We start from the raw sequence: 72,089 nt of genomic DNA on the forward strand, positions 1-72,089 counted from the left end.
ATACATAAAACGAAAATGTCACGAAGATTGAATTTTCATCTTAGTGAATTATACATTCTGCATTCGAGTATCGGGGTGTCACAACGGATTGAACCCTTCAAAGTCATTTGAATACATGAAGATAAAACACATATAAATTTATTACAACTTCATAAGCTAATTTACCGACACTATATTACACGGCCTAGTGTCCCTATCCATTCATGAGTGCTTAAAAGCCAAGCTCGAGCTTCTTGAAGCGGCCAACTTCACACTCACATAGGTAGACTCTTTTCTTCATGCTCCTACAAAAGCAATTTTTCAAAAGATCCATTAAGAAGATAAACTTCATCCTAACATATCATGTAGGTCTAAGCACATACCTTCGGGATTATCTGAACTTGTGCTTCAACTTAAAATAATAGGCTTTCCACATTGAATTCTACCTCTAATGTCATATTAGAGGGGAATTGGGTGTCCTACCACCATAAATTAAAAGGGCTTTAAACCCATCCCGATCATTGACTTGTATACCAAGTCCCTAGCCAATCCCTTGGTTAAATGATCAGCTAGATTTTGTTGAGATCTCACGAAACTCACTGATATCACCCCTTGAGTGATCAACTCTCGTACCGCGCTATGTCTAACGCCTAGGTGTCGCGACTTACCATTATATACTTGGCTATATGCCTTAGCCAAAGTAGACTCATTATCACAAAGAATAGAAATTGGTGATATAGGTTTAGGCCACAACGGAATCTCATAAATTAAATTCCGTAGCCACTCCGCCTTTTTTCCGGCTGAAGCCAAGACTATGAATTCCGACTCCATTGTCGAACTTGTAATGCAATTTTGCTTCTTAGAAGCCCACGAAATGGCGCCTCCACCAAGCAAGAATACCCATCCAGTTGTAGAAGAATGATCTTCCACATTGGAGATCCAACTTGCATCCGAATATCCTTCTATAACTGATGGATGTTCCATATATGTCAAACCATAGTTCATGGTTTTCTTTAAGTATTGTAATACACGTTTAACCGCTACCCAATGATGAGTACTTGGGTTACTTGTGTATCTACTTAATTTTCCTACTGCATAGGCAATATCCGGTCTTGTACTCGTCATTGCATACATTAAGCATCCAATCACTTGCGAGTACTCAAGTTGTGAAATTGCATCACCCGTATTGGGCATAAGTTTTACTCTTGGATCCATGGGGGTACTAACCGGAGAACAATTATCATACTTAAATCTTTTAAGTACCTTCTCAATGTAATGAGATTGAGATAATGCAATTCCTTTGTTCTTCCTTATAATCTTTATACCAAGTATAACATCCGCCTCCCCCATGTCTTTCATTTCAAAACTTGATGATAAAAAGACCTTTGTGAGGTCTACTTGATTTTGGTCGGTACCAAATATTAACATATCATCAACATATAGACAAATTATAACACCATTTCCGGCATCATCAAATTTACTATATACACACTTGTCGGATTGGTTTAGCTTATAATCGTTTGACAAAACCACTTCATCAAATTTATTATGCCATTGTTTAGGAGATTGTTTGAGTCCATATAAGGATTTGACAAGCTTACACACCTTATGCTCATTTCCCGGCATAACAAACCCTTCCGGTTGTCTCATATAAATTTCCTCATCTAAGTCCCCATTTAAGAATGCGCTCTTAACATCCATTTGATGGATCACTAAATTATTAATCGCCGCTAGTGCAATTAATAATCTAATAGTAGAAATTTGAGCAACCGGAGCATAGGTATCAAAGTAATCAATACCTTCTTTTTGTCTAAAACCTTGGATTACCAACCTTGCTTTGTATTTGTCGATTGAGCCATCGACTTTCATCTTCCTCTTGAAGATCCATATGCAGCCCAAAGGTTTGCATCTATGAGGTAGATCCGTTAGGACCCAAGTATTATTTCTCATGATGGAATCCATCTCATTATTTATGGCTTCCTTCTAAAAGGCAACATCTTGAGACTTCATAGCCTCACCAAATGTCTTAGGATCTTCATCAACATGGTAGCAATACTCATATTGACATCCTACCTCCTCTCTTGATCCTTCAACCAAATGGGTTTGAAAATTTGGACCAAAAGATTTTCTTTTTCTAATCCTTGTACCTCTACGGAGTTCGGGCGACTCATCTTGAGGTTCAACATTTATGTTCTCCTCATTTATTCCATTATTTAATGACACAATATCCTTAGGTCTTGGTAAAGAAGAAAATCTATTTTCATCAAATATTGCATCTCTAGATTCAATTACGGTGTTTACCGCAATTGATCTATTAGATTCTATAACATATAACCTATATGCCTTGCAATGCATAGCATATCCTATAAATATGCATTCAATGCCTTTTTCACCCAATGTCTTAATTTTGGGTTCCGGTAATCTTACTACCGCCCGACATCCCCAAACTCGAATGTAATTTAAGTTTGGTGTCTTCTTGTACCAAAATTCATATGGGGTTACATCATTGTTCCTTTTGTTAGGAACTCTATTTAATAAATAACAAGTTGTTAACATAGCTTCACCCCAAAAACCATCACTCAATCCCGAGTAGGATAACATAGAATTAACCATCTCCTTTAGAGTACGATTTTTCCTCTCCGCTACACCATTTAATTGTGGTGTATACGGTGGAGTAACCTCATGCACAATGCCACATGAATTAAAAAACATAGGATCATAATACTCTCCACCTCGATCGGTGCGCAATCTTTTAATCATAATAGATTGTTGTAATTCTACCTCACTTTTAAATATTTTAAACTTTTCAAGGGCCTCATCTTTAGTTGACAAAAGATATATATAACAAAATCTGGAATAATCATCTATGAAAGTTACAACATAGTTTTTATTCCCTAAAGATGGTGAAGACTTGAAGTCACACAAATCACTATGAATTAAATCCAAGACAAGTGAACAACTATGAATAGTCTTAAAAGGTTGTCTTGTAATTTTATTCATCATACAAGTTTTACACTTTTGAACATTAGAATCAAAAGGTGGAATTAAACCAAGTTTAGACATGTTAATCATCCTTTTAAAGTGAACATGTCCAAGTCTAGCATGTCAAAGATGTGGAATATTTTCATTATGACAAACCATGAAATTAGAAGCAACATCATTCATTTTATTCATAATATTTAACATAAAGATTTCATTACATAAATATCCAAATCCTACAAATGTACCACATTTCCTTATTACATATTTATCCGACTCAAACACTTGCCTATAACCATACTTTGACAAGAGACCGCCGGAAACTAAGTTTTTCCTAATTCCGGGTACATGAAGAACATCATAAAGATGAATAGATTTCCCGGAACTAAATATTAACACTACTACACCACGACCAAGTATTGGAGTAGTTGATTCGTTGCCCATATAAAGAATTGAACCGTCATCAACCGGTTCATAAGTCTTGAACCATCTACGGTCCTTGCATACATGCTTTGTAGCACCCGAATCAATCCACCATGCAATCTCATCATCCTGCACATAAAATGCCTTAGAAATTAGTGGTACATAATTTACAATATGTTTAATACCATTGTCAAAATTCTGACCTTGATGAGTTGGAGGGCCTTTGTCCTTAGACACTTGCCCGGATTTGTTCTTGTAATTAGAACCCTTCTTGGTCTTCTTCAACCGACAATCATTTTTAAAGTACCCGGTCTTACCACATATCCAACAAGCACCCTTGGGTTTCTTGGTTGTGTCATCATTGGTGTTAGGCATGGGGCGTTTTTTCCCCTTAAATCCCTTAGAACTTTCACCTACTTCCATCATATTGATTGAATAATGTTTGAGCATATGCTTGAAATCCTTCCAAAAAGGAGGCAATTTGTCAATTATACTTGACACCGAAATGGATTCATCCATTTCCATCTTGTGTTGGGCAAATTGTCCCAATATTCGGAGCAATTCATTATATTGCTCCATTACCGGCCTTGAGTCCGTCATCTTATAGGTCATGAAATTGCCTACAAGAAACTTGTTACTAGAAGCATCTTCGGCCATGCATTTAGACTCTAATTCATTCCAAAGTTCCTTTGCCGACTCATAATTTTGATAGACATCAAATAAAGAATCAGACATACCATTTAGAATGTGTCCCCGACAAATGTAATCATCATTTTCCCACTTGAGACGGTTGCGGCTTCCTCCATTGTTTCATCATCTCGATGCTCCGGCATAGAGGTACTTAGGACATACACAACCTTGAGGGTGGTGAGTAGGAAATGCATTTTCTTTTGCCATCTCCTAAAATCAACCCCTTCAAATTTCTCAAGTTTTCCAAACTTGGATGTCATTTCCTTAACATTCGACATTGTCAAAACTGAAAATACTTTCTAAGAATGTTGTAATTTTGTGTAGGGTATTTGACAAATCGAACTTGGATAACTTGATGATCACGAAATATATCGCTTTCCTTAGAAAGTATTTCTACCCTATTAAGCCTTTGGGTTGCAAGAAATCTTTCCTAGGATAGTACACCAAATTCCCTCTTATTTTAAGGCAAAACAAGAGAAAACTTATGAAGTTTTTATATTTTATTTGTTATGCAAAAATCTGAAAAAATAAAGTTTGTTTTATATTTTTCTAACCCTTTCTCATGCATACTTTGAGTATATATATATACTAATGCAAAATAATCATAAAACGAAAAGTAGTTACTTTCCAAACGGAACATAAAGACAAGTATGAAACAATGCAACACGGTTCATAGAACCTGATAAATAACACTCACCCCGATCGGGGTTCACTACAACAAATGAGGTCAAAGGCGACCATATAAGGCGACTGAGAACAGTCGCCATTATGAATATAGCGACTAAGGCCCGTCGCCCGCATTTCGTAGCTAGGTTTAGTCGCTTTTGGCGACAGGATATCGTCGCCAAATTTGGCGACGGATTTTTTTAAAGCGGGCGACAGAAACCCGTCGCCAAATTGGCGACTGTCATTAGTAGTCAATTTGGCGACCGATTTCTGTCGCCAGTTTTGCAATTTAAAAAAAAAAAAAAAAAGGTGTCAGATCTGGAAACTCACGCTGCCAATTTCTTTGTTTCGTCTCTTCTTCACCAAATAACAACAACAACAACAATAACGAAATCAATTCAGCTGCAAAATTTAGACTCTAAAATCACGCTGCAAATTTTTATACGATTATATTACAATTAAAAACTTGAAAACAAACCATGGCTACACGATATCAATAAATTTACATTTAGTTAAATAACCATTTGCTCATTTCTATATTAAATCTAAATTTACATTAACTTTACATTACAATCAAACTTACCATAAAACTACCAACAACAACAATTCGAATAACACAAAAAAACCAAATTATCGACATGAAAAAACTAATTACACCCCTTTCTTCTCGCCTCTTCTCCTTCCTCTGCCGTGTCTTGCAACCATGTCCCACGCCGTCAGCTTGTCGTCGACCAAAATACTTTGAAATTAAAACAGGTGAAATTGGGATTTTTGTGGGTTTGGGTAAAATTTGGTAAAGGATGAAGAAATGGTAAAAAAAAAATGAAGACAATGGTGGATTTGATAAAGAAGAAGAAGAAAAAAGTAAAGTAAAAAAAAATTGAGAGAAGAAGGGGATTGAACAGATGAAGAAATGAAAGGGGGGAGTGAATAATTGTTGTTTGATAATGAAATGAAATGAAATGAAAGAGGATTGACAAGTACATGGGGTTGTGTAGGGGAGGTGGGATTTATTATGGGTAAAACAAAAAAGGCCCAGGATTTAACAAGCATATGGGGTTATGTGGGGGAGGTGAGATTTGTTTTGGATAAAAAAAAAGGCGCGTGAAATATGGCGACCAATTTCTGTCGCCCATGTCAATATTTCAGTCGCCATATATAATTATTGTACGGAAAATAGCCATCGCCAAAATGGCGACGAAAATCAGTCGCCCGAATTATTTCCCAGTCGCCATTTTAGCGACCATTATTTTCAATAGCCTATTTTGGTCGCCAAAGACTAAAATTCTTGTAGTGGTTAGCGTCCCCGATCGGGGACGTGGTTTTTCCAATTTTCACGTAAACAAAAGTTGGAAAATTTCACTAGGCAACAACGGCCCCGATCGGGGCTATCAACCCGATAGGGGTTAGCCAATTTTCCATTTTTGTGCTACGATTTCATCGAATAATTTGTATTGTAACTTATTCTTTAAATTTGCTCATTCAAACTCGTTTATATGAGCGTGTACTCCACACTCCCTAACCCATATTATAACGGTCAAACTCGCTACGATTTTTGGCCAAATCCCGATTGCATTCAAATGATATGGTGATTAACTTAAATCACCAACATTTGCGCTAGCCATGCTTGCATAATCTTCTTCGCATTTTATGATGACGCACATGTTAATTTAATATAAAGTATTTCAGAATTTTATTTCGACCTATTTTCAGAACTATTGTGTATGAAATTATTATTGCGGAGTATATAAACGTAGTTGCCCTTGTTAATGAGGAGAAATATACAAATAAATATATAATATACAATAATTGGATTTAAATCATATCATGTTAACAAATAAACATGACAAATACTTTAACAAATAAAGAATAATCAGCTAGTCTTGCTTGTGACATGCTAATCCCGTCACAAGCTTGTGATCTCTCACAAAAAGGGAGAGGGAAGAAGGTGGGGCACCTCCCATTTGCTTCCCACTCACCTCTTAATGGGTATTTTGTGAGAGCAAACGGTATCCGTCACAAGCTTCGCCCGTCTTCAATGAGATTTTGTGAATAATTCGATTTGAATCATGTTAGAAAATAACCACGAAAACTTTGAATTAGCAAAATGAAATACGGTAAATAACTCAATAGACCATAGTACCACCGATTAATTACAACCTGCTGCAACTGTACATGAATAGTGCACAACTGGTTTGTTGGTTCCCTTGACACACTACTCCTGCATGCATATTCAACTCATCTCTTTCGCCTATCAAAAAATTTCCAAATAAGGGTTTACAACTACAACTTTATTTTTTATTACTGTATGTCGTTTTGTGTGGCATAGTTCTTTATAACCTAGCTATCACTTCCCTTCCCTTCATCAAACCACAACACAACACATCACTCCAATTCAGTTCATTGCAAAGGTTCCCTTCTCTCTCTTCTCTCTTATTCTCTTTTCTCTCTTCTCTTTTCTCTTCTCTACTAATTATAACTTTTTTGTCTTGTTTTAAAGGTTGACTAGCAAACAACAATGGCGTCGAATGTAAGCATTTCCTAACTACCATCTTGTTTTTCAAATATGTCGTACTCCCAAATGCTAAATACAAATTTTGTGTTTTTCATATTATGATTTATAATTGTGTTTGAATAGGAGGCTAAAATCCAGCGGAGTGATCGGGTTGAGGGTGATCCACGGACCCTTTCGACTAGACAGGTACTGACTTATTTTTGAGTCATGAATTTTAAGCATAACAGTAGCTTCGTCATTTCGGTGGTGGTTTGATGAAATTTGGCTAATGTTAATGCTGATGAACACATGTGCAGCTTACAATTGGAAGCATAGTATTTGACATCCCCGACGACCAGGTATTTGCACTATCATATCCCTAAAAATAATAACGAAAAAATTTTGTTTTGCAAGTGTCGTGCCGCCAAGTGCTAACTGCAAATTTTGTGTGTTTATTGTGTTTGAATAGGAGCCTCTCATCAAGGTTGCTCTGGGTCCAATTCAAAGTAGACAGGTATCGATTTTCCTTCAAAATAAAAAGGAACAAATTTGTTTTGCAAGTGTGTCGATCGTGACGCAAGTGCTAAATGCAAACTTTTTGGGTGTGTTCTCATATTATGATTTTGTTTGAATAGGAGGCTGAGATCCAAGAAGTTGATCGTATCGAGCCTGCTCGGGTTCCAACTCACCGTAGACAGGTATCGATTTTTCTTCAAAATAAAAAGGAACTAATTTGTTTTGCAAATGTGTCGATCGTGCTGCAAGTGCTAAATGCAAACTTTTTGGGTGTGTTCTCATATTATGAATTTGTTTGAATAGGAGGCTGAGATCCAAGAAGTTGATCGTATCGAGCCTGCTCGGGTTCCAACTCACCGTAGACAGGTATCCTATTCTATTTGCCTTTATTTTTTCATCGAGTTTATCTTACAATAACACCATATCGACTTTGTTATGCATTTCATTTAGTAACAGTTAGATCTTTCTGACTTGTTTTTGCACTATCATATCCTTCAAAATAAAAAGGAACAAATTTGTTTTGCAAGTGTGTCGATCGTGCCGCAAGTGCTAAATGCAAACTTTGTGTCTTCTCATATTATGATTTTGTTTGAATAGGAGGATCGATATGAAGAATGTAGTGATCCTATCGAGGTGGCTGAGATCGAAAAAGCTGATCGTATCGAGACTACTCCGGTTCCAACTCACCGTAGACAGGTATCCTATTAACCTATTCTATTTGCCTTCGTTTTTTCATATACTTTAACTTACAATAACACCATAACGACTCTATTATGCATTTCATTTAGTAACAGTTAGATCTTTCTGACTTGTTTTTGCAATATCATATCCTTCAAAATAAAAACGAACAAATTTGTTTTGCAAGTGTGTCGTGCCTCCAAGTGCTAAATGCAAACTTTGTGTGTTTCATATTATGATTGTGTTTGAATAGGAAGATCGGTTTGAAGAAGGTAGTGATCCTATCGATGCTGCTCCGGTTCTAACTCGCCGTAGACGGGTATCCTATTCTATTTGCCTTTGTTTTTTCATCTAGTTTATCTTACAATAACACCATATCGACTCTATTATGCATTTCATTTAGTAACAGTTAGATCTTTCTGACTTGTGTTTGCATAGTTGGCGATCGAACGATCTCGTCCCAGTCGGGTTCGATTGTTTAGAGAGGTATCGATTTTCTCTAAAAATAAGAAGGAAAAAATTTTGTTTTGCAAGTGTCGTGCGGCCAAGTGTTAACTGCAAATTCTGTGTGTTTAATATTATGATTGTGTTTGAATAGGAGGCTGAGAGATAACGATGTGGCCGGGTTCAATGGTTACGTAGAGAGGTATCGATTTTCTCTAAAAATAAGAAGGAAAAAATTTTGTTTTGCAAGTGTCGTGCGGCCAAGTGCTAACTGCAAATTTTGTGTGTTTAATATTATGATTGTGTTTGAATAGGAGGCTGAGACAGAACGACGTGGTCGGGTTCAATGGTTACGTTGAGAGGTATCGATTTTCTCTAAAAATAAGAAGGAAAAAATTTTGTTTTGCAAGTGTCGTGCCGCCGAGTGCTAACTTTAAATTTTGTGTGTTTAATATTATGATTGTGTTTGAATAGGAGGCTGAGACAGAATGAGGTGGTCGGATAGGACGAGGTCGGATAAGAGGAGGTGGTCGGATAAGACGAGGTGGTGGCATCGACGTTGCTCCGGGTCCAATTCAAAGTAGACAGGTATCGATTTTCCTTGAAAATAAAAAGGAACAAATTTGTTTTGCAAGTGTGTCGATCGTGCCGCAAATGCTAAATACAAATTTTGTGTGTTTCATATTATGATTTATGATTGTGTTTGAATAGGAGGCTAAAATCCAACAGAGTGATCGGGTTGAGGGTGATCCACGGACCCTTTCGACTAGACCGGTACTGACTTATTTTTGAGTCATGAATTTTAAGCATAACAGTAGCTTCGTCATTTCGGTGGTGGTTTGATGAAGTTTGGCTAATGTTAATGCTGATGAACACATGTGCAGCTTACAATTGGAAGCATAGTATTTGACATCCCCGACGACCAGGTATTTGCACTATCATATCCCTAAAAATAATAACGAAAGAATTTTGTTTTGAAAGTGTCGTGCCGCCAAGTGCTAACTGCAAATTTTGTGTGTTTATTGTGTTTGAATAGGAGCCTCTCATCGAGGTTGCTCCGAGTCCAATTCAAAGTAGACAGATATCGATTTTCCTTCAAAATAAAAAGGAACAAATTTGTTTTGCAAGTGTGTCGATCGTGACGCAAGTGCTAACTTTCCATGGCTAAATCATTTTGCCACGGGAATACCTTCCGTGGCGCAAGTGGCCGTGGCAAAGACATAGCCACGGGAAAAACAAGAACGTGGCCATTATTGACTTTTTGGCCACGGATTCTCTCGTGGCTAATAACACCCGTGTCCAAATAAATTTCCCGTGGCGAAAAAATAATTCCCGTGGCAAACAATATATATATATGAAAATTAAATAAATAAAACGTAAAATAATATATTTATTTTTCACAATTGGTATTTTTTTCATATACGGAACCATGACAATCAAGGTAATTATTTCGCTAGTTAACTTGGTTCATTTGAACGTTATTTGCCGGTCATGCGTTTCTGAGCATCGGAGAGGCTTCCCAGGAGGTCACCCATCCCAACACTAGTCTCACTTGAGCACGCTTAACTGTGGAGTTCTTTTGATGTGCCACCGAAATTAAATGTTAACTTTGTTGATATAATTAGCACTTTGAATCCTTTTAAGTTTAATTTTTTTCTTTCAAATCTTACCTTTAGTACTATTTAATTACATAAATGTTACATGATTTACAAATTTTTGGGGGAAAAATATTATTTTGGCCGAAACAATTAAATATTCGATAGTAACCTCCTGACTAATGATTTTGACGTCATTTTTTTGCCGAAGTCAGCAAACCATTTTCTCCAAAAAGTAAACATAATTGTGTTTTCCTAACATTTTTTTTTATTTCTTTTGTTTATCGACATTCTTATTTTCATTTCTCATGTACTCATTTTTTCGTATATTTTTCTACGCAAATTATATTGTATAACTGTCGTACCTGATGTGACCATTTTTTGGTAAAGTAATGACCGCTTTTTGTAACTAAAGGCCTTTTTTCCCCAAAGTGATCCCTATTAACAAAAAATTAGTCACTTTTTTTACCCAAAAAACACGAAAAAGACTATTGTACAAAAGAATCGCTTATTTTCCTAAACCGATTTCTCTTTTTTATCGTTTACCGTTTCTTTTCTCAAAATTTCATATTATTTGCAAATGTGACTGTAAATTATTATAATTTCTATATTCTCTCTGTAATGCGATTATTTTCAATGAAAAAAATTTGGAACTTTTTTTTCTCAGCGAGTTAAATTTTACGTAAATTGTTCATGGTACCCTCGAATTTTGACAGATTACATATGGTACCCTTTTTTTAAGTTTTTACATATGGTACCCCTGTGTTTACCTTTTTCAGTCCTAGAATACTCGTTGACAAACTTCCGTCATAACGCCGACACTCATATGCCTTGTGACGCCTTTTTTTGTTAACTAATGCACTATCAATTCATTATCAAATACCTAAATCCTTATTTTGTCTAATAAAATAACATTTAGTACCTAAATAATATAACAATAACAACATAACATACTTAATTACTCATCAAATTACTTATAAGAGTAACGACGTTATGACGAAATTTCGCCAAAGGGTATTCTAGTAATGAAAAAGGTAAACACAAGGACACCATATGTAGAAACATAAATTAAGGGGTGTCATGTGTAATCTGACAAAGTTCAAGGGAAACACGAGAAATTTTCGTAAATTTTATATCAAATTCAAAATTTTCTAGAAATATCCTACAAATAAGTTGGAAATCAAATTTTGAATGAAATAGTTTAACAATATATTAATTTTAGATTTCTCTAACATAGATGGCAAATAAGGTTTTTATTCAATTTGATATGTTATATCTTTAAATGTGATACGATCATTTAAGATTGTTATTCAGGATTATAAAGTTTAATTTAAAAAAAGATAAAGAAATTAAAAGAAATTCACAACTTTAATAAACAAAATTATATATTACAATTTTTTTTAAAATTATTATTATTTTAAAAAACCTACCAAACATAAATGTGATTTGTAAAAAAATCAAAAAATTTAGGCGATAAACTTTTCTTTGCTTACATATAAGTTTATAAAATTTCAAAATTTCTTATTAAAGTACATAAAACAATAAAAATATTAATTAAATTAATCAAAGTGTTTCTAAAGTTTTATATTTAAATGTATTTTCATATTATTATATTTGATTAAATTTCATTCAGATGTAAGTCAGAAAAGATACTCGCTACGGGTGTTTGTTAGTTCGTGGCTAACAAAATATTTGCCACGGAACAATTCGTGACTAAATAAACTTTCGCCACGGGTGTGACATAGCCCGTGGCTAAAATAATTATTTGCCACGGGTGTAGCCTAATTCGTGGCTAAAGTGACTTTTTGCTACGGGAAAAATTTTCCCGTGGCATAATTTTTTTCCAAAAATAATGAATAAGTTTTTCCCGTGGCTAAGCAAACTTTAGCCACGAATTATAAATTCCCGTGGCATAATTCGTGGCGCAAGTGACAATTTGTTGTAGTGTAAATGCAATCTTTTTGGGTGTGTTCTCACATTATGAATTTGTTTGAATAGGAGGCTGAGATCCAAGAAGTTGATCGTATCGAGCCTGCTCGGGTTCCAACTCACCGTAGACAGGTATCGATTTTCCTTCAAAATAAAAAGGAACAAATTTGTTTTGCAAGTGTACCGATCGTGCCGCAAGTGCTAAATGCAAACTTTTTGGGTGTGTTCTCATATTATGATTTTGGTTGAATAGGAGGCTGAGATCCAAAAGTTGATCGTATCGAGCCTGCTCGGGTTCCAACTCACCGTAGACAGGTATCGATTTTCCTTCAAAATAAAAAGGAACAAATTTGTTTTGCAAGTGTGTCGATCGTGCCGCAAGTGCTAAATGCAAACTTTTTGGGTGTGTTCTCATATTATGATTTTGTTCGAATAGGAGGCTGAGATCCAAGAAGTTGATCGTATCGAACCTGCTCGGGTTCCAACTCACCGTAGAGAGGTATCCTATTCTATTCTGCCTTTGTTTTTTCATCTAGTTTTGAATTTGATTTAATTTCATCCTTTTTTTTCTAGTTTGAGTTTGAATTAAGACGATAGTGATGAGTTAACCTAAAGACAAGGTCTCGAACTTTCGATCTTTTTTTCGTTAAGGACCTATACTATATTTTTTTACAGTTAAGGGACTCGCTATTAATTGTCGTTAGTCCATAGTCTCGATACCTATTAATTGCGTGGGATTTGGCTGTTATCTCTCTACACATCATTTTTTTTATATATAATTTCTTTATCTCCCTATTAACAAACAATGAACAATACCATAGATTTAAAATGGCTCTACAATAGTTAGTATCCAGTGACGGAAAGGCTACGCAATTGTTATCCGGCGCGATTTTGTAATGGCTCTACAGAAATCATGCAAAGCCATGTGGAAAAAATTTGGATTGTGCGGCATTTAGTGGTGGAGCGAGGGGCGCTCGCTCCCGCTGATGCTAAAATTTTTCACAATTTGTAGTTAAAATTTTCGATTTTTTCCAATCCGAAAACCTTATACTATAATGCCTTCGCCCCCTTGAAAATTTTCGCCCTCGACAGTTTAAATCCTGGTTCCGCCACTGGCGGCGGCGTTGACATTTGCAAATTGCAATGGGAAATTTTCTAACATAGGATATCAAAAAAATTGCCTCTTAAATCTATGTTTTTCGGTCGTCTCACATCAGAGAGATTTTTTTCATGTCATGTGTTTGTATTGGTTGATCGTCTTCGTTATTTGAATTTAAGGGTATTTGTGCTATTATGTTGGGCTAAAATTATAGTGTGCGAGGTAAGACGAAGACCAAATTTTCCCATTCCTGGACCTGCCAAAATCTATGAAGGAAATTGTTGCAAAACTTTTTTAATGACGGATATTTACCCGTTTGCGATGGGTTTGCAGCATCGTTAACAGAAAACTATTTTCATTTGGTAATGAAGTCAATTCATACATAGGATGAACATTATTACTCGTATTATATAAAATCAAAAAGTTTAAAGCAAGGAAGGTGGAGCCGTGGAGGATGGTGTTCAACATTTTTACATGATACAAGTTAACGGAGGAATTAACGGAGTTCGGACATGAGTTCCTTACCTGTAATCTTTCAAAGTTCGGGTCCTTATTGGAAAAAAATATGATAGTATAGTGATGCCCTACTGTTTGATATCTTCTATGACATTCATAGGCCCATAGCAAATTAGCAATGTCGTAAAAATACTTGGAAAAATTGTCACAAGCTAAGTTATGTAGAATTAGACATTATCGAACAGCCGTGACTTGATTGTTGGGTCAAGTCATAACACCATAACCACTTTATTATGCATTTCATTTAGTAACAGTTAGATATTTCTAACTTGTTTTTGCACTATCATATCCTTCAAAATAAAAAGGAACAAATTTGTTGTGCAAGTGTGTCGATAGTGCCGCAAGACCTATTCTATTTGCCTTTGTTTTTTCATCTACTTTAACTTACAATAACACCATAACGACTCTATTATGCATTTCATTTAGTAACAGTTAGATCTTTCTGACTTGTTTTTGCAATATCATATCCTTCAAAATAAAAACGAACAAATTTTGTTTTGCAAGTGTGTCGTGCCTCCAAGTGTTAAATGCAAATTTTGTGTGTTTCATATTACGATTGTGTTTGAATAGGAGGCTCGGTTCGAAGGAGTTGATAACATTTCAGTTCCAACTCACCGTAGACAGGTATCGATTTTCCCTAAAAATAAAAAGGAAATAAATTTGTTTTCCAAGTGTGTGCTGCCGCCAAGTCCTAAATGTAAATTGTGTGTTTCATATTATGATTGTGTTTGAATAGGAGGCTTGGTTCGAAGGAGTTGATAACACTTCGGTTCCAACTCACCGTAGACAGGTATTGATTTTCCCTAAAAATAAAAAGGAAATAAATTTGTTTTGCATGTGTGTCGTGCCGCCAAGTGCTAAATGTAAATTGTGTGTTTCATATTATGATTGGGTTTGAATAGGAGGCTTTGTTCGAAGGAGGAGATGTGTTTATTGACGTGTCGGACTACGAGGCTGCTATGGAGTTGGCGTTGTTGAGGATTGCTGCTTCAAGAAAAAGGCGACAGGTTTGATTATTATGGGTTGTGCTTTTTCACATACGAATTTTACTCTTTCACATACATTTTTTACGATATTACCCTTCTCATTTTTTTCCTACTCTCTCATTCAAAACCAAAAGTAGGAGTATTAATTAAAAAAAGGACAAAACCGCTAAACCAAGCGACCGTCACCACCTTCCTAGCCGGCCACCCTATGCCGAAACACCAGCGAGACTGTCACGCGACTTCCAGCCGACCACCACCCTTCGCTTCATCCACCACTCCCGCCAAATCCAGATGACCAAAACACAACTGGCATCACCCTCCCTCTTGCATCCCTTCTTCTCCGTCCCTATCCACCACCAACCACACCACCACGAACTCCATACGGACACCCTTGCCCACCGCATAAAATTAAGAAAATCCATAAGCTAACAAACAGGAATAATTGAAACAATCCATGTAAATGAATTATCAACTAAATGAATGAATCCAAGTTTTCTGGGTACCAAAGTTGACCTTTTAGCACAAAATACATATATACTCACTTTCTGCAAATTGCACTCATTCGAAGACGAGTGCCTAAAGGTGGTTTTCAGTAATTGGTATTGATATAAAGCACTAAATGGATGTATAGCATAAAATTGGTAAAGTGCTTCAATAATTGGAGAATTTGTAATTCATTTTTCAAGTTCTTGAAGCAATTTGATTACATTTTAGGGGAAAAAAATTGATAGAAGAGGTGAATTGATTAGGGCTAAGTAGAAAGGGTATTAGATGGAAAGATAATGAAAAAATGTATGTGAAAAAGTAAAATCCGTATATAAAAAAGTAATTTCGGATTATTTTTAGTCTCATGTTATTTGGGTTATTTATACTTGGTCTCATGTTTAGTTGTCAATGGACTCATGTTCTCCTTCCAATAGTTTAATTGGGCTTTTATATTAAAAATGGGCTGGTCCAATTGTGAATGGTCTCATGTTTAATTGTCAATGTTCTCATATTCTCCTTTCAATATTAATTATTCAGTCCATTATTTAAAACAAAAAGAAAAACAAAGATAAAACATTTAATAAAATTTCAACTTGCAGTTATAACATGAAAAGAGTATTAGGAGAGAGATGAAATCTTGTCACTTGCCAACTGAATAAGAAATATCAATTGGTCTCCCTTGTGACGGGTTACCATTTGTGACGGATATTTTGTGAGATAAAATGGTAATAAAATGGGTTAGTGGAGAAAGGGGACCACATGAATAGTGTTGCAGAGAGAGAAAAAGTGGGTACATTGTGAGGTAAAATGGTATCCGTCTTCAGCTTGTGACGGATATGTCATGTCTTCAATGAGAATTTGTGAAGAAATATATGGTCAATATGATGTACTCTTATATTCCCATATTATATGACGGTCTTTTGCAACAATTAATTATTCCGCCACTAACTAACTTTTCAATAATTTAATTAGGAGAAATCCTTATCTGGGTCTCTTAAAGCATGGCTGCGGTTACGATTCGAGTCGGCGGATCCAGAAGCCGTCATATTGGCTTCTGTCGGAGCAACTGTGTTGACTCTGAAAGCCATTCCGAAGAACGAGGGAGATGATGGCAGAGGTCCTTTCATTTTACTGATTGCTCTTGGAATTTACGCCGCCAGCGGGATCGCCTACAAGAAACTTGGTAGGCGTTTGCCCCTAAGGTTTAGGAGAGTTTTTGAAGTAATAGTGAATGCACTTGGAATTGGAGCGATTTCTTGCTTTTTCGGGCTCTACTGCAGTATCCTATCATTTATCAGCATCGGCATTGCAGTGGTTTACCTTCTCGCCATCTATTTTTTAGGTTTTCCTAAGTAGGCTTAGGCTTAGTGTGGTTTGAACCTTTGATCTACAAAGTAATTTATTTTTTGAGAGATGAGCTCAAGAGTGTTTTCTCTAAGTAACTTGACTAATGTATTTGATATGTTTGTTTGATGGATTATCTGATAGGATGGTAAGCATATTTTCTATTTGTCTACATTTTTTTTTCGTGGATAATTGCACATTATATGATCACGACATATTGGGGGGAGAGGAAGGGGAAAGAGAGGTTATTCTTTGTTTTGCTCAGTTTGAGAAGGAGAGTGAAAAGGGGTTGAGGGGAGGAGGGAAATAGACTCTTTATATGAACACCATGAGATCCATTGTCTCGTGGGTACTACCCGTTTACCACCGAGTACAACTTGAAGTGCGAGACCCCAAACCTCAGCTACTTTATGAAGGACTTGTGTCATATACAACTTGAAGTGTGAGACCCCAAACCATAAAATACACTATTAATCCCTATAAACAAACACAAAAAGGTGGATGTGTCATATACGACATTTATCATAAATAAATAAATACGTGCTAGGACTCGTTCACATTAATACAATCGGAGATAAACAATAACGAAAACCATTGGAACACCGCGCCCGTTAGGGTCCGGACCAATAACTAGTATAATTAAAGGCGGATAAAATGCAATTTTACAATGTAATACCGCCTCGATAACGCCGCTTCTACACTTTGCTCAAGATAGATGCATAAATGCACATTACTACAGGATACATGCATCCCACACATTGCTCATCCATAGGAAGCTAAAACAGCCGTCCGCAAAAAATTGATTAGTAACTATAACAAAAAGTTGCCTGTTACACTAGAGAACAATTGGCCCTTTCGACATTCATCTAATTACAGGTCTCTACAACAAATCACTGATATAAAGGTAGGTTTATACTAATTGGTAAACAATCAATGATCTTTGTGCAGGGGAAAGTGGACGTGTAAATTTGTTCGTTTGTTCACTTTCCAACTTTCGATCTATTACTACATACAATGAAACATTGTAATCGGCAGCCCATAAACAGGGAAACCAAGCAAAAGTACCTAAAGTTTAGCAGCATCTTCATTCCACTTGCTCTTGGGTATCTCTCCAGAGTCGGCTATGATCACCTTCTTCCTAGGTTTTCCACTATATGTTCCAGCACCCCCTTCGATTGCATATACAGTATCCATGCCTTGTATTACCCTTCCAAAGACAACATGTTCCCCGTCCAACCTGATAAAAAAAACATTTCAAAGATGTAATTATGGCCGTAGCACAGGGTTGGTATTCCTGAGAGTCTGACGAATTCATAAAAAAGAAAATAGTACTCCTGTTTAAGGTACTCTATATAAATATATGAAAGATTTTGGGGAAGGTTGATTGGGCTGTGTAAGGTTCACTTAATGTTGGCGTATAAGTACAAACACATGCCCCTTACAAGCAGTTTTGAACTTCTTCAGTCGAATAAGACGTTTCTTATCTTCAGCGTTCAACTACTCTAGCACAGTTATTACCATTTTCTTTTTTGTAAGGGACAACTCTTGCGGGAAAGAGGTAGGTGGAGGTCTACACAACTTACCAGCTAGCCTTGACAGTGGTGATGAAAAACTGTGAACCATTTGAATTACGTCCAGAATTTGCCATAGCGACAACTCCTGCAAAACATACACCCAATGAACTTTAAAAGCAGAAGAAAAATTCAAAATTGCTGTTTATTATCTCTTTAGACAACTATGCAGGGTGAAAGACAAAACATTACATGCAAATAAAATAATAAATGTCAACAAACCTGGGCGCCAATGATTTATTTTGAAGTTCTCATCATGGAAGGTACCACCATATATAGACTCTCCGCCCTTCCCATCGCCATGAACAATATCCCCACCTTGAACCATAAACCCCGGTATTATGCGATGAAAAGGCGTTTGCTTATAGTGTAGGGGTTTTCCACTGCTGCCCTTTCCTTTCTCACCTGCAATCCGAAACAAAAATCATTTAGGTCTGCTATCAACGAGCTTACACACTGCAGAGTAGGACCAGAAAGAAAATTTGACAAATGTTAACATTTACTTCACCTGTGCAGAGAGCCCTGAAATTTTCTGGACATAGTTGATCAAAAAAATAAAATAAAATTATGTTAGATTTATTCAAGAAAACCAAATAGACTCAGTATCAACTGCAAGAACTTCGCAAACACAGAATAAATTTGAATCATATGTACATGTGAGAAGTACGATGAGAATAAAGGGCAGAAAAACAGAATCATGATCGCCAACAACAACAATATCCCAACGCCTTGAATGGCTTTGCCCATGGCGCGGTACCGGAGGTCGGATGCAACCTCACCTCATGTTGAACACAAAGAGGTTGTAATAAGAGATGCATAATGAAAATTGAATCATAATTTGCAGTTTAGGCAGAAATAAGATGCCCAGCTATCAGAGGGGGTATGGATATAGCACAAAAGCTCTTACATATATTCTTCAGAACATTAGCACCTAAAATGTAAATTGTGGAGCGGAAAATACATAATCAAATGGAAACCTCAACAATTTACATTTGGGAACAACAGTACTCACCAGCAGATCTATTCAACTATGTTTCCATGGGCAAGGGGTATGAGACATCATGGGAAAGGGGTATGAGACATAGTTGAGTAGATCTAGGACTCCGCAATTGCAGAAAATATCCATGGGGCAAGGGGAAGCAATACTCACCAGCAGTTTTGGGAACAACAGTACCATAGAGCCCAATCACAATCCTACCTGTCAACAAGTTTGAAGGCGGTAAGATTCGGAGCCAAATTATTAATCTGGTGCTTAAAAGGAAGCGCAAGTATCATATAATCATCTACTTAAATCCAACACAAACACATTTATAAATTTAAAATAACAGGTGAAACCAACACAGAGCCACGGTTGGAATGACAAGGAAATATGACAAAAAATAAGTGAAATGCAGGTACAGATATCTAGTGTATCCATGCTATGTGCACTTAATAGGGTATCCGATGAGCAGGAATTTTCGGCTTTTAGAGAGTACAAGCACACTAAACAAACAAATACTTCAAACCCTTGCTGTAATATGTCATGCACTCTCATGCCAAAACACCATGTAAAACTGAAAGAAATAATAAAACAAGAGTGAAGTTGATACACGGTCGCTCATTTTAAATGTCTGCTCTTTCACCATTGAGATTGAACTTTTGCTTCAAGTGATTATGGAAACAAACAACCAGTTTTCCTAATAAACGACCTCAATGAAGAAACATGACAAAAGGAATGAAAACAACAGAGCAAAGAACAGGTTGATCACCAACTTCAGAGAAGTACAAGCGTAAACAGGAATTTACCTAAACGTTGGTTATCCATATCAACATCCAAAAACACTCTATGAGTTATCTCAGGCTCCTCGTCTAAATTCTGCATTACCTGCACAAAATAGAAAAAATCCCCATTGGATCAAACAGAGAACTAACATTTCACTGATAACCATGAATGGAATACATCAGGAATAATCAGAAACCACAAAATAAAGAGCTGCCAAAGTGCCAATAGACACAATAATCAGAACCCACAAAATAAAGAGCTGCCAAAGTGCCAATAGACACTTAAGCACCCCGTGGCAGTTTGGCACCATGCTCTCCTCTTTTCATAGGGAGACTAGCCCTTGAAGAGGCACAACTTATAAGACAACAAGGAATTTAACCACCAACCAAATGTACAACGCAGCTTCATCTCAGCCCTTATTGTCAAATTTTCATCATAATGAACACCCTACCACAAGGTCAAGACCACACAGTCTAAAATTCATTGAGCAAGCTTCCTCCTCATTTCTACCAATAAAACGGACAAATTCCTTTGTAATCAACTGTCCAAATTTAATTATAGTTGTCTTACACACTTCATTTACATTCGACTACTTAATTAGATAACATTGTCACCCTCGGGTCACACCTATAGCTGAATATGGGCCAATACTCCTAGCTCAAATTTACCATACCTCACAAACAATCTAAAAGACTAAAACTCTGTCAAAGTTTAACTTATCATTATCCTACTCACACAAACTACAACATCCACTGACAGTGGAGCAGTCCAGTAGTAGATATTAGCAAATACGTTCAGAAATTACCCCTAACTTCCTTCACATTACATCATTTTCAAATATTCGCGACAAAAAACCTCTTTTCACCATCGAAACTCACACAACTAGCGATCAACAACACAGAAACACTAAATTTCTGAGTGTAGTTTTTTTCACCAATTCACTGCCGTTTCGATCGAAATCTGTTGAGTACTAAGACATGATATCTTAAATTATTCTATCAAAACAGCAATTTCTCAATTCTAGTCATCAAATAAACTCCAATTGCCACTTCATATCAAAATGCACTCATCTAATACCTCATCCTCAGACTATATAATAACCATTGGTACCAACTACAATATTTACAATTGGAAGTGTAGTCGCTGCAATAATGTCAAATTCGTAAATCAACATCAAAAATAATATTTACTTCTAAACAGTAATTAAACTTATGAACGCCAATTAATACTAAAACTCAAAAGTTACTTATCGGGTAATACTTAATCGTTGCACTATATCATCACCATCTTACAACTACAAGATATAAAATTCAGAAGGGCAATTGACACAACAATGTAAAATTTCTAAATTAACATCAAATAGTAACTTTAACATTAAATAAACTTCAATTATCACTAAGAATTGAAGGACACTCATCCAATGCGTCATCCTCATACTCTCTCATCATCATTGTACGACTACAAGATTTACAATTCAGAAGAGTAGTCGACAGAAAAATGTCAAATTCCTAAATCAACTTTAAACAGTAATTATAACTTCAAAACTTCTATTAACACTAAAAAACATAAATTAATCATCTACGAAGTAATGCATAATCCTTGAACACTATCATCATCACTATACAACTATGAGATACACAGTTTGGAAGCAAAGTCCAAACAATGTCAAATTCCTAAATCAACATTAAACAGTACTTTTAAGTTTTAACTTCTAAACATCAATTAACACATCCAGCTCGCACTCTTATCGTCATCAACTATACAACTACGAGGTTTACAATTCAGAAGTGCAATCGACACAACACAGTAAAATTCCTAAATCATCAAACAGTAATTTTAACTTCAAATCATCAAATAAACTTCAATTACCACAGAAAATCAGAAATTACTCATCTAATACGTCCTTTTGGCACACTATCATTATCACTTTACAACTAACAAGATTTACAATTCAGAAGCACACTCACTCGACACAACAATGTCAAATTCCTAAATCATCATCAAACAGTAACTTTTAACTTCTAAACTTCAACTAACACTAAAAATCAAAAATCACTCATCCAATACATCATCCTCGTGCTCTATCATCATCACTTTACGACTGCGAGATTACAATTCAGAAGTGGAATCGACACAAAACAATCAAATTCCTAAATCAAAGAACAGTAATTTTAACTTCAAATCGTCAAATAAATTCAATTACCAATGAAAATCAGAAATTACTCATCTAAATCGTCCTTTTTGCACACTATCATCATCACTATACAACTACGAAATTTATGCTTCAGATGAGCAATCAATACAACAATGTCGAATTCCTAAATCAACATTAAACAGTAATTTAAACTTCTAACCTTCAATTTTCACTACAAATCATAAATTAATCATCTAATACATCTTCCGCGCACTCTATCATCATCACTACACAACTACGAGATTTACAATTCAGAAGCGCAATCAATACAACAGTATCAAATTCCTAAATCAACATTAAACAGTAATTTTAACTTCTGAACTTCAATTAACACTTAACAATCATATTTTAATCATCTTCCGCGCACTCTATCATCATCACTATAGAACTACGAGATTTACAACTCAGAAGCGCAATCAACAAAACAATCTGAAATACCTAATTCAAATCAAACATTAACCTAACAAGTTCATAACAAATCGAAACGTAAAATCAAAAACAAAATTGGAAATGAATAAAAATACCTGAAAATTGAAGGAAAAAGCGATAAAGAAAAGGAAAAGAGCGAGAAGAGATAGAAGAAGCCATCGACGTTGAGCAAATGCGGAGATCTCTCTTCGCATCATTTAATTTTTGATTCTTAGATAACAAGAAAGAGTTTATCAATGGCGATCCATTAACACGAACATACAGAAGCCTGGTTTCTTACAGCGAGAAAAAGGGTGAGAGTGTCAGAGTGAAGTGAATGTCGTAAACGTGAGTGAGTAATTTTCACCGGCGAAATCGCTGACGGATTAATTATTTGTTTTTGTTTTGTTTCGTCGGTTCAGGTTTAATGGACTACGACTCTACGAGAGTCCGATACATTCGGGGAAGTGGTAAATTAGGGGCGGTAGTGGGGTTAGTTAGGTTTAAAGTGAATCGAGTCGGATCGAGTTCGGCTTGTGCGGTTTATAATGGGTCAAGGTCGATGCAGGTTTTTGTTGGGTTAAGTCGTCATTGGCAATAAGTTGGATTGTTTTCCATTTGGTTATTATCTGGTAAAGTTATGAATAGAGATGGAAGTGGGTCGTGTCTCGTGTCGGTTTACCATGAGTCTGTTATTGGAGGAGAAAATGGCATGCTTCAAGCATACGAAGGTGGGCTTTGTGTCGTGTCGTGTCGTGTCGTGCCCGTGAAATGGAACTGTTGGCCTAAGAGAAGATGGCCTCCCTCGGGACGGCCCAGTCACGTCCCACAGCCTACAGCATGTCGTGTCGTGACCGCTTCGACTTTATTTCTTTGTATTTTGTCATGTCGTGCTTGAACTAGGCACGGTCTTCTTCCTCAAACTTCCGCCCAGGCACAAATTATGTCGTATCGTGCTATAAAATGGGATGTGGGTTGTGCCGGAGCGTGTCAGCTTAATGACTCGTGTGTCACTTCCATCTCTAGCCATAAACATGCTCTTAATTTAGAAATAACCCCAATTCACTTCTAATTGATTAATGTCTAAAGGACAACGCGGATATTAGGCATCCGGGAAGCAATACTACCACCTTCTATATTTTATCGTCTCTTTAATTGTTCTTCTCATTGACAATTGACTTCACTAGCGAAATAATACACATAATAAAAGATATATTGATGGGGCATATTCTGCACCCGCTGACCAAGTCAACATATTGAGCAAGGTCAAAGATATCCACAAGCAAGTCAACGACTTAGACAAACCCTAACCGACGCGGCCGTCGGTCACTGTCTCTTGGTTCCTTGGGACAACTAGCCAGCCGAGGCACACATCCGCGAACTCATATCCAAGACCCCTCGGCGGCGAGTCAACAGGGCCCGCCGGCCTGCCATGGGTCCCTCGGCCGAGGGTAGATCAGTCTTTCCACCTGCTAGCCACTTGGCCACTATGTGACAAAAGGTGAAAGTCTATAAATACTCCTCAACTCTCATTGAGGAAAAGATCCACAATTTAACCTAAGAATCACTATTCATCTGGTAATATCTTCCTTATCTCTCTACAAAATATACTTCGCCAAGTAACAACAACTTCTCTCTTTAAGTTTACTGACTTGAGCGTCGGAGTGAGTTCGCTCGGTGCAAAGTCGAGCCCTCAGTTTGTTCATTGTTTCAGGAGACCGAAAGGAGGATTCAACCAAAGACGTCATTCTACAAGCACGGGTGGTAACAAATAACTGCTCTGGAATTACACCCGGAACAATTGGCGCCGTCTGTGGGGATAGATACTAGAAGCTAGTCACATTCATTCCCAAACAAAAAAAAAACAACACAAAACAAAAACCCACCCAAAAAGCTAAGAAGATGTCGAAACAACAAGAGGTATTTCAGAATCGACGAAACCGATTTCGCCAAGATGATACCGTCCACAATTCTCGGGGTTGCAGACCCTCCACCGGCCGAGTAATCCAACCGGAGTATGGGATGCCAATAATACCAGATACGCGCCGCTCGCCGACCAGGTCACCATCATGGGACATGTGGTTGATGCAAAGAAACCGAAGCTACTCCGGACCTAATTGGTAGTACGCCGACTCACACTGTCACACCGACAAGAGCGGCGGAACCCGTCCAGGAGACCAGGGCCCAAAATGTGACTCCGAGAAACTTGAACGGAGCACTAGGGAAAGCTGACCCAGTCAAGACGCCGGGGGAGCCCAAAGTGCTAGTGGTAGACCTGAGTCCTTCCCGCACTCACGGGAGGACGGCGTCGCCGCAGCACCGACGAGGCATGCCCCAGAGGAGTGAAAGAAGTCCGACTCACCAGAGTCGGAGAAGAAGCCCGACTCACCAGAGTCGGAGAAGAAGCCCTTCCCGCAACGGGGAGAGGAGCCGGACTAGGGATGCAAGGAGCCGATCGCCGCGTATCGTTCGACACGTGGTCAGACAGCCCCTTAGCGCCTACGTCCTAGAAACCCCGGTGCCGACTAAGCTGAAGTTGCCACCCATATCATACAAAGGAGAAGGCGACCCAACCGACCACACCGAGGCATTCGAGTCTTACATGTCGGTTTGGGAGCAACCTGATGAGGTTTGGTGCCGAGTCTTCCCAACAACCCTGCATGGGATGGCACAAAGTTGGTACAAGGGGCTACCCGATGGGTCGGTATACTGTTACGCCGACCTAAGGGACATATTTTTAGCCCAATATTCTTGCAACAAGAGGAGGGCCGTCGAGACATCGGACCTCCTGACTATCAGGCAGGAGGGAGGCGAGTCTCTCCGAAGTTATGTGAAGAGGTTCGACGCCAAGGTTCAGCAGATTCGTGAGCTGAACAGTGAGCTGGCGGCCTTCGCACTGATGAAAGGCCTCCCAAGAGGGGACTTAAAGAATGAGCTCATCAAATGCGGAGGCCTGAACCTGGAATCCGCCAGGAAGATGGCCGATCAAGCCATAAAAGTGGAAGACTACCACAAAACCTGGGTAGGCCCCAGCGAGACCGGGCACTCAGAGAGTAAAAGCCGCCGGGAGGACAACCCGGATGAAAGACGCCGTGACAATAATAGGTCACGGTCTGACAGGTCCGCCAGGAAACAGAGCTCGGTGGGCGCCGGGGGGAGTTCGGAAACGTACTACCAGAAGCGGTACAATGATCACACCCCCCTGGTTGTATCTGCGGCCGAGGTCTTCGCCCTGAGCAAGAACGAGGGTCAGAAGTGGGAGAGGCCTCCCAAGCCGAGGAGTGACGGTGACACGAGCCAGTACTGTGAGTACCATGGCCACACCGGCCACTTAACTGACAACTGTCGGCATCTGAAGAATGCCATCGAAGATCTGATCCGGAAGGGGAGCCTCGGCAAATATGTCGCCAAAGGCCAAAAGACTGATGCCGGCGGCTCGAATAAGAAATCCGTCTTTGAACGGATAGGAGTAATCCATGTTGTCATCGGGGGCAACGAGAACGGTGGGTCCGCTCATGGGCACAAACGGCACCTGAACGAGCTGTATCAGGCCATCAACTTTGTGCCCAAAACAGCGGTCCCCGCTTCCAACATCCCCGACATGACTATTAGAAAGAAGGACTACGAGGGAGTCATCGCCCCTCACAGCGACCCACTTGTAGTCCACCTGGACATATCCAACCACCTGGTCAAGAGGTGCCTGATTAACACAGGCGCCTACACGAACATCATGTTCAGGGAGTGCTTTCTCAACCTCGGTCTGAAGGTTGAAGACTTGAGCCCCGCACCAATCCATTTGTACAGTTTTTCCGGGGCCGGCCTGGTACCCCGGGGTCGATCAGTGCCGGTGATGTTCGGCGAGGGGATGCGGCTAAGAATGTCCTAGCGAGTTCGTGGTCATTGACGGTTCGTCCGCCTACAACGTTCTCATAGGCCGAGTCACTCTGAGCGAGGCCGATGCGTAATGTCCATCGGGCCCCGACACGATGTATGTCTCGGACCGGGGAAGCGCACAAGCTCGTCTCAAAGGACGAGAAGGACGAGGTGGTCAACGTCCAGATATCTGCCAGAGGGTGCAACATGCAATCCCTCAAAGTGGCAAAGAAGTCCGAGAAGGGGAAAAGCCCATCCTTACTACAGGAGGGCGACCACATGGATTCAACTGTCGGCATGGTCGAGGGGGCCGAGACTGAAGAGGTGGAAATTGACCCAGGGCGCACCGTAACTATCGGTGTTAACCTGGAGCCAAAATTCAGGGCCGCTCTCCTAGACCTGCTGAAGAAGAACAAAGACGTCTTCGCCTACTCAGCGGCCGAGATGCCAGGCGTGAGCCGGGAGGTAATTGTTCACAAGCTGAACGTGCTCTCTACCGCTCGCCCTGTCAAGCAAAGGATGAGGAACTCCTCAGCCGAGAAGGATGAGGCCATCAAAGCCGAGGTAGATAAATTACTAGCGGCAGGCTTTATCATGCCTTGTACTTATCCTGAGTGGTTAGCTAATGTTGTAATGGTGAGTAAGTCGTCGGGGGCGTGGAGGATGTGTGTAGATTTTACCAATCTTAATAAAGCATGCCCCAAATATTGCTATTCCTTGCCTCGAATAGATAGTTTAATTGACGCCACGGCAGGCTACACTATGCTGAGCCTGCTGGACGCCTTCTCAGGATATCATCAGGTATTCATGGCCGAGGAAGACATGCCTAAATGCGCATTCATCACCGCCAACGGCACATACATGTATAAAATAATGCCGTTTGGTTTGAAGAACACCGGCGCAACCTACACAAGACTGGTGGACAAAGTGTTCCAAAATCAAAAAGGGCGAAACATTGAGGCTTACGTCGACGATGTTATTGTAAAAAGCAAGTCTGACAGCGAGCACTTAGCCGATTTACACAAGACATTTTGTTCACTAAGGAAATACAAGATGAAGCTCAACCCCATGAAATGCAACTTCGGTGTCCGGGCAGGTAAGTTCCTCGGCGTACTTGTCAGCGCCAGGGGAATTGACGCCAATGCAGAGAAAGTCCAAGCAATCCTGGACCTGCCGGAGCCGAGGAATCGAAAAGAGGTTATGATGCTGACCGGGAGGATGGCGGCTCTAGCCCGTTTCATCTCTCGGTCAGCCGACAAGAGCACCCCATTCTTCAAAGTGTTGAAGGGGAATAAAGACTTCAGTGGGGAGGAGAGAGAGCACGGCTTTCAAGCAATCGAAAGCTCATCTTCGACTCTCTCAACCCCGTCCGGGCCGATCTTTGGGGAGACGCTATATCTGTACATAGCGATTACCTCGGCCACGGTCGATCGTAATCGTCAGAGAAGAGGACAAGCAGCAGCACCCAATCTACTTTGTCAGCCATACATTGTTGCCCGCCGAGAGAAATTACCCGCTGATTGAAAAAGCAGCCTTTGCTGTCGTAGTCGCCGCAAGGAAACTTAAACCCTACTTAGACGCACATCCCGTGACGGTCTTAACCGACCAACCATTGGAGAAAGCATTGGAAAAATTTGAGCAATCCGGCAGGCTCATCAAATGGGCAAGAGAGCTATCCGCCGGCATTCAATACAAGCCGAGGCCCTCGATAAAGGGACAAGCACTTGCAGACTTCCTGGCCGACTGCACATATCAAGAAGAGCAAAACCCCGGGGTATGGGAAGTGTACACCGACGGGTCCTCCACGGCGAACAGCTCAGGAGCCGGCATCCTTATCATCAGCCCAAACGGGGACGAGTTTGAGTATGCCTTAAAATTTACCTTCTCGGCCTCAAACAACGAATCTGAATACGAGGCGGTGATAACCGGAGTCGAGCTAGCTAGAGCCGTCGGGGCAGAGCACATCATTTTAAAGACAGATTCACTTTTAGTGGCTAATCAAATCAGAGGAGAGTACGAGACTCGAGACGACGGGATGGTAAGATACCTGGAAAGGGTAAAAGCTGACACTTCTAAGTTGAAATCTTTTCAGATACAATGCATTCCAGTGTCCGAGAACAACCGAGCCGACGCTTTCTCAAAGCTTGCCGGTTCGACCATCAAGAATGTCAGCCGAACCGTCTTTGGTGGACATCAGGAATGCCAAGAGCATTACTGAGGCCGTCGGCATGGTGGGTAACATAGAGACCGAGACGACGTGGATGACTCCGATAATGAAATACAAATTGACAAATGAGTTATCGGAGGACCGCAGTCTCTCGCAGAAAATAAAAAGGATCGCAGCAAGGTACTTGGTATTTGAAGGGGAATTGTACAGGAGGTCCGTGATAAGGCCACTCCTGAAATGTGTCGGCCACCGACGCGAGCTAATATCTTGTGAGAAATTCACGAAGGCATCTACGGCCATGACATGGGGGCAAGAACACTAGCCCACAAAGCTCTCCGAGCCGGCTACTTCTGGCCCACCATGCTTGCGGATTCCAGAGCCAAAACCAAAAAGTGCAACAACTGTCAAGTGCATGCTCCGGTGATACATGCACCCTCCCGAGACCTGCAGCCGGTGCTTAGTCCCCTTCCTTTTGCACAGCGGGGGATGGATCTACTAGGGCCACTTTCGACGGCATCCGGAGGAAGAAAGTACTTGATCGTCGCCGTTGACTACTTCACCAAATGGGTTGAAGCCATAGCAGTACCAGCGAAGACGACAGCAGCGGTAAGAAAGGTAATCTGGGAAAATGTCATAACTCGTTTTGGGTTACCCCAAGTTATGGTATTTGACCACGGCCGAGAGTTTTGGAGTGACACAATAGTGAACTGGTTGGAAGAACTTGGTATCAAATTTGCATACTCCTCCGTCTGCCACCCACAGAGCAACGGACAGGAAGAGGCAGCCAATAAAACAATCCTCAACGGTTTGAAGAAGACAGTTGAAGACCTAAAGGGAAGATGGGTCGATGAACTGCCCGGCGTCCTGTGGTCCCTTCGAACCACGGAGAAAGAAGCAACGGGGTACAGTCCTTTCCACTTGGTCTACGGGTCCGAAGCAGTCCTGCCAATTGAAGCAACGGTGCCGACATTCAGAACGGCCACCTTCAACCCGGTTGAAAATGAGGAAGGTCTAAGAGCCTCCCTAGACCTGGTTGAAGAGAGCCGAGATACAGCACGCCTCAACTTGGCAGTATACCAAAACCGAATGAGAAGGGCCTATAACCGAAGAGTCCACAAAAGGGACTTAAAAGTAGGAGATCTAGTCCTAAGAAAGTCAGCCGCCACCAACAAAGGAAACATTCATAGTAAATTGACGGCTAACTGGGAAGGTCTCTACAAAGTGGTTGAAGAAATGAGGCCGGGTACATACCGGCTGACAGACATGGAGGGTGTGCCTTTGATGAGCCATTGGAACACTGACAATCTCAGGAAATACTTTGTATAGCGGCGGAGGTGACCAAGACAACTGTGGGCACCCCGACGCATGTTTATATCTAATGAAGAATCGTCCAAGTTTTCAATCAAAGTGTTCATTTCCCCCCCCCCCCCATAGTCACTACCAAGAAGTAGACGCCACGGCAGTCACTACCAGGAAGTAGACGCCACGGCAGTCACTACCAGCGCAGTTGGCAGATACGAACGTTGTCGCGCCGTAACCCCTAGTCGCCTCGGCCCACCGAAGGCCTGGCATGGGACACAACGGTCGATACGGTAACGAACGCTGTCGCGCCGTAACCCCTAGTCGCCTCGGCCCACCGAAGGCCTGGCAGGGGACACAATGGTCGATACGCTAACGAACGCTGTCGCGCCGTAACCCCTAGTCGCCTCGGCCCACCGAAGGCCTGGCAGGGGACACAACGGTCGATACGCTAACATATGTTGTCGCGCCGTAACCTCTAGTCGCCTCGGCCAACCGAAGGCCTGGCAGAGGACACAACGGTCGATACGCTAACATGTTCACAACGGCGGTTGAGAAGCGCAATTCCGACGCCTCGGCTAGACCGAGAGTGAAAGAGGAAGCGACCAACATGCTAACATGTTCAAGAAAAAGACGTTAAACACAGTTGAGATACGCATTCTAGCTGCCTCGGCCAAGCCGAAGGTAAAAATAAAAAAAAATAAAAAAAGCTCTCAACTAATAACGCAAGAAGACAAGAGAAGACCTCGGCCGAGCCAGAGGCAAAATAAGCAAACTCTTATTAAAAATGATAACAGGTTACAAATGAGAGGAATACAGACGACGGCCGTCCCCATAGGGATAAGCTAAAACGCAACCTACCAAAGTTTTACAAAAACAAGGAAAAGAAAAGCAAAAGGTTACAGACATATCATTTGAAGCGCCAAAAGATGGCAGGGAGGAAAGGCTCAATAGTTGGCCCCCGAACAGCTAACGCTATCCGAGATGCCGGGTGAGTCTGGTGACGACCGCCCGTCTCCCTATGCTTGTTGCTGCCCTCCATCGGAAGCAGCAGCATCATCTTCGGTGGCCGGCCCAGAGGAAAGCTCGTCATTTTCACGTGCCTTTAGCCTCTCAGCCTCCTCTTTGGCCTCCTTCACCTTTGCATCGTAGGCCGCCTTGGCCTCAGCTATCTGAGCCGCCTTCGCCGCCTCCGCCTTCTCCGCAGCCGCTTTTTCCGCAGCATCGGCCATCTCATCCAGAAGCTGGTCAAATTCTTGCCACGGGAAGGAGCCCTCAGGAATGAGCTTCTTGATTGCCTCCCTGGTCGCTTCCTCGGCCTGGTCTCGGAATTGGGTGCACATGTTAGGGATGATCTCAGTTTGAAGCATCTCAATATCTTTCTCCCTTTGGGCAAGGATAGCCCTTGTGTCCCTATGTGCCTCCGACTGAGACAAATACAGATCCTTCCATTCCTCCCTCTTGGCAACAACGGCGTCGTAACCGCCCTTATACCTGTCCCGCTCCTCCAGCAACTTGGCAGCGTTGGAATCAGCGGCCTCAACCTTGGCCCTCTCGGCCAATAGCAGCTTCTCAGCTTCCTCCACACGCTTTTGTGCAGCAAGGAGGTCCAGCTTAGCCTTCCCGGCTTCCCCCTTTGCAGCGGAAAGATTAAGCTTAAGCCGTTCGATCAATGGCCCAGCTTGGGCCATGGCCTTTTCTTGCTCCATAATGTGGGAGCCGGCTAGTTGAGTCCACTTCGCTAGCCTCTTGTATATTCTCGTACCCTCTGCCACAAGCTCGGCGGGGGAACCTTCAAGTAAGGAGTCAACGGTGACATTTCTACCACCCGCCTTCTCGGTCGCTTCTCTAATTGCCGCTCGGTGAGAACGGCGGCCGCCGATGGCGGATCTACAAAAAATTCACACAAGCGCATCCATGTCAACATTCATCGACACATCGAGAGTCGTCATCGGGAATGCATAATGAACCAGCTAAGTCTGAACCACAGGTTAGGTCTGTACCAGTCTGGACCTTCTTAGATAAAGGACCGGGTGAATCATTCTTTTCCCCGGCAACGGTAGAAGCCGGCAGTGGCTCTTTTCTCTTCTTTGGAGGAGGAGGGCCCTTCGCAACGGTCACCACCTCCTCGGTGATATCGACGACCTCCACATGCTCCTTCTGGACCGTTGGGGTTGAAGAGGAGTTGGGATTGACGCGTCGCCGACGACCTGGACGCGCCTTTGGTTTTCTCTCTTCGCACGCCTCCGAGAACCCGTGCTTGAGCCACCGCCGGATCCAAAGTGCCTTCACCGCTTGTCCATGAGTTCGTTGGGAGCCGTCTACGATCACGGGCGTCAGCCTGAGGATGCCGCTGAACGACCTTCCCGTCCTTATCAAGCCCTAACCTCTTCAAGGTCCTCTCAGACAGATCCTGGCCAAACCGATCTGCAAGAAACCAGACAAGAGTTACATGAAAGAAGTAAAACAAAGCTCTAAAAACAGGAGCATAACAGGCAAAGATGGGCCTCACACCGACCCTACTCACCCTGGTTGAGGGCCGGTATGAGGCCGACGTGGCAAAGCAGCTCATCCTGAAGAATAATCTGAGTCGGGGGCACCCATCCCTTCTCAAAGATCAAACAACCGCATCGCCCGCTTCTCATCCGCGTTAAGATAGACCTTGAAGCGTCCATCTTAAGCTTACTCCGGGTTACCCATTTGTCACGCTCCGCTTGCTCTCGCACCGCAAATTAACTTGGTCTTTGGAAGGACCGGGGCAGCGGATAGTCATCCAAGCACTTCGACATACACCCACCGCCCCTTCCGGTCCTTGCGGAAGAAAGCTTATCAACGGAGATGTAGCCCGGCTCCATCTCGCACGCCGTACCACCCCACTTTACCGGGGTCGATGGTCGAAGATGATGAAGCCGGCGGAATAAGTTAACCGTAGGGACCTCCCCCTTAAAGAGACAGAGCCACACGAAGCCAACTATCGTCCTAATGGCCAACGGATGCAGTTGAGCCACAGCGACGTTCATAGCTTTGATGATGGCCGTGACGTATTCATTCAAAGGAAACCGGAGCCCATACTCCGGTGTGCACGATATATACGCCGATATGACCGGGGAGGGCAACAAACCGCCCGACCCTCCTCGGGGATAACAATTTTGTACCCCTCACCGAAGGAGAAATGACCCTCGAAAAGAGTTACACCGAACAATCGGCGAATTTATTGGTCCAGGCACGATCAAGACGGTCATGCAGCCTCGCCGTGATCCATGACGTACTGCCTCCCCTCATTAGGATGAGCCCTTTCAGCGTCATCACCGTCATCATCAACATCATCATCATCCTCCCAATCCTCCAAAGCTTTTGGATCGACTTCGGGAGAAGGAGACCTAGGGCCCCCAGACCTTATCGGGATGGCGTCTAGTATCTCCTCCTCATCAAGACGCGACGGGAAACCCCCCGGCGCACGGTTACTAGGACCGACATCAGCAGAAGACATGTTTACAACAAAACTTACAAGTTAAAGAGATTGAGAAAAATTTGTTTGTTTACCTTGAAGAAAAGCACTAGCCGAAGTAACGACTCTGAAGATTAGAAGAGAAAGAAGCCCTTGAAAGTTTAGAGAGAAGAAAATTTTAGAGAAAATGAAATTGGTGGCCAATTTCGGGGACTAACTGCCCTATTTATAGGGAAAAGCCCATGAAGAAGGACCAATCGAGGCACATGACCCATGAAACGTCGCCAATCGAACGGACACGTGTCGGACATGCAACCACGGAATGTCAATCGTTGCAGCGAGTTGAACGTCAATCAACGCAAAGTGACCAAGCGTCTTCAACACGCCCCTTCATATCTCTCTCCCTATTCATCTTCCTCAAAAAAATTCCTAAGTATCGTTCTCCGGCCACATGATCAACCAAGCTAGGTAGCACGGCCGGGGCAATCAAAAACAACCGACACTCTCAACTCGGTCTCGGCCAGCGTCACTCTCTTTTCCACATCGGATGCCCTTTACACATCCATGTGGAGGGGGGATATGGTACGGCCTAAGCAGAACCAAGCCGAGGTAGAAGAGGCCGAGAAAGAAAATTTTTACTTGCGCAGAATATACGCTCAACATACATCGGAGCCCATACCACGGCATAGACTACGCTGGGGGCAAATTGATGGGGCATATTCTGCACCCGCTGACCAAGTCAACATATTGAGCAAGGTCAAAGATATCCACAAGCAAGTCAACGACTTAGACGCCCCCTAACCGACGCAGCCCCGTCGGCTGTCTCTTGGGTCTCTACTGGGACAACTAGCCACCGAGGCACACATCCGCGAACTCATATCCAAGACCCCTCGGCGGCGAGTCAACAGGGCCCGCCGGCCTGCCATGGGTCCCTCGGCCGAGGGTAGATCAGTCTTTCCACCTGCTAGCCACTTGGCCACTTGGCCACTACGTGACAAAAGGTGAAAGTTTATAAATACTCCTCAACTCTCATTGAGGAAAGGATCCACAATTTAACCTTAGAATCACTATTCATCTGGTAATATCTTCCTTATCTCTCTACAAAATATACTTCGCCAAGTAACAACAACTTCTCTCTTTAAGTTTACTGACTTGAGCGTCGGAGTGAGTTCGCTCGGTGCAAAGCCGAGCCCTCAGTTTGTTAATTGTTTCAGGAGACCGAAAGGAGGATTCAACCAAAGACGTCATTCTACAAGCACGGGTGGTAACAAATAACTGCTCTGGAATTACACCCGGAACATATATGATGATAATATATTTTGCTTTCATTAAATAGTTATCCATGTACGTGCGAAAAGTAATACTCCCCATGTTTTATATTATAGTAATAAGTTGAGTTAGAATTTTACTGAAAATTTTTTATTTATTCTTTTTATATTTTCATATATGTTGCATATCCGTTTATGGAAGAAGTACATTAACTGAGAACAATTAAACATTATCATCAATATAATACGTGTGAAAACTTTATTTTCCTAATTTCAAAGGTTAATAGTTATGTCTAAATCATAGTTTAACTATTCTAAAGTCTTCCTTAATTCATGTGCGAGTGTGCGACTTATAAAAATGACGGAGAGAGTATTTGTTTATTAACTAGTGAAAAGAGGTAGTCGATAGACGGTAGTATTCATTTAGGACACATTACTAAAAGATTAATATGGCCTTTCATTTGTCAAAAAAGAAATGTGTTATAAGTATCTCTTATCATAAGAAGTAGGAATTATATTTTTATGCAACTATACGTTAATATTGTCTTCAAATGCTAGCCATGTGCAAAATGTTACTCGTACTCTATAACAAGTTATAAATTTTTTTTTTATAAAAAACACTCCCAAGTTACATATATTTACAAATAATCATACTTTTGTATATTTGACAAATATAAAAATTAAACCAAAACTAAATTACAAGAAATAATGATCACTCATAATATTTACAGTCTTAGAAAAGATAATGAATAAACAAATTAAATCATAGTAGTAATATACAATGAAGCTAGCGATTATATTTTCTTGATTCAGATCAAACTAGAGCACTAAATAAGTAAATATATACTCAATATCATATAAATTAAAAAAATAAATAAACACTCAATAGATATCTCGTTATTTGGATCTTGACCACTTTATCCAGCATGGAATAAACCTTGAGTCACCACATGGGCCAATGTTGAGGCAAGAATAGTGGTAGGATCTCCAATAAGAATGGCTAAGATAGTCTTCAAGAAGATTTGAAATATTTTCAACCATTTGTTCTTCTCAATTGATCCCTTGGATTTGGTTTGAAGTGGCAATTCTTTTCCTTGCAATGCCAAAGACATGTCGGAACCACTACTAGTGCTTGTGTTATTGTGTTGATCGGCCATGTCCATGACACAGTTGACGTGAAAACTATAATCCATATAATTTGATACGTATGACCATCCCGGGATGTTTTTACTTGCACCTATATCAGAAGCAGAGACGGAGATAAAATTAAAACTCAGTCTTTGGTATCGTGTGTATCGATTCTCTAACAATAATTAATTATAATTAGATTAAATTAGGTACGCCCTAATAATTTAAACAATTGTGAATTACAATAATTAAATATCTATACTAAACTATAAAATAAACCCTATAAAAAGAGGATTACGCTTTACATTATTTTCATATGCACACGTTTAAGTAATTTAATGATCAATTTCTCTAACACATAAATATATTCAATTTGGTTTTGTATAAAACGATTAATTTAGTGTTAACTATCTTACGGTACGCAGGAACTTGTGTAATATAAAAATAGGCATTTTTTGCCCTTTGCGTGATTAAATAACATTTCTTACTTTCTATTGATTTTTGACAACTTGATTTCAGTATCATGGACATAAAACTTATATAGGTCGCTATCAGTGTTCATTGTAGTTATCGTCAATTTTATAAGATCTTTTACACCCCTTATTTAAAATTGACGATTTAATGCCTATTTTATTGTTCTGACATGTTTTACATGTAAGGGTAGCTTTTTTATTAGTATTACTTTGTCCGACTCAACAAGTTATTTACATTTTTATTCTTTTCTGGGGGATATTTTAATCAAATGTAAATAATCTATCGAGTCAAATTGCATAATTAGTTTCAACTCATCAATCAAGGTCAGTAAATTTTATCCAACATGTTATACCTAATTTATTCTAAATTCTTCTTACTCATACCCGTGTAATTATGTTGGTCTAACCATTAGTCAACATCAAACTTCACAATAACCTGGATATAAGTTGGTATTGACTTTAGTTTGGTAGTCAAATAATTCCTGATTCTAGATTTCTAGTCCATCCCATGCGAATCTTTTGCTTCAAAAACATTGGAATTGCTAAATTATAGACCAAATAAATCGTTGTCAAATAAATATTAAAAACATGAAAAATTCCGGTGTCCTTTGGGAGGATCGTACTTCTTACACCTAAGTCATTATAATAATTACATTTGATAGATTGTCTCTTGGTGTAAGGGGGCGGTACTCCCGGAGAACACGAGAATTTTTCTTAAAAACATATTCAAAATATTTACGATAGTGCAATAATATACTCCGTATATGAAAATAATACTTTTTTCGTCTCAATCAATTTTTTACTTTAATTAAAATACTTCACACACAAAATATAAAAGGTAAACAACTTAAATAATCAACCTGATAGGAGGCGTTTCTTGCACCACAAGCATTTAGAAGGTCCTTGCTTTTTCAACCTAAAAATAACATCTCCAATGCATATTTCACTCTCCAACTTAACACAACGGGTATGGAAATCCCATTCACTATCCTCCGTTGCACAATGATAAACAAGGCCTTTAACCGTCACTCCACACGCATCGCAGCTCCGACAAAAGCCACCGTGTTTGCATCTAGACCTTCTGCATGGCAATGGTCTCTCGAGTAATTTACACTCGTACCCTTCAAATGTTATTGTACGAGGGTGATGATTGGTCATCTGTATATAAATAATTCACGACATAAGATGTTATATTTGCCGTAGGAAAGAAATTGAGAAAAAAGTAATAGCATAATAACTACTCCGATCCCCTCTGTTTCAGTTATATGTTTACACTTTTTTTATTTTGTGAGGGAAAATAAAGTAAGTGTAAACATATCACTGGAACGGATGAAGTACCTATTATGAGAGATGTCTCTCACTAACATTAATGAGAGACCGTCTCTGATCTAAAATTTTGTGAAATTACATTTGGAAATGTTTATATGGCAAACACAATTTCCACGTACATGGCAAATAGGTTGGACAACCCAATCTCTACGTTGACAATAATCAAATACAAAGTAACAAATTTAGATCACGAAAATTTACACTTTTTACCTCACGAATTTACAGTAATTTTTGTTCAATATATATACTCCGTATCTCTTTAACTTTTGTACCAAAACCAATAATATTATGAAATAATAGAAAGTCTCAAAAAAGAAAATTTAACTGAGGAAAAAAAAAACTAACAAGATTATTATGGATTATAAGATAGGAAAAATACTCCAAGCAAAAGAGTAAATAATTGATCCAAAATACTGGAAAAAAAAAGGACTTCATATAAGAAGAAACTTGATCTAAACAAGTTATTTTCTACGATAAATTGAACATTGGTAGTTTTTTCTATCCAAACAATGAAAGAACGTTATTACCGACCTTTAGACCTTTAGTACTCCTTAACGAAAATATTGAAAGAAATAATCTGAAATGAATTGATATTTTTTTTTTTTGAGTTATATGAAAATGTAGAAGAATTGAACGTAGAAGAACTTAATGGTTAAGCATGCATAATGAACAGGGTGCAGGGTGCTTATATAGAGATGATTTAGGGTGGGTGACGAGTTTAGAGTGACGAAAGATGTGGGTCCCATAATTATATACTATAATTATAAATTACTGAATAAAGAACGTTGGCATCATTTCGTATGCTTTTCGTCTACTGCGTAATTATATTGCGGCATTTGACCATTGTAATTTGTAGGAAGTGTTTAACAATAGAGAGTTTTTTTGCATCATTTCGTATACTTTTCGTCTACTGCGTAATTATATTGCGGCATTTGACCATTGTAATTTGTAGGAAGTGTTTAACAATAGAGAGTTTTTTTTATTGGGTTATTAAAATAAATCTCTAAAATAAAGTTTTTTTTATTGCAAATAAAAGTTTGTTCTTAGATGAACAAATTTGATTTGAAAACAAAATCAAAGTTCTTTAAAAAAAAAATTGTGAGTCACAATGCAAAATTAACCAATTAATTACATAACCAAATAATGGATTAAAGAATTTTATTTAAAGGTTTTTTCCATTGTGACACAAATTTTGAGATTATTAAGATTTTCAAAATATGACATAACAAAGGTTCTTTCATTACACTTGCTCTTAATTATCTGGATTAGTCACCAAACTCTTAATTGCTAGCATCTACAGAGTAACAAATAACGATATATTAAAGGAAAATGGTCAAATGCCTCGAATATTTTAAAAAAAACCTAGATAATTCTAAAATAACCGAATTTATGATTTACGCTTATTTTTAACGATGATGCAGTTTGATATTGACGGCTCTAGGATTATTTCATTCGTTTCAATTATTTGTTTACTTGTTTTATTTACAGTTTTTTTAACGTGTGTCTTAAAAGCAATATATATTGTTCCGGGTGTAATTTCGGAGCAGTGTTGTGACCACGTAAGCTTGTTGAATGATGTCGTTGCTCGTCTCTTCCTTTCACTCTTATCTGTAAAGATTAGCAAACTGAGGGCTCGGCTTGGGGCCGAACGTACTCACTCCGACGCTCAAGTCAGTAAACTTAAAGAGATAAGTTGTATGTTACTTGGCAAGATATATTGTAGAGAGATAAAGGAGTTTATACCAGATTATTATGAGTTTTCGGATTGATTTTTTTTATCCTTTTCTCAATGAGAGAAGCGGAGTATTTATAGACTTTCACCTTTTGTCACGTAGTGGCCAAGTGGCCAAGTGGCAGAGCAGGTGGAAAGACTATCTTACCCTCGGCCGAGGGACCCATGGCAGGCCGGCAGGCCTGGTTGACTCCATGCCGAGGGGACTGGATGTGAGTACGCGGATATGTCTCTCGGCTGGCTAGGTGCCGAGCCGAGACCCAAGTGACAGGCCGACAGGCTTCGTCGGCTAGGCCGTCCTTCTGTTGACTTGTTGTCTTTTGGCTTTGACCAAGGTCAATATGTTGACTCGGTCAGCGGGTGCAGAATATGCCCCATCAATTTGCCCCCAACGTAGTCTATGCCGTGGTATGGACTCCGATGCGTGTTGAGCGTATTCTGCGCAAGTTGAACTTCTTCCTCGGCTTGGTTCTGTTTCTTGGTTCTGTTCAGGCCGTACCATATCCCCCCTCCACATCGTTGTGTAATGGACATCGAATGTGGAAAAGAAGATAGGCGCTGGCCGAGACCAAGGTTGAGAGTGTCGTTTGCTTTTGGTTGCCCCCGGCCGGTGCTGCCAAGCTTGGTTGATCAGCTGGCCGTTGGCAAGGTAGATACCAAGGAGCGTGTCAAAGAAGATTGGTTACTGTTATGTCGATTGACATTCCGTGGCTGCATGCTTGACACGTGGCCTGGTGTCGGTTGGTGGACGCTTCATGGGCTTTGCTCTGATTGGTCAATTGAATGGGCTTTGCTCTATAAATAGAGCAGTGTGCCCCTCATTTCGACCACCAAACTTCATTTCTTCAAAAAAGTTTCTCTCTCTAGTTTTTCGAAGAGCATTTCTTTCTCTAACTTCCGAATCGTTACTCGGCGTAACACTTTCTTCCAAGGTAAACAAACAAATTTTTTCGACTTTTATTTGTTAAGTATTTGTTGTCACTATGTCTTCTGCTGATGCTCAACCCAGTACCTCTGCGCCGGGGGGCGAACCGTCGCGTCCTGAGGAGCAGGAGCCACTGGTTGTCACCCCGATAGGGTTTGGGGGTCCTAAGTCGCCCTCTCCTGAAATTGATGAGAAATATTTGGAGGATTTTGATGATGACGATGAGGCGACTCAATCTGATTCGGAGAGGCCGCATCTCTTGGATCACGGCGACGCCTGCTCGATCAATCCCGATCGTGTTTGGACGAACAAGTTCGCTAGTTGTTCCGGTCCTGAACTTTTTGAAGATCATTACTCCTTCGGCAGGGGGTATAGAATAATTGTTCCTGAGGGTGATCAGGCCGTCTGTTGCCCTCCCGAAGGCTGTATCGGCGTGTACATTAGACACCTGGAGTATGGGCTCCGTTTTCCTCTTAATGCACACGTTGCGGCCATAATTAAAGCTATGAACGTCGCCGTGGCTCAACTGCATCCGTTGGCCATCAGGACTATTATTGGCTTTGTGTGGCTCTGTCTCTTTAAGGGGGAGGCCCCAACGGTTAACCTGTTCCGCCGGCTCCATCATCTTCGGCAGACCACCCTAGGTGGCACGGGGTGGTACAGCGTGCAAACGGAGCCGGGTTACGTTACTGTTTATAAGTTGTCATCTTGCAAGGACTGAAAGGGGCGGTGGGTATACGTCGAGGTTCCGGAGGACTATCTGCTGCCCCGGTCCTTCCAGAGCCGCGTCAATTTGCGGTGTGAGAGCAAGGGGGTGCATGACAGATATGTCTCCCGTCAAAAGATTAAGATGGACGCCTTGAAGGTCTATCTTAAGGAGGACGAAACGCGGGCAATGAGGCTGTTTGAGGCTGAGAAGGATGGCACGCCGAAGGGATGGATGCCCCCGACACAGATCGTTTTTAACGACGAGCCGCTTTGCCACGTCGGCCTCATACCGGCCCTCGGGCAGGGTGAGTAGGGTCGGTGTGAGGCCCACCTTTGCTTTTATGCTTCTGTATTTGAGCCTTGTTTTCCTTCTTTTGCTTAACTGTTGGCTTTGTTTCTTGCAGATCGATTTGACCCTCTCTCTGTCTCTATCCTCAAAAAGTTGGGACTTGACCAGAACGGGAAGGTTGTTGAGCTGCATCCTAAGGCCGCGCCACGTGATCGCAGACCGACCCCACACGAACTTATGGAGCAGGCGATGAAGGCAATGGATGTGGCGGCGACTCAGGCGGAGATTGGCGGTAACGTGTCGCGCCGAAAACCAAAAACAATTTCTTCGGCGGCAACGGCGTCAACTCCAGCTCAAACTTCAATCCCCGTGGTCCAAAAGGTGCAGGTGGTCGTCGATGTTGATGAGGAGGTCACCATTGTGGAGGGTCCTCCTCCTTCAAAGAAGAGGAAAGAAACAACGCCTGCTGCCGCTGTTACCGAGGCAGGGGAAAAGAAGGACTCAGCCGGCCCTCTATCCAAGAAGGTCAAGACTGGTACGGATCTAACCCCTGGCTCGGATTTAGCAGGTTCTTTAGGCATTCCTGATGACAGGCTTTCTGATATGTCAATGAATGTTGACATGGATGCTTTGTCTGAGTTTTTTCCAGATCCGCCGTCGTCAGCTGCTGTTCTCACCGAACGGCAATTGGAGAAGCAGCCTGTACAGACGGCCGATAAAAATGTCACCGCCGACTCCTCATCCCAGAAGGCTTCCTGTGTCCAGCTCAGGGAGGACGGCGTAAAGTTAGCCAAAAGGCTGATGAAGTGGGCTGAAGCTGCCGGCAATCAGCTTGTTGAGCAGGAAAAGGCCATGGCTCAATCTGCCCCTGAGCTCGAACGGCTTAGGCTCGAGCTTGCCGCTACTAAGAAGGTGGCCGGGAAGGCGAAGCTGGACCTCCTCGATGAGCGGAAGCTTAGGGAGGATGCTGAGAAGGCGGTCTTGGCTGAGAGAGCTAAGGCTGAGTCTCTGTTGGCTGATGCCGCTAAGCTGCGGGAGGAGAAGGACAAGCTTGAGGTCGGCTATAAGACCATGGTTGAGCATAGGGAAAAATGGAAGTCCATGCATGGCGCCGAGGCGAAGGAGCATAAGAACACAAAGGCTATCCTTGCTCAGAGGGAGAAGGATATTGAGACGTTAAAGACCGTCATCATCCCTAACATGTGTGCCCAGTACCGGGACCAAGCTGAAGATGCTACCAGGGATGTGATTAAGGTGCTCCTGCCTGAAGGCAAGTTTCCGTGGCAAGATTTTGACCGACCTCTTGATGAGAAGGCGGCTGCTGCGGAGGCCAAGGCTGCGGAAGATGCTGAGGCGGCGAAGGCTGCTCAGGCTGCGGAAGAGGCTAAGGCGGCGAAGGCGGCCCATGATAACAGGGTGAAGGAGGCTAGAGAGGAGGCTGAGAAGGCAAAGGCACGTGAAGCTGCCAAGTCATCCTCTGGGCCGCCCAAGACAAGTGATGCTGCTACTGCTGCCGGTGGCGAGCAGCAACGGGCATAGGGAGACGGGCGGTCGTCACCAGATTCACCCGGCCCTTCGGACAGCTTCAGCTGTTCGGGGGCCAATTACTGAGTCTTTCCTCCCTGCCATCCTTTTGGCGCTTCAAGTCTTATGTCTGTAACCTTTTGTTGTACCTTTTGTTTTTTTTTGTTTAACTTTGGTAGGTTATGTTTAGGCTATCCCTAGGGGGACGGCCGTCGACTTTGTTTTGCCTCACCTGTAAACATTTTCCAATAAAGTTTGTTTATTTTGCCTCTATTCAGTTGTCTTATTACGTTTCAACATATTGAGTGCTTTTTCGTTTTTACTTTCGGCTTGGCCAAGGCAGTTAGAAGGCGCATCTCAATTGTACTTAAACGTTTTTCAACATGTTGGCATGTCGGTCGCTTCCTCCACCACCCCCGGTCTTAGCCGGGGCGGTCAGATTTGTGCTTCCCAACCGCCGTTGTGAACATGTTAGCGTATCGGTCGTTGTGTCCCCGTCGCCCCCGGCTTTGGCCGAGGTAAAACGAGGTTACGACTCGACAGCGTTCGTATCTGTAGACATATTGATTGCTTCCTCTGCCACTCCCGGATTGGCCGGGGCGACTAGATTTGCGTTCTCAACTGTACTCATACGTTCCTATTAGCGTATCGGTCGTTGTGTCCCCGTCACTCCCGGCTTTGGCCGAGGCAATCGAGGTTACGGCTCGACAGCGTTCGTATCTGTAGACATATTGATCGCTTCCTCTGTCAGGCCTTCGGTTGGCCGAGGCGACTAGATTTGCGTCTCAACTGTACTTATACGTTCCTAAGCATATTGGTCGCTTTCGCGAGTATCAACTGCATTTGGCGTGACTGCCCGGCTTTGGCCGTGGCGTCTTCTTTGGCATGACTATGGAGGGGACAAGTATTTTGATGGAAAACTTGGATCATTCTTCATAAGGTATAATCATGCGTTGGGGTGCCCACAACAGTCTCGGACACCTCCGCCGCTATACGAAGTATTTCCTTAGGTTGTCTGTGTTCCAATGGCTCATTAGAGGAACACCCTCCATGTCTGTCAGCCGGTATGTACCCGGCCTCATTTCTTCAACCACTTTGTAGGGTCCTTCCCAGTTGGCCGTCATCTTTCCATGGATGTTTCCTTTGTTGGTTGCGGCCGACTTTCTAAGGACTAAATCTCCTACTCTTAAGTCCCTTTTGTGGACCCTTCGGTTGTATGCTCTTCTCACTCGGTTTTGGTACAGTGCCAAGTTGAGCCGTGCCGTGTCTCGACTTTCTTTGACCAGGTCTAGGGAGGCTTTTAGGCCTTCCTCATTTTCGACTGGGTCAAAAGTTTGCGTTCTGAATGTCGGCACCGATGCTTCAATTGGCAGGACGGCCTCAGACCCATAGACTAGGTGGAATGGATTGTACCCTGTTGCTTCTTTCTCCGTGGTTCGAAGGGACCACAGGGCGCCGGGTAGTTCATCAGCCCATCTTCCCTTTAGATCTTCAACCTTATTTTTCAACCCGTTCAGTATTGTTTTATTGGCTGCTTCCGCCTGCCCGTTGCTCTGAGGGTGGCAGACAGAGGAGTATGCAAATTTGATACCGAGCTCTTCTAACCAATTCATCACCATGTCGCTCCAAAACTCTCGGCCGTGGTCAAATACCATGACTTGGGGTAGCCCAAAACGAGTTATGACGTTCTCCCAAATCACTTTTCTTACGGCCGCCGTGGTCTTGGCAGGTACCGCGACAGTTTCGACCCATTTGGTGAAGTAGTCAACGGCGACAATCAGGTACTTTCTTCCTCCGGAGGCCGTCGGAAATGGCCCTAATAAATCCATCCCCCACTGTGCAAATGGAAGGGGACTAAGCACCGGTTGCAGGTCTCGGGAAGGAGCATGTATCACCGGAGCATGCATCTGACAATTCTTGCACTTCTTGGTTTTTGCTCTGGAATCCTCAAGCATGGTAGGCCAGAAGTAGCCGGCTCGGAGAGCTTTGTGGGCTAGCGTTCTTGCTCCCATGTGATGTCCACAGATGCCTTCGTGAATCTCTGTCAGTATTAGCTCTGCGTCGGCTGGGCCGACACATTTCAAGAGTGGCCTTATCACGGACCTTCTGTATAATTCTCCATCGAACACCAAGTACCTTGCGACGATCCTTTTTATCTTCTGCGAGAGACTGCGGTCCTCCGGTAACTCATTTGTCAGTTTGTATGTCATTATCGGAGTCATCCACGTCGTCTCGGCTTCGATGTCGCCCACCATGCCGACGGTCTCAGTGATGCTTTTAGCATTCCTGATATCCACCAGCACGGTTCGGCTGACATTCTTGATGCTTGAACTGACAAGTTTTGAGAGAGCGTCGGCTCGGGAGACCTGGGGATGCACTGTATTTGGAAAGATTTCAATTTTGAGGTGTCAGCTTTTACTCTCTCCAGATACCTTATCATCCCGTCGTCTCGAGTCTCATACTCTCCTCTGATTTGATTAGCCACTAAGAGTGAATCTGTCTTCAACACAACATGCTCCGCCCCGGCAGCTCTAGCTAACTCGACTCCAGTTATCACCGCCTCGTATTCGGATTCGTTATTTGAGGCCGAGAAGGTAAACTTCAAGGCGTACTCAAACTCGTCCCCGTTTGGGCTGATGATAAGGATGCCGGCTCCTGAGCTGTTCATCGTGGAAGACCCGTCGGTATACACCTCCCACACGCCGGGATGTGATTCTTCTTGATATGTGCACTCGGCCAGGAAGTCTGCAAGCGCTTGCCCCTTTATCGAAGGCCTTAGTTTGTACTGAATGCCGAAGCCGGATAGCTCCACTGCCCATTTGATAAGTCTGCCTGATTTTTTGAATTTTTCTAAGGCTTTCTCCAATGGCTGGTCGGTTAAGACCGTCACGGGATGTGCGTCGAAGTAGGGTTTTAACTTACTTGCGGCAACGACGACGGCAAAGGCCGCTTTTTCAATCAGTGGGTAATTTCTTTCGGCGGCCAGCAGTGTATGGCTGATAAAGTAAATTAGGTGTTGCTGCTTGTTTTCTTCCCTGGCGATTACGGCGCTGACCGTGGCCGAGGTAACTGCTAAATATAGGTATAGCGTCTCCCCCAGCATCGGCCTGGACAGGGTCGGCAGTGTCAGAAGGTGAGCTTTCAGTTGCCTGAAAGCTGTGCTCTGTTGCTCGCCCCAGCTAAAGTTTTTATTCCCCTTTAGCACTGTAAAGAACGGAGTGCTCTTGTCGGCTGACCGAGAGATAAAGCGGGCAAGAGCCGCCATCCTCACGGTCAGTGTCATAACCTCTTTTCGGTTCCTCGGCTCCGGCAGGTCCAGTATTGCTTGGACTTTCTCCGGATTGGCATCAATTCCCCTGGCACTGACAAGTACGCCGAGGAACTTGTCGGCCCGGACACCGAAGTTGCATTTCTTTGGGTTGAGCTTCATTCTATATTTCCTTAGTGAACAAAATGTCTCGCTTAAATCGGCCAAGTGCTCGCTGTCAGACTTGCTTTTTACAATAGCGTCGTCGACGTAAGCCTCGATGTTTCGCCCTTTTTTATTTTGGAACACTTTGTCCACCAGCCTAGTGTATGTTGCGCCAGCGTTTTTCAAACCGAACTGCATCATTTTATACATGTATGTGCCGTGTATGGTGATGAATGCGCACTTAGGCATGTCTTCTTCGGCCATGAATACCTGATGGTACCCTGAGAAGGCGTCTAGCAGGCTCAGCATAGTGTAGCCTGCCATTGCGTCAATTAAACTATCTATTTGAGGCAAGGGATAACAATCTTTAGGGCACGCTTTATTAAGATTGGTAAAATCAACACACATCCTCCACGCCCTGATGACTTCCTCACCATAAACATTTGCTAGCCACTCAGGGTAAGTACAAGGCATGATAAAGCCCGCCTCTAGTAATTTGTCTACTTCGGCTTTGATGGCCTCATCCTTCTCGGCCGAGGAGTTCCTCATATTTTGCTTGACAGGGCGAGCGGTGGAGAGTACGTTCAGCTTGTGAACGATCACCTCCCGGCTCACGCCTGGCATCTCGGCTGCTGAGTATGCGAAGACGTCTTTGTTCTTCCTCAGCAGGTCTAGGAGATCGGCTCTGAATTTTGGCTCCAGGTCGGCACCGATAGTCACGGTGCGCTCCGGGCCAATTTCCACTTCTTCGGTCTGGGCTCCTTCGACCATGCCGACGTTAGTATCCATTCGTTCGCCCTCCTGTTGCAAGGATGGGCTCTTCCCTTTCTCTGACTTCTTTGCCACTTTGAGGGATTGCATGTTGCACCCTCTGTCAGATACTTGGATGTTGACGATTTCATCTCTTTCGTCCTTTGAGACGAGCTTTTGTGCTTCCCCGCGGTCCGAGACATACATCAATGTCAAGGCCCGGATGGACATCACTGCATCGGCCTCGCTCAAAGTGACCCGACCTATGAGAACATTGTAGGCGGACGAACCATCAATAACCACGAACTCAGATAGAACATTCTTGGCCGCATCTGCTTGGCCGAACATCACCGGCAGTCTGATTGACCCCAAGGGTACCAGGCCGGCCCCAGAGAAGCTGTACAGCGGGTTGGTGCAGGGGCTCAGGTCTTCAATCTTCAGACCGAGATTGAGAAAGCATTCCCTGAACATGATGTTCGTGTAGGCGCCTGTATCAATTAGGCACCTCTTGACCAAGTGGTTGGCTATGTCCAGGTGGACTACCAGCGGGTCGCTGTGCGGGGCAACGACTCCTTCGTAGTCCTTCCTTCCGATAGTTATATCGGGGACGGTGGAAGCGGGGATCGCTGTGGTGGGCACAAAGTTGATGGCTTGCTAAAGCTCATTTAGGTGCCGTTTGTGCCCATTAGCTGACCCACCGTTCTCGTTTCCTCCGATGACAACCTGGATCACTCCCATTCTCTGGAATACTGATTTTCTATTCGCCCCGTCGGAGCTTGTTTCTGGGCCTCCAGCTACATACTTGCTGAGGGCCCCCTTTCGGATTAGCTCCTCGATGGCGTTCCTCAGATGCCGACAGTTGTCGGTCTTATGGCCGGGTTGGCCGTGGTAGTCGCAAAACTGGCTAAGGTCACCGTCCCTCCTCGCCTTGGGGGGCCTTGCCCATTTCTGCCCTTCATTCTTGCTTAGGGCGAAAACCTCGGCCGGTGATTTGACCAGGGGGTGAGACCGTTGTACCGCTTCGGGGTATATGGTCCCGAACTCCCCCCGGCGCCCGCCGAGTTCTGTTTCCTATTAAATCTCTCAGGCCGTGACCTATTAACGTCACGGCGTCCTTCATCTACGTTGTCCCGGCGGCTCCTCCTCTCTGGGTGCCCAGCTTCGTTGTGGCCTACCCAGGTCTTGTGGTAGTCCTCCACCTTTATGGCTCGGTCGGCCATCTTTCTGGCGGAGTCCAGGTTGAGGTCTTCGCACTTGATGAGCTCGTTTTTGAAGTCGCCTTTCGGTAGGCCTTTCATCAGCGCGAAGGCCGCCAGTTCGGTGTTCAGCTCACGAATTTGCTGAATCTTAGCGTCAAATCTCTTGACGTAACTCCGGAGGGACTCGTCCTCCCCCTGTCGTATAGTCAGGAGATTCGATGTCTCCACGGCCCTTTGCTTGTTGCAAGCGTACTGGGCTATGAAGTTGTCTCTTAGGTCGGCATAGCAGTATACCGAACCATTAGGTAGCCCCTTGTACCAACTCTGTGACATCCCATGCAGGGTCGTTGGGAAGACTCGGCACCACACTTCATCGGGTTGCTCCCACACCGACATGTACGACTCGAAAGCCTCGGCATGGTCGGTTGGGTCGCTATCCCCTTTGTACGATAGGGGCGGCAGCTTCAGTTTAGTCGGCACAGGGACGTCGAAGACATAGGCACTGAGGGGCTGTCTGACCACGTGTCGAATGACACGCGGCGATCGGCTCCTCGCAACCTTAGTCCGGCTTCTCTCCCCGTGGCGGGAAGGGCTTCTTGTTGTCCGACTTTGGAGAGTCGGACTTCTTTCTTCATTTTTTCGGGGGTGGCCTCGTTGTTGCCGCGGCGACGCTGTCCTCCCGCGAGTGGGGGAAGGACTTTGGTCTGCCACTGGCACCACGGGCGCCGCCGGCGTCCTAGCATGCCCGGCTCCTTGCATCGCTCCGGACAAGTTGTTTTGGTTCACTTTATGGGCCCTGGTCACCTTTGGATGCGCTGCCGTCACCGCCGTCGTGACAGGGGTGATCGGCGTACTACCCATTAGGTCCAGGAATAGCTTCAGTTTGGCTGCATCGACCACATGTCCCATGACGGTGACCTGGTCGGTAGGCAGCGGCGTTTCTGGCTCTTTCGGCATCCCGTACCTCGGTTTGATGAACCGTAGGTGGGGACTGCCCGATCTCAGAATTAGGGATTGTGTCATCCTGGTAGAATTCAGTTTCTACACTCACAATTTCTGGCTGTTTTGACATCTTCTTAGCTCTTTGAATGGGTTTTGGTTTTTTTTTTGTAAGGGACTAGCTTTTAGTAAGTTTTCCCACAGACGGCGCCAATTGTTCCGGGTGTAATTTCGGAGCAGTGTTGTGACCACGTAAGCTTGTTGAATGATGTCGTTGCTCGTCTCTTCCTTTCACTCTTATCTGTAAAGATTAGCAAACTGAGGGCTCGGCTTGGGGCCTAACGTACTCACTCCGACGCTCAAGTCAGTAAACTTAAAGAGATAAGTTGTATGTTACTTGGCGAGATATATTGTAGAGAGATAAGGGAGTTTATACCAGATTATTATGAGTTTTCGGATTGATTTTTTTTATCCTTTTCTCAATGAGAGAAGCGGAGTATTTATAGACTATCACCTTTTGTCACGTAGTGGCCAAGTGGCAGAGCGGGTGGAAAGACTTTCTTACCCTCGGCCGAGGGACCCATGGCAGGCCTGGTTGACTCCATGCCGAGGGGACTGGATGTGAGTACGCGGATATGTCTCTCGGCTGGCTAGGTACCGAGCCGAGACCCAAGTGACAGGCCGGCAGGCTTCGTCGGCTAGGCCGTCCTTCTGTTGACTTGTTGTCTTTTGGCTTTGACCAAGGTCAATATGTTGACTCGGTCAGCGGGTGCAGAATATGCCCCATCATATATATTTAAGATTTCTTCACTGAAATGGCAAGAGTGAGTATATCTTTCTATTTCTCGTTATTCAACCTCAAATATATTTCCTTAAATAATGTCTTTTTATTGTTTGTCTTTAGGGCACACATTAGAAAAACCAATTTACTTATTGGTATCTCGATTATTTGTTTATTTTTTTTTTATATTTGGAATATTGTGTACGACTTCAAGCTTGTCACCTCCTAAAAAAATGGTTAACCTGATATATGTGCAGGTTACGATAAAAATGTTGTTTTTGTGATTGATTTACGATAATTAAGAGAAAATTCATTTTACCGAAGATTTATTATTGATTGAAGGTGCAAATTTTCAACACCTTTAGACAACATATCGTGTAGACGTGTACCAAACTACCAAAAAAAAAGAAAGGTTACACTTAGTAGTATAATACATTGCTTACACAATACTCTACGTTAAGCTCTTGATCTCAAATTAATAATTCTTTAAAAATATTGGAAAATACTCGGATTTTTCCGAGTAGTTGTAAAGAACTAACTGTAAATTATGTTAACTACCTAAATTTAATAGAAAGTTTAGTGATTAGTCGACATGTTGATTGTCAACAAATAATTCCTTGATGACATATGCTTAGAGTGATTCTCCCAAATCTTAAAACTCTGTTACATTAATTTTTCACTAATTTTTATTATTTCTTTATTATTTAGATTCCGCATTATTCTTACTTTTCTTATTTGCTTTTCTACCATTAAAATTACCGAATTTTCAATATAAAACATATTCGTAAAACTAAAATATTTACATTCGTTAAATTTCATTTTAAAGACTGCTCAAAAGCAAATGCAACTAGAAAAATTGTAATATTATATTGTCGTAATATTTTAATTAGCCGTATGCCCGTATAAGTTATCTTTGCGATTTGTACGAGTACATTTGTATGATGCGTGCTTTCACCTGGTCATCTCACGTGACACGTTTGCTTCTACAAAGCATTAATATGGGACCGACAAATATTCCGCTAAGGAACTGTGAATTAGTCGGTTGAATTTTCGTTTTAGGCCTTGTTTGGTTACCACGTTAAAAACGGGGAATTAAAAAATTCCATAAATTGGAAAAATGAAAGTTGTTTGTTTACTCAAAATCTCATGAATTCTATTTTTCTAGGCATTCTAAACTCCACATAATGGAGGAGTTTAATTATCTACCCCCTAGGTAGTTGGAAACTCCCGTGTCAATTGAACTCCTGAATGCCAACTAGACGTGTTTTAGGCAATTCACATGAATTGTCCAATTCACGTGTTTTTACGTACCAAAGAACGCAACGCAATAATCACCAAACCAACGTAGCATCATTTGACCAAATATCATATACTGTCCTCATTTGATGACACTTTAATGGAAAGCATGTACTCCATTAAAGTATTAATGTGTTATTTATTAATGTATTATATGTCGAAATCAGAGACTCTGTCTTCTTTTGGCGGCGCATATTGTCAACTAAGCCTCGACTTTGTCCAGGGTCCAGGGTCCAGGGTCCAGGGTCTAGGGGCTGTCTTTGTCGCGGTTGAGGGCTCGGTGGTTCCGACTGGCTTAGTCCGTTTTCTCTATTGATAAGACTGTTTATATGGCATTTCATAACTCGGGTCATGTAGCGAGAATCAGACACTACTTCTGTACTTCATGATTAAAGGAAAATGAATTTGCGTAATCTATAAGCGTTAGACTACTATACGGAGGGTTTATCTAGTGCGCACCGAAAATAGCGACTACAGATTCCCTCGTCGCCCAAAAAAAAAAAAAAAAAAAAAACTTTCTGATTTGCGAGAGATTTGTATTATATATGTGAGATGTGTTGGGTAAATTAATCCAACACAAGTTACACAATCGCAATTTATAATCATGTACTCCGTAACAATCACAATTGAACACTTACCTTAAGTCGAATTGATGTCCTAAAAAAACCTCTATATTAAGGAAACGAAACGTTTCCTAGTAAGTTCCCTAGTTCTTTCCATATTACCGTCATTGTATTTACTTTAGGACACTTACCTTAAATCGAATAAAAAGAATTAGGATTAAATTTAGGCTTTACTTCCATTGAGATTAATCTAGTACTCGCAATCCTTGCCCTTGGAGGGTGTTACACTCTATTATATGTTGAAATTATTACTTTTGTATCGGTAGGAAGTACTACTTCCGCTGTGACGAGGGCATCATGAATGCTTTGCTTTGATCCATTTGTTGATGACGATCATGTTATTAAGTGTGATTTCCTCGCTTTACCTCTTCCCTATATGAGTCCGATTTCAACCTTTGGTGTGTTTCACAAATGTCTATATATGTGTGACGGACCCTACAAAATAATACTCTAATGAAACATATAGAGTTTGGACTCTTGAGGACTATGAAACAGGTTCTTGGTCCCTGCGACACACTATCACGGAGCAAAATTGGATCTCTCATGAATCATGATCGATGCCTTGAAGACTCCTATTTTCACCACAAAGGAAACATATACACGCACGATACACATCCAAAGACTCGTATTTCCATCACAACTAAGGCATCGACAGACACCAGTAGCCAATTCGTCATTACATTATATGTTCAAACCAACAAATGCTAATCTATGGCAAGTGGAAAAAAAATGGAGATGCCAAAATATGTAAACGGGAATATTTACAGGTTTGGATTATACAAGTCGTGGAATAATTGCTCAACGATACAGCTATACCAAGGTTGAGGTAAAAATTTGAGGAAGGAGCGGAAGAGAGCCAACAACCATTTGTCTTCTACTATTGACCTGAAAATTGCAACCAAAGTCAGGAAACAAGATCATCAAGAAACCAACACAAATTTATATTACTTTCACTCCATTTATATTGTCCTTATTTGACTTTGGTGCTCAAACAACTCCGATTTTTACCAACATTTTCTCGTATATAAAATCTCACACCTTCCAAAATTTTATAATGCTAACAGTTGGTTTGAAACATCCAACATGACAGATTTACAAGAATTTTTTTCTAAAATAGGGCTGAGAACAAAAGAAATTAACGAAATAGGGCCAACTTCAAATTAATTACCCAAAATGGGTCCACGTAGGATCGGAATATCTGAAACTTTGCTTCGGAATAAGTCGCTCAGCGGGCGAGAGGTTTGATATAAAGTCGTTCAGCCCCAAAGAAATTTTATAGAAACTAGAATATTTTTGGGAAAAACAAAATTGAAGTAGCGCGGATCGAACCCGGGCTTTCCACAAAATTACCACGTATAATCTCACCAATAAACCAAGAGAATCTCTTTGAATAACTAAAGCGCTTAAATGTATTGAATTTCATAACCGAATTCCAAGACGCATTTAGTTTAGAATGTTTATTTTAAACGCGTAATTTTGGCACAGCATTTGCTTTGCACTGATGGTCATGGTCTGAAGATTGGTGGTCTAAAATCGTGAGTTCGATTCCCACATTCTACAATATCATTTTTTTTTTATTTTGCAAAATTGTTATAGTCGCTATGGGGCTGAGCGACTTTAGGTCAAATCGCTCACCCGCTCAACGACTTATTTCCGAAGCAAATTTTCATACATCCCGATCCTACGTGGACCCATTTTGGGTAATTAGTTTGAAGTTGGCCCTATTTTATTAATTTCTTTTGCTTTCAACCCTATTTTCGAAAAAAATTCGATTTACAAAGTAACTGTATACATATTTGAAGAGTAACGGCTAAAGTTGACATCAGTTGCTAATAAAGCTAAGTGGAGATAATAAATTCGAGATTGAGAAAGAGAAGGACCTGCAGATCTTTTAACAACTCTTCGACGCAAGTACATCATGGATTTGTTCACCAGCGGGAGTTCGCCTGCCATTTTTTTAGCACCCAGTAATTTATTACTGCAAAAGGTTCAGAGTACATTAGGGAAAACAGTTGAGCTTAGCTTGCGTACTTCAGACTCAAAGGAAAAGTTGTTCCGTGACTTGACCCACAATCAAATTGAAGATTGATATGTTAAGAATAGACACGCACTGGTATTTCCATTTTTAATGAAGCAAAAGACTCACTAATATCACTATTCACTGGTTCTAGAATATAATGAAACGGAACAGAATGATTCACTTATTTGGATGAGTTTCTTTCCTTCGCACTTTCCATTATGAGTTAAGTCATCTGGAAACCTCTATATGTTCGCAACACAAGGGTAAGGCTGCTACTGCCATTTGCGGGAGTCCTCGAGGAACGAAGGTAATATTGTAGCAGGAATGTGGAAGCAACTATGAAGATTATTTGATCTCACTGATTCAATGGGCATCAATCATTGCAGTGGCTCAGTCTAACGGACTTTAGCAGGGTCATAATGACAGTGAACAAATGTCTATTGATTTAAAAGAACAATAGAAATCCTTATAAGAAAGAGTTATACGATCTAGAAAGGCAAACACATTTGTGTAAAAGACAGATATCCTTTGATTTATATAAATAGTCTAGCTAACAAGTTCCTGAACCCCCAAAGTAAAAGGCAGAGGTCATTGATCTAATCAACACATATATATGGAGAAACAACACAAAGTGAGGTATAAGCCAAAGAAGCATCCAAACACACTAAGACATATACTGTCACTGAACGAGTGAAGGGATATATCACATGCAAAGCATGGCCATCAAATATTTTTGGCCAAAGAAAACATGAATATAACCTCTTTTGCTTCTAAGTTTTCAGGGATTCCTAATCAACTTCAAAAAATGTTAATAACTTACAAGTACTTGCAGCACATTGAATTTTAGTCAGGAAAACTTAGTGACATTCTATATTTCTATTACCCGCCTTTTACTTCATTCTGATCGCCATCTTTTTGTAGAACATTTCCTTTCCGTTCAAAGAGTTTTGTAATGCATTATTACCAACATTTACTCCTAATCATCATCCTCATCACAAGTAAATTTGGCATAAATAAACACAAACTTGATCATTCACAGACAGGATATAAGCAGTCAAAAACAGTGGACCAACACCCACTGTCCAGTCCAATTAGTTGAAAGTTAAGTACTCCCTCTGTCCCGGTCATTTGTTGTCCTTTTCCATATTGGGGTGTCTCAATGAATTGTTGTCCTTTCTATTTTAAGAATGAACTTGATGAGCAATTTTATCATTCACATTCAATTTGTTCCACTTGTCATTTAATAATTGGCCCAATCCTCCTTTCTTGGTCTTTGTGCCAAAACGAAAGGACAACAATTGACCGGGACGGAGGGAGTAGTGGTTTTTCAAGCCTTATGAAGTATAACACCAATCACATCAGTAGAATCTAATTAGATACAGTTCTAAAGCAAAAAAAAAAAAAAAAAAAAAAAAAAAAAGTCAATTAGCCCGTCATATCAGGATCTAGAAATTTTACACTCAAGAGTCGATACTAACCAAAAAAATGCACAGCATTAACGGTAAAATTTCCACCAATTATGAAACGATATAATATGAGAATCCTCTAATTTAGCAAACCCACAATTACGTGGTATGAGAACCTCTAAATCTCTGACTGACAAATGATAGATGGTGCGATCCAATAGTTACAAAGAAGTGGAGCTCCGTGATAAGGAGAGAAATTATGAGGGTTTGCGATTAGGGGAGACAAAAATTGATACACAAATTCTTGTTTCAGACGGACACTTTTGGTCTTATTTGTCAGACGGATAAAATGTTGCCATTTTTTAAGAAAATGTAACCAATTAATTCCAAAATGTTATGACTAGAGGTGTCATTTTTTACCCTGAAAATGATGTGAACAATAATGGTAACATGTTATCAGAAAATAACAACATTTTATTGTAAAATGATGACATGTTACCCGTCTTATTTCAGACCAAAAGCAATGGTCTTAAGAAAAACGGACTGAAATTGATAAGGTTATTATTTCACCCCATGTGGTCATCCCATCTGCTGTCTATATTTGATTTTGTCCAACAAACTGAAAAGAATTCTCTATCCTAAGAACCATCTTCTTTGTGGCCAATGTACATAACTCAACCAGGTAACACATTTGCATTCAACTAGATGGCGTCTACACAGTGGTAAAAAAGACAACATCTACCTAGTGCTCAAAGTGAGGATAGTCTTCAAAAGACAACATAAATTGAGTTCCATTAGACTTTCAATCCTTGATTTTCTTATGTAAAGGCAGTGATCGGCATAGATAATCATGAACCATTAATTATAGTCTGTATTTCTGAACAAGAAGTGCACGTCTCGTGAAATTGGATTATCCTATATATCCAACGGCTTTTCTCTACTTCTAAGTTTGATGCAAGTGTCAAAAGATCACTACAATTTTTTTCTGGACCTATCAACATTTGAGGTGCTAAGATACATGCTTGAGGACACCAAACACATTAAGACATACACTATCACTGAACGAGTAAAGAGATATATCACAAACAAGGCATGGCCATTAATATATTCTGGCCAGACAAAACACGAATATAACATCTTTTGCTTCTAAGTTTTCAGAGGATTCCTAATACTCCAAAATACAAGTCACTTTAATTTCAGAGGAGGATATGCAAATCAACTTCAAAAAGACTACAAGAACTTGTAGCACATCAAACTTTTGCCAGGAACACTTAGTGGCGTTAACTAAACAGGCATTCTATATTTCGTTTCAAAGAATTTGTAATGTATCATTACCAACATTTACTCCTAATCATCATCCTCATCATAAGTACAAGTATCTCCATTCACCATAAACAATGCTTCATCATAAATTTGGCATAAATAAACACACACTTGATCGTTCACAAACGGGATATAAGCAGTCATTGATCTTAAAAATTGTGGATCAACACCCACTGTCCAGGCCAATTAGTTGAAAGTTAAGTAGTGGTTTTTCAAGCCTGTAAGTATAACACCAAACTACATAAGCAAAATCTAACTAGATACATTTCGAAAGGAAAAAAAGCCAATTTAGCCCGTCATAATGGGATTTAGAAACCTCACACTTAACAGTCAATACTGGTCAAAAAATGCATTAACATTAAATACTAAATATACTAGACAAGTATTTAACGTTAGAGCAAGACTTGTTACCTTGTATAAGGAGGAGGGCAAAAGATTATTAGATAGTCTGCAGAAGCACAAGTGAAGGTACTAGTCTTATCATCATAGGCGTAGCTATATGAGCGAGGGCAGGCCTGCTTGAAGAAAGTCGAGTACACCGATGGATGACATGTGTCAGGAGTATTAAATGCTTCACTACAACAAAACTCTGGGTTCCCAAACGCCTCACATGCGCTCTTACACGCCACCACAGTTCCAATCTCAGCACTGTTGCTAACATTCCCACGAGTTGTCATCACGCTCAGGCCTCTAGGGCATCCTTCATTTATATCAACCAAACACCCAGTAGGACTGCAGTCACCTCCATGCCCACCACGTGCCACCACTAGCATTGGGAGGTTGTACCCATCCACCAGGCTAACATCATAAAAGTCTAGCCCACCTGAATTAATTAGAACTTAAAAAAGTCAAAACTCAAATTTATGTCAAGGGATGTTGTATGATTCCATGTTACAACGCATTCCATTTCTTGGCAAACATTAACTACATAGTTCCATAATCTTTTAAAACTGTATTAAATTACCTTAATTTTATAGCGTGAAGTTTTACAGAAGTATGTTTGCACTCGAGTATCTCACTTGAGAGACTTATGTCCTTGACACCGAAAAACTAAATTTTTTTGTGCATTTTACAGAATTTTAGTATCAAAAAAATCTAGTCAATTTTTTCTACAATAATATTTAACAGTCAGAACTTAGTCAAGACAAGCAACAACATGAATATCAAACAATGAAGTTGACAACAACGCATATAAAGTTGACCAACAATAGTGTGTCTTCGAATAACCCAAACCGTAAATTGACTTAAAAATCTACATGAATGTCGACTACTGGGACTATATAATTAACAAAAATGCTACTTCGAGTTTAATGAGTAAGTTAGTTTAAATCAATCAAAAGTCCCAATTAATGGCTTGAAATGAGACCATTTCAAATTAATATAACATGAGATGAACCCGAGCTAATCTTGCCTACAAATGTCACAAACTCACAATCCAAACATTATAGCTATCAGTAAATGAATCACATAGCACGAAAATAGACCAGCTTAAGATTAAGACGGGTTCGTTCACATCAACTAATAACTGCCCACCCAACTAACTCAAAATTAACTACCTTATATCAACACTCATTTAAATCCGTCTCACCATAATATGTCAGTTGTCTCATACTCGCTCTGTCCCGGTCATTTGTTGTTCTTTTCCTTTTTTGGGTGTCTCATTCACATTCAATTTATTTCACTGGTCATTTAGTAATTGGCCCCTTCCCCCTTTCCTTGGTCTTTGTGCCAAAACGAAAGGACAACAAATGAACGGGACGGAGGGAGTACAAGAATTTGGAATACTCAACTCGCAAAACAATTTAAATAGACCGTCAAAAATGAAAGCACGGTAAACAAATGATTGGGACGGAGGGAGTAATAAACAGCGAGAGACGAATATCGAACCTGCGCCATTAAGAGTGAATTCGGCGAGGGTAGCCGGAGGAATAGCACCAGCCCCACCGCACGGGACCACACCGGAAGCGCAATCTCCGGTAAGACAAGAAAATTTACGGTCCGAATTAACAGAGCAGTGGGTCCGGGCCCAGATCCGACCCGACCAGGATTTGGGAAAGGTGAAGGTCCGGGACTTTCCGGGTTTTAGAGTGAACCCGGTTGTAGGTAAAGGCGGTGACGTGGCGCCGGAAAGTAAGCCAGGCCATACTGTATAACGACACCTGTTGACCATCCGAAACGACGCCGCTTCGGCTGTTCTTGGGTCTGTTTAATTTGATTGGAAAATTAAAGAAACTGGGATTAATGATTGTAAAAACAGACCTTTTTATCATCCGTAATACAGGAATACGATATTTGTGTAAAACCGTCTTACAGAAATCGAAATGGATAAAGAAAGGGAAAGTAGTAATAGGAAAGTGTGTTGGTGTTACCTGAGAAGATGAAGAGGATAGAGAGGAAGGTGAGGATGAGAAAGGAGAGTCTATCCATGGCGGAAGAGGAGAGAGAAAGCTGAGAGTGTGTAACAATGGCGGGAGATGAGAGAGAAAGAGTGTGGGGGTTTATGCTTTACGAAATGAGTTGGTTATGTTTGTCTTTAGGCGAGGGCCGAGTGCTCCAGCTTCAATTATGAGGCACTTTCGTAAAGTTGTAAAAGAAAGTTATTTTCAAGTTTTTAAGTAAGATTAGACCTTTATGTATTGGTGAAGCGGGAGAGGGGCTAGTCGGGGTGGTCGTCCCCCTGGCGTTTGAAAATTTTGAAATTTTTAGTTGCAATTTTCGAATTTTTTTGAGGTTCCTTTATAATATTACCCTTTCGCCTTCGTTGAAAATTTTTATAGTATTTAGCATTACGTTATACGACGTATAGGAGTACATAAGATCGGAGTTTTTGAATAAGAAATGAAAGCAAACCGCCCACCATTTTCATAAATCACACTCGGAACCTCTCATCCAGGAAGTGAGTCATGTTGCGTATTAAATACTAGGATGAAAGGACTGTTTTAGTATTCACTTGGATATATGCCATATTCGTCATGTACTGATGTACTCTTATTACATGAGTACTCAACCGAAGGACCGATTTTAGTTTGTTTCGCTACGTCATACTCGACAATCGACATAGTTGACAAACAGTAGACCGAAACGATTCAAATTTGCGATCATCAATAGTATTTCCATTGTACAGTGTAATTCATTATGCTCGACATTTTCTGTGCAGCCATGTAACCAACCGCATAGGACAATCCTGTGAGTCATGTCTCACGAGTTATCGGTCCCATCGTTTATCCAATCCAAAGTAAGTACATGTTACCAAGCTTGACAAACGCACTACACATACAACAAATTCGTAGGAAAACATTCCCTAATTACTACTCAAAAACGGCAGCACGCGACTATTGTTTCAACCGCTCATTGAGAATCATGCTTACATCAAAAGTGTACAGCTCCACTAATACGCCAAGTATTGCATTCTTTGTAGTACTTACCATATAACATGAACGAATTTAATTGTGCTATAAAAGTGGATATCATAAAACAAGCCGATGGAATTTAATCGGCGTTTATATGAAGCAGCTGAATATAATCGAATTAATCGCAGAAAAAATCGATATGAAGAATGCAAATATAAATAACAATCGTAATAACAATGCATTAAAATCAAATTAAATAACCGAGACGAAATAATAAGGGAAGTGTATTTCATTCATTCATTGATATTAACATTTGTTTAAACCCAGATCTGGACAAAAACATTGCATCATCTCACTTCTATCATTCTTCACTATCACACCCCATCTTAATAAGACTCAAAAACACTAATTAATTAATTAACCAACTTCCTTAAACCCTAATTTCGAAATTAACCGAAAACCCAAAACATTAATTCAAAAACCAACATAACCCGAAACCAGATACCAAACCCGAAAACAAGACCCATAACAATTAAACAACAATAACGATAACAAACCCTAGATCACTAAGATCTCGGGTTAGGACAATCACGAGCAAAGTGACCTTGACCACCACAGGAATAGCATCCACCACCGCCGCCGCCGCCTCCACCGCCGCCGCCACCGTACCTTCCACCGCCACCTCCACCACGGCTTCCACCACTGGGACATTCCCTAGCCATATGACCTTGTTCTCCACAGGAATAACATCCACCTCCTCCACCACCACCGCCGCCGCCGCCATACCCTCCACCACCGCCGCCACCATACCTACCTCCACCACCACCACCATAACTTCCACCACCGCCACCACCATACGATCCTCCACCGCCACCTCCATACCTCCCACCACCGCCGCCGCCATCACGACGGTTTCCACCCTGAACCGGACCCTCACCCGGTCCAGTCACATCAACAGCCTTGGTTCTCCCATCGTCACCAGACGAGATCTGGTACTCAACCGTCTCACCGTCACCGAGGGAACGGAAACCGTCGGATCGGATCGACGATTGATGAACGAACAGATCTTCTCCGCCTTCGTTCGGGGTGATAAACCCGAACCCTTTGGTATCATTAAACCACTTAACCGTACCCGTTAATCTCTCACCATCTCCCGACATTGTTATGAAACCGGAAACCCTAGAAATTTTAATTGATTTAATTGATTGGGGAAAAAAGGGGGATTTTTGTGAGTGAAGGAATTGAGGCGGTGGAGGTGTGATTATATAGTGGGGAAGAGGAAGGATGTGAAAGGGTTTTTTGTGTGTGTGACACGTTGATATTTTGTGGGGTTTTTTGGGAAAAATAAAAAGGAAAAAAGAAGATATTTAGGTTTTGTGATTTGAGGGATTGAATCTGACGATTGGGAGTCAAGATTGTTGAGATTTGTGTGTTTGAACCGTTGGATTATGGGATTTGAGGGGAAGAAGAGAAGTCAGGGAGTTGTTGAGATTTTTTTTAGGTTAAGGTAAATCGGTTTGATTTTATTTGGGTTGATTTGGAAGGAGATTAAAGATTATTTTTATTAATTATAGTATAGGATCGTCTATGATATTATAATCTTTTTAAGAATAAAATAATATTTGTGTATAATAGTGATAATGATAAATTGTGTTTGATTAGGATGGTCGAGTTTGTTAAAATTCTGGTGAGATTTTTATGGGCCTCTGGTTGAAGCTCTCCAAAATCAATCTGTGAGGTTATCTATGACATGATTGTATGTCTGTATACGTGGTTTGGACTTTGGAGGTAACGGTTATACATGTATTGGATTACGCACCTAAGATAGCTGCTACAATTTCTCTCATCATAAGAAAAATGTCACTAATTAAACGATAATGTACGCACCTAAGATAGCTGCTACGATTTCTCTCATCACAAGAAAAATGTCACTAATTAAACGATGTAAAACATCTATTTCACCAAAATTTTAGTTATAAGGCGTAATTTCAAACACAATTGTTCAACTATTTTTTAATTGATTGTGGTCTCTTTAGGCACGGTTTGTCATACCTTATAAGGTACTTTATTTGATTATTGTAACTTGTTTCACCGAAGTTTTAGTTATCTTATTTCATTTTCTGAGTTCACCAAATATCATTACATCTATAAAATATAATTAAAAGGCTACCCTAAAATGACAAATAAACACCACCTAGACAAAGTCACGTATGATCCAAAAAGCCACCTAGATTAAAATTTAATGTGAAGTGGCATATTTAAATGTGATGTTGCATATTTTTAATATAACATGGCGAATTAATGTGACATGGATTATCAATTTATTATTACATGACATTAATTTAAATCATTTATCTATAAATTAATTTAATTCACTTATATCTATAATATGAAAGGATATTATCATTATTCTTAAATTAATTTTGTATATTAAATATATTGTCTTCCAAAATTTATATAACCCTTACAAATTTACATCAAATTTCATAATTTATAATTAATATTGACATTTTAATTGAAATTTTTGTAATAAAACATGTTAATAAATTTCATAATTAAAATTAAAATTGAAATTCTTGTAATAAAATATGTTAAGGAATTAATTAAACCTCTTCATATTACTAAACACTCACCATTATTAACATTTTCCTATTTAATTCATTGTTAATAAAAATTTGTAACTAAACCTCTTAATAAATTAATTAAACCTCTTCACATTACTAAACAGCCAGTCAGCCACCATTATTAACATTTTCCTAATTAATTTATTTTAATTAAACATGGTAATAAATTGATTAAAACTCTTCATAATACTTAACACACACCAAATTAATTAAAAGTTTTTCCTATTTAATTAATTTTTGTAATATAATATGTTAATAATTTTAGGTTATTAAAACTCCTTATATTACTCAACACCCATAATTTTTATTAACATTTTTTTCTATTAAATTCATCTCTTGAGGTCCTCGGCAATCAATTATCGAATTTAATAATACCACAAAATAAATTAAAAATTAAATTAAAATATGGGAATTTATGGTTGTGTAATGACTATAAAACCCACAATACCTATAATAGTTTCTATTCACTTTATTTATTTAAAATATGCCCATTTATCATGAGTTTCTAAGTTGTGTATTGTATTTTATGGTTTAATTTATTTATTTGATTATATTGATTATATTGATTATTGTTTCGGGTGTAATTCCGGAGCAGGATTTGTGACCACGTAAGCTTGTTGAATGACGTCTTTGCTTGTCTCTTCCTCTCGGTCTCTCCTGTAAAGATGAACAAACTGAGGGCTCAACTTGGTACCGAACGTACTCACTCCGACGCTCAAGTCAGTAAACTTAAAGAGATTACGTTGTGTGTTACTTGGCAAAGTATATTGTAGAGAGATAAGGGAGTTTATACCAGATTAATAGTGAGTTTATGGATGAATTGTGGATCGTTTTCTCAATGAGGATTGAGGAGTATTTATAGACTTTCACCTTTTGTCACGTAGTGGCCAAGTTGCCAAGTGGCAGAGCAGGTGGAAAGACTGTTCTACCCTCGGCCGAGGGACCCATGGCAGGCCGGCTGGCCTGGTTGACTCCATGCCGAGGGGACTTGGATGTGAGTACGCGGATATGTCTCCGGTGGTGATTGACCACCGAGACCAGTGACAGCCATGTGCCGACAGCTTGCGTCGGTTAGGCTGTCTAATACGTTGACTTGCTGTGGATGTCTTTGACCTTGCTCAATATGTTGACTCGGTCAGCGGGTGCAGAATATGCCCCATCAATTATATTGAGTATTATTGTCGAGTATTATTGTTAAATATTGTTGTTGTTGTTGTTGTTGTTGCTGCTGTGACCAATAAAGTATATTTTAATTTGTTATGTTATTGGTTTTATGAATCGTTTGCTTTATATTTGAATTCATGTTTTCTGGTTGGTTTAATTTAAGTGACTGACATGTGACAATGTTTTCATTCGTTTGTCAAGTTTTTGCGAGGTTGGTGTTTTATCTTTTGGTCAATGTATTTTTTATATAACTTTAAAACACCTTGAAACGTATGTGAATGCAGATAAGGCAAACCATCACGTGGGTAATCTGAAGAGGGAAGAACCGAAGAAATACAAAAGGCACAAAACTGAGGTAAAATTAAAGGTAACAAAACATAAGGTAGAAACTGATAAGTAACAGATGATTGTTGATCTCAAAATAGAACTCTTATAATATTTCTTTTAATTTGTTATTAAACATATATTGTGGTGTAATTTTACTATTATACTTTCCTGATCAACCTATTTGAATTTGTATTTTTGTATTCACGAGTATAATCATCTCTAACATATATTTTTTTTTTTTCATTTTATATGAAATATTATCCAGGCATGTAATAAAAGGAAGCGAAAGTGAACCTTCGGGTAAATATTAAATAGTATGATTTCTAAATTCTACTTCGTATGGTATGTTTTTAAGTTTATGTGTTTTTTTTTTGTCAAAACATGCAGGAATAATACATAAAACTTTCTCTCATAATTTCCTAAATAGAAAAAAAATAAACTTACTCTCATAATTATGGTAAATAAATAAGTACAAATAATTGAATGAAAAATCTTTAAAATTTCACAATTTACTTTTTGAACCTTCATGACAATAATTAATCATTTTAATTATGTCATTTCCTCTTTCAATTTAAGTTTTCTCCAACTCCCACCTTTTGATTGTTTTTCTATCAAATTTACTTTACTTTTAAAGTGGTTTATGCTTTTTTAACCATTATAAGATTATCGTTGATCTCAAAATGGAGATCTTATAATATTTCTTTAAATTTGTTATTAAGCGTATATTGTTGTGTAATTTTACTATTATGCTTTTCCGATCAACCTATTTGAATTTGTATTTTTGTATTCATGAGTATAATCATCTCTAACATATATTTTTCTTTTTCACTTCATATGAACTATTATCAAGGCATGTACTAAAAGGAAGCGAAATTGAACCTTCAGATAAATATTAAATAGTATGGTTTCTAAATTCTAATCCGTATATATTTTAAGTTTATGTGTTTTTTTTTTCAAAACCGGAATACATTATTTTATAGTCTTTAATACTATTTTTATTTTTATATAGGATCGTGGACATAAGTATAACAATTCATAGATCAAATTCTTGGTTTGAGAGAGAGGATTGTTGGGGCGGCATCCTAAGTCCCACATTATAAACGATTATAAGTCATGTGTAGTTTATAAGAAGCCCACAACACAATTAGTATGAGGCCTTTTGGAAATGAGTCCAATAACAAATCTTTGGCGAACTTAACTCAAAGCGGTACAGAGTAGTGGATGCAATAGTCCCAACGGTTTCTTACTTTCCAATCACGTTTAGCACTTTGCGAGAGAGCACTCACTGTTGTCAATGACGGGCACCACAAATTTAAAAAAAAAAAAGAAAAAAAAAAGGAAAAATAAGTTTACAAACGGAATAATGAAATTCTTGTGAGGATGAGTTTAGCACTTTAGGAGAGGTGGTTTGGTAGGCTTATCACTTATGCACGACATTGGAATAAGTTTGACTAGTGGATATGTCATTTTCGAGTTCAAATAGTACCCGGAGTATTTTATTATTCTAGTTTACGATATTATCTACATCCTTTCTATTTATTTAATTATGATGTTGTGAGTGATAAAAATTTGTTTATTTTGTTTTAGAAATGATTTAATGACTAATTTGATCTCTAACTATATTTTTTATTCTGCTTTTACCAATAAAAATAATAATAAATTATCTTCTTTAGTTTTCTTGGTTTTTGTGTTAAAAAAAGAAAAACAAGACCAACAAAGGAGCATATTATTTTTACAATTGGTCACCTAAAAGACGGTATTAGTGTATTACAACTAGCTAGTAATGCAAGATAAATCACAAATCTATAAGGACAATAACAATGATTGAAGTTCCATACTAATTTTTTTTTATTGACACATCAACATACATCATTAATTATGAAACTTCTTAATTTTACTTAATGGTAAAAGTTCCATACTTTCTATATGTAGTCCCCCTTCTCATCTCCTTTTCCTAACATGAAACTGATTTCTTACTTTAGAAATCAGTTTCATATATAAGGAGCTCTTTATTATGTAGATCATATCAACGGATAATGAGTTTCTTATAAGATATGAAACTTTTTATTTATCACTTTAGCAAATAAAAAGAAATGATTGTCTTATAGGACCATTTGTGTTTTGAGAATGAAAGGGTCATGTATAAATAATTAAATATCTTACGAAAAAGTGTATGTGAGTTTGTAAAAGGTATATAAGAAATAACAATCGTATTTCTTTTTACACTAATTTATTGATTGTCAACTTAAAGCTTTCATTTCACAAAGTATAAGCAAAGGTATCGAATATGTCTTAATCTAGTGGTTAAGACAGAGATATCGGTTCAAATCTTCCTTCTTGATTTATTATACAGATCTTGCGCCTTATTTAACACAAAAGAAAACAGAAGTATTTGTAAAGGTCCCTTCTAAATTAGCAAAACAACTATTTCAATGTTATGTTTAAAAAAAAAATTGCAATTACATCATATATTTATTCTAATTTTATATGTTTATTTAAAATTTGTGAGATTTTTGAACAAAGAAACGAAAATTATATAAATTTGTGGCTATGGAGACATGTTAGTGATGTCTCCATACTTAGTAATTGATATTTTATCTGTTTTATAAAGTTCTTTACGTATTTTGTTTTGAGTCGTTCTATTTAATTGTTTACGTTTCTTTATATGAACCTCCTTTAATTAACTAATTGACAAAACTACCCCTATTTTACTCCTCTTGGTAATTGTGACACTGAAGTTGTGGGCATACATAAGGGTATTTTAGTAAACGTAAATAACTCAATAAAATGGACGAAATGTCAATTAATGGATGCATGAACGGAGACTCGAAGAAGAGACATGAAACATGGGCTCAACAATACTGTTTGCCCGAAACTGAGTATGAAGACAAGCTAGCAATCCATTAGAACTAAAAATGGGCTTTGGCAACATCTAACATGGGTTGTTTATTTGTTTTGGCCCCTCTACCGATAATGGTAGGCCAATATGGCAATATTTATGTTGAAGGATGCATATAAATTAGGATTTAAGAATGTCAAAATCTGACCTAATCCGATCTATTTTTACTTATTATGGTTAAGATCCGAAACTTGATTAGTGATCTATTTGACAAGAATTGGAATTAGCTCGTTAATTTAGGATTGAAACTCGATCCGTTCCGGTCAACCCATTGGGGTTAAAGATAAGTTTATGTTAATGAAAATATGAAACGTTACGACACAAATATTATTAAAATATTAATTTGTTATATATCATGTTCAAACATATGAAACACGAAAAATTCTTATGTACTCCGGGAGTACCGTACTCCTTACACCTAGGTTATTATTATATTCTATTTGGTGGATTAGTTTTAAGTGTAAGGAGTACGGTACTCCCGGAGTACGTAAGAATTTTTCATGAAACACATAATATAAGGTAGTTAGTTTTAATACTTTAAAATACACACAATTTTAAAAATTATAGAACTTTTATATCATTTAATAATAAAATAATTATTAAAACAACGATTATTTAGATATAAGTAATGTATGTAAGCAATGCATATAATTAAATATTAAATTAAATTAAATGTCCTTTGCTTTTTTTAAAGTATTTTTTTTATAAAAAATTGTTATTCGGGTAGAGCAGTAACAATGTAAAAGAGATTAGAAATACCGAACGAGATTAGTAGTGACGTGGACGAGAACCACTGCCTTGAAAACTATTTCCTAAGACGACCGTGGTGGCGATCAACGGATGACCGGTAGTTCCCCAAGGATTACACTACTCGCCGCCTTCCGTAAACGCCCACTCGAGATCGGAGAAGCTCGGAACGATTTTATCTTTACCTTAAATATTTAGAGAAGAAGAGAAAAGAAAGCGGAGAAGAGTGTATGATTGTTGTGTTTTTAGAAGTCAAGATTCGAATTTATAGCAAAAGAGGAGCGATTCAGAGCCCAAAACCGACTCCCGAAATCGTGTGCCTCAATCCGAGTTAGTGGGAGTAAGACTCTCCCCACTAACAGTCAGTTTGACTGACTCATTCAACACAGCTAACAACAAAAAACACAGCCCAATACATAACTCGGTTCCGGCCCAAAAAGATAGGCACAGCCCACCGCAGGCGATTGCCAAATCCCGAATCACGAATCCGGATCCGGGCCGGGCCGGGCTCGGGCACGCGCGCGTGTGCGAGCTGAATTAAGCACCTCACAAAGCTTCCACAAAAGCCTCCCATGACCCACTAGTGATATGGTAAGGAGTGTGTACATATATAAACATATGAAACACTCTTTTCCTCACCAATGTGGGACAATAGAAAAAAGAGCTTCCCAAACAAAGCCCCTATATCCAACAATCCCCCACTAGGGGCGCCAGAGACAAAGAAAAAGAATTCCTGGGTAAGGGAAGGATTGGATACTTAGGTATCAATATCTTTCGATTTGAATTGACACTTTAGTGAAGTGAGGAAACAACTTACTTACAGCGAGAGAATATCTTGCGATTTGAATTCCTAGCTGAGCTTCGGTCGATACCCCCCACAACACATATCATACCTTCAAAATAAGATCGTCCCGCGATATCAAAGTGCAACGAGCTCCTTTAGAGCTATGTGTTTACCTTGGTACTAATAGATGTGTTCACAAGACTTCTCATAGTCTTAGTATCATCACACCTATGTAGGTGGCTAAAGTGCTTCTCAATAGCACTTCTATTATGAGCCATTAAGGACATATGTCCAACCTTGTGTTTGATTCATCAAGTGCGTCTCAAAAGCACCACCATTTAAGGCTATGAATCAAATAATGCCATAGGAATGGAAACTTTAGGCCTAGTCACTCTTGACTTAAGGACTTAAGCCCCATTCCCCTCGACGTTTCAACGACTAGTCTCCTAGTCAATCCTTTAGTAAGGGGATCAGCCAGATTACTTTCGGACTTCACATAGTCCAAAGTGATCACTCCATTATCAAGGAGTTGTCTAACTGCAGCGTGTCTGATTCGAATGTGCCATTTTTTCGCATTATAAACACTATTCTTAGCAGCACCAATAGCTGCTTGTGAGTCACAATGTAAGGAGACCGGTGTTTGCCGACCTCCCCAACCTGGTACATCCGCTAATAGGTTTTTCAACCAATCAGCCTCTTGTCCTGCCAACTCAAGAGCTATGAACTCCGACTCCATGGTAGAGCGTGCAATACAAGTCTGTTTATTAGACTTCCACGATATAGCACCTCCACCCATGGTGAAGACATAACCACTAGTAGAACATATCTCATCGTTACCTGAAACCCAATTTGCATCACAATATCCTTCCAACACAGCAGGAAATTTACTATAATGCAAGCAAAGGTCAATTGTTCCTTTTAGGTATTTTAGTAAACGACGAAGAGCATTCCAATGTTCACTGCTAGGGTTATGGGTATAACGACTCGATCTACTAATCGCATATGCAATATCCGGTCGAGATTCATAAGAAACATCACACTACCTAAAATTTTAGCATACTCTTCTTGGGATACACTCTTACCCAAGTTTTTACATAAATGTATACTAGCATCGTAGGGTGTCCTAGCAGGCATATCATTAAAGCAGTTAAACTTTTTCAACACTTTTTCTACATAGTGAGATTGACTTAGAGAAATTCCATTAGAGTTTCGAATAACTTTAACTCCTAGGATTACATCAGCTTCTCCTAAGTCCTTCATCTCAAATTGTGATGACAAAAATTCTTTGGTTTTAATTATTACCTCCAAATTATTACCAAGTATTAACATGTCATCAACATAACGGCATATAAGCACACAATCAGATTCTATTACTTTTGAATAAACACATGAATCAGAATTGTTAACCATATAGCCATTACTTATCAAAGTATTGTTAAATTTCTCATACCACTGTTTAGGTGCTTGTTTCAGACCATATAGTGATTTATTCAGTTTACACACCTTATTCTCTTGACCCTTTACCACAAACCCTTCAGGTTGCGACATATAGATCTCTTCCCTTAGCTCACCATTCAAAAAGGTAGTTTTGACATCCATCTGATGTATAAAAAGGTTATGAACAGCAGCTAAAGCGACAAGAGTTCTAATAGTCGATATTTTGGTCACAGGTGAATAAGTGTCAAAATAATCAATATCTTTCTTTTGTGTAAACCCTCTAACCACAAGTCTAGCTTTGAACCTTTCTATTGTACCGTTAGGTCTCAGTTTCTTTTTAAAGATCCATTTACTCGTAATGGGTTTACTACCTTTAGGTAAATCAGTCAACTCCCAAGTCTGATTAGACACAATAGAATCAAGTTCACTTTTAATAGCATCTTTCCAAAAGTTAGCATCAATGGATTTCATTGCCTCACTATACGTTTTTGGGTCATCTTCTATTAAAAAAGCTGAAACAAATTCATCACTAGCACAAAAAAGTGTATCCATGTTCGACAAAGAAAGTTGAAACAAAATCAGCTCCAAAGTTCTTTGGACATCTAGGTCTCTTAGTCCTTCTAGGTTCAACAACATGATCAATAGAAGTGCTACTACTAGCATGTGAAGAAATATCAATAGATGTAACAGGTAAACTAGGAGGTGAATCAACATTCTTCTGTAAGGGAAAAACATGCTAAAAAAACACAGCGTCTCTAGCCTCAGATATAGAACGATCACTCAAAGACATGAATCTATAAGCAGAACTGTTTTGAGCATAACCTATAAAAATACAATCATAGGTCTTTGGTCCAACGGTAGGTCTCCTAAAGTCTGGTAAACCCACTTTAGCCAAACATCCCCATACCTTAAGGTAACTCAGGTTAGGAGGATAGCCCTTCCAAATCTCGTAGGGTGTCTTGTCAAGTTTCTTATGAGGTACACGGTTAAGAATGTGACAAGCGAGTAAAGAATTGCTTCCCCCACATATCGTCAGATAGGCCGTAACTTAAAAGCATAGCATTCATCATTTCTTTTAAGGTTCTATTTTTACGTTCAGCTACACCATTAGACTGGGGTAAGTAAGGTGGACTGGTCTCATGTTTAAACCGTTAGCAGCACAAAAGTCGGCTAGATAACTAGATTTATACTCACCACCTCTATCAGACCTTACCCTTTTAATTTTCCCGTCGAGTTGATTTTCGACTTCATTTTTAAAGTTTATAAACGATTGTTCTGCTTCATCTTTAGTCTTAAGCAAATATACTCAGGTGTACCTTGAACAGTCGTCTATAAAGGTGACATAATAATTCTTTCCACCTCTACTTGCAACATTTTTGAAGTCAGCTAGGTCGGTGTGAATTAACTCAAGAAGACTCGTATTCCTAGTTGTGACAGGTTTACTAGGTTTCTTTGTGAATTTAGCCTCAACACAGCTAGCACATTTAGAGAATTCTTGACTCGTCAAACTTGGAATTAAACTCATAGTTCTAAGTTTTTTAATATAGTCAACATTCACATGACCTAATCTACCATGCCAAACATCAATAGACTCAGCAATATAAGCAAGAAGTAGAAGCAATATTATTAAAAACTGAATCAGTGTTCAATACAAAAAGACCCCCAGAAAGATAACCCTTGCCCACAAATTTCCCATTACGCGACATTATAACCTTGTCAGCCTCAAAAACAAGTTTCAAACCAGCTTTGTTCATTAAGGCACCAAACACGAGGTTTCGACGCAATGAGGGTACAAATAAAACATTAGTGAGAGCAAGTGTTTTCCCCGAGGTGAGTTTGATAAAGATCTTGCCTTTGTCTGTGATCATTGTAGATGAAGAATTACCCATGTAGACACATTCCCCATCAGCTATTTCCTCGAACTCAGCAAATAAACCCTTGTTAGTACAGAGATGTCTGGAAGCGCCAGTCCAAGACCCATTCAACAACATTACCCACCAGATTAGCTTCCACAACCACAACAACAATGACATCATCAGTCACAACAACATTAGCTTCAGCAGTTTTCTTTTCAGTGCACTGGTAG

General features: G+C 40.2%; 4 protein-coding genes across 5 annotated transcripts; all 4 read right to left on the bottom strand.

Annotated features, from left to right (window-relative positions):
• Nucleotides 1-17,612: 17,612 nt before the first annotated feature.
• Nucleotides 17,613-23,216, bottom strand: LOC141648308 (peptidyl-prolyl cis-trans isomerase CYP21-1). Its single transcript, XM_074456856.1, has 7 exons — nt 22,876-23,216; nt 20,181-20,259; nt 19,546-19,593; nt 18,904-18,927; nt 18,618-18,800; nt 18,408-18,483; nt 17,613-18,061 (listed from the first exon to the last, which is right to left on the bottom strand). Exons 1-7 carry the CDS (start codon nt 22,975-22,977, stop codon nt 17,890-17,892), a joined length of 684 nt encoding a protein of 227 aa, XP_074312957.1. The 5' UTR covers nt 22,978-23,216; the 3' UTR covers nt 17,613-17,889.
• A 12,515-nt stretch (nt 23,217-35,731) lies between these two features.
• On the bottom strand, nt 35,732-37,573 carry LOC141649890 (uncharacterized). Its single transcript, XM_074458558.1, has 2 exons — nt 37,276-37,573; nt 35,732-36,051 (listed from the first exon to the last, which is right to left on the bottom strand). Exons 1-2 carry the CDS (start codon nt 37,571-37,573, stop codon nt 35,732-35,734), a joined length of 618 nt encoding a protein of 205 aa, XP_074314659.1.
• Nucleotides 37,574-52,532: 14,959 nt separating this feature from the next.
• LOC141648309 (thaumatin-like protein 1b) lies at nt 52,533-59,226 on the bottom strand. 2 transcript variants are annotated; one of them, XM_074456857.1, is made up of 5 exons: nt 59,041-59,226; nt 58,559-58,873; nt 57,083-57,494; nt 53,803-53,900; nt 52,533-52,807 (listed from the first exon to the last, which is right to left on the bottom strand). In XM_074456857.1, the coding sequence occupies exons 1-5, from the start codon at nt 59,096-59,098 to the stop codon at nt 52,800-52,802; spliced, it is 891 nt and encodes a 296-aa protein (XP_074312958.1). In that variant the 5' UTR covers nt 59,099-59,226; the 3' UTR covers nt 52,533-52,799. The 2 variants fall into 2 exon arrangements, with proteins under 2 accessions (XP_074312958.1, XP_074312959.1); XM_074456858.1 differs by lacking the exons at nt 52,533-52,807; nt 53,803-53,900 and adding an exon at nt 56,780-56,889 and having other exon boundaries at nt 59,041-59,214.
• A 1,069-nt stretch (nt 59,227-60,295) lies between these two features.
• On the bottom strand, nt 60,296-61,282 carry LOC141648310 (cold shock protein 2). The gene has a single exon (XM_074456859.1). It carries the CDS (start codon nt 61,179-61,181, stop codon nt 60,588-60,590), a length of 594 nt encoding a protein of 197 aa, XP_074312960.1. The 5' UTR covers nt 61,182-61,282; the 3' UTR covers nt 60,296-60,587.
• Between the last annotated feature and the right edge of the window lie 10,807 nt (nt 61,283-72,089).

Source organism: Silene latifolia, chromosome 3 (assembly GCF_048544455.1).
Source record: "Silene latifolia isolate original U9 population chromosome 3, ASM4854445v1, whole genome shotgun sequence".
Lineage (NCBI taxonomy): Eukaryota > Viridiplantae > Streptophyta > Magnoliopsida > Caryophyllales > Caryophyllaceae > Silene > Silene latifolia.

Excerpts from the sequence above, each read along its gene's own strand:
- LOC141648310 (XM_074456859.1), bottom strand. The coding sequence starts at position 61,181 with ATGTCGGGAGATGGTGAGAGATTAACGGGTACGGTTAAGTGGTTTAAT.
- LOC141648309 (XM_074456857.1), bottom strand. The coding sequence starts at position 59,098 with ATGGATAGACTCTCCTTTCTCATCCTCACCTTCCTCTCTATCCTCTTC. Across the intron at positions 58,874-59,040 it reads TATCCTCTTCATCTTCTCAG|ACCCAAGAACAGCCGAAGCG; the intron begins GTAACACCAACA and ends CAAATTAAACAG. Across the intron at positions 57,495-58,558 it reads ATTCACTCTTAATGGCGCAG|GTGGGCTAGACTTTTATGAT; the intron begins GTTCGATATTCG and ends TAATTAATTCAG.
- LOC141649890 (XM_074458558.1), bottom strand. The coding sequence starts at position 37,573 with ATGACCAATCATCACCCTCGTACAATAACATTTGAAGGGTACGAGTGT. Across the intron at positions 36,052-37,275 it reads CAAGAAACGCCTCCTATCAG|GTGCAAGTAAAAACATCCCG; the intron begins GTTGATTATTTA and ends CTTCTGATATAG.
- LOC141648308 (XM_074456856.1), bottom strand. The coding sequence starts at position 22,977 with ATGATGCGAAGAGAGATCTCCGCATTTGCTCAACGTCGATGGCTTCTT. Across the intron at positions 19,594-20,180 it reads TATGGATAACCAACGTTTAG|GTAGGATTGTGATTGGGCTC; the intron begins GTAAATTCCTGT and ends ACTTGTTGACAG. Across the intron at positions 18,062-18,407 it reads ACCACTGTCAAGGCTAGCTG|GTTGGACGGGGAACATGTTG; the intron begins GTAAGTTGTGTA and ends TTTTTTTATCAG.